Source organism: Cibotium barometz, chromosome 39, assembly GCF_041138505.1.
Source record: "Cibotium barometz isolate CiBa-2024 chromosome 39, ASM4113850v1, whole genome shotgun sequence".
Taxonomy (NCBI): domain Eukaryota; kingdom Viridiplantae; phylum Streptophyta; class Polypodiopsida; order Cyatheales; family Cibotiaceae; genus Cibotium; species Cibotium barometz.
In genome coordinates this window covers 8139614-8211702 of record NC_141084.1, presented here as the reverse complement: position 1 = coordinate 8211702, position 72089 = coordinate 8139614, and the positions used below count along the sequence as shown (strand labels likewise).

General features: G+C 41.0%; 3 protein-coding genes across 3 annotated transcripts; all 3 read right to left on the bottom strand.

Annotated features, from left to right (window-relative positions):
- Nucleotides 1-19988: 19988 nt before the first annotated feature.
- LOC147615681 (low molecular mass early light-inducible protein HV90, chloroplastic-like) lies at nt 19989-21427 on the bottom strand. Its single transcript, XM_086778237.1, has 3 exons — nt 21099-21427; nt 20850-20924; nt 19989-20681 (listed from the first exon to the last, which is right to left on the bottom strand). The coding sequence occupies exons 1-3, from the start codon at nt 21264-21266 to the stop codon at nt 20331-20333; spliced, it is 594 nt and encodes a 197-aa protein (XP_086634363.1). The 5' UTR covers nt 21267-21427; the 3' UTR covers nt 19989-20330.
- A 13288-nt stretch (nt 21428-34715) lies between these two features.
- Nucleotides 34716-36148, bottom strand: LOC147615680 (low molecular mass early light-inducible protein HV90, chloroplastic-like). The gene is made up of 3 exons (XM_086778236.1): nt 35820-36148; nt 35571-35645; nt 34716-35402 (listed from the first exon to the last, which is right to left on the bottom strand). Exons 1-3 carry the CDS (start codon nt 35985-35987, stop codon nt 35052-35054), a joined length of 594 nt encoding a protein of 197 aa, XP_086634362.1. The 5' UTR covers nt 35988-36148; the 3' UTR covers nt 34716-35051.
- A 9258-nt stretch (nt 36149-45406) lies between these two features.
- On the bottom strand, nt 45407-46816 carry LOC147615679 (low molecular mass early light-inducible protein HV90, chloroplastic-like). The gene is made up of 3 exons (XM_086778235.1): nt 46511-46816; nt 46262-46336; nt 45407-46093 (listed from the first exon to the last, which is right to left on the bottom strand). Exons 1-3 carry the CDS (start codon nt 46676-46678, stop codon nt 45743-45745), a joined length of 594 nt encoding a protein of 197 aa, XP_086634361.1. The 5' UTR covers nt 46679-46816; the 3' UTR covers nt 45407-45742.
- Nucleotides 46817-72089: the final 25273 nt, after the last annotated feature.

The window sequence follows — 72089 nt, the reverse complement described above, 5'->3', positions numbered from 1 at the left end:
TTTGGTTACCCGAGTTCTGGGAGGGAGTTCTGAGACTACTCTGAACAGAGGCAGATAGTTGAGTAGCTGGAGTCCTCCTGGGATTGCCCTGATTTTGGCGAGACGGACCCTGATTTGACTGATACGAAGGGGCTGGTCCTCTGCATTTTGGGTCCTTGACTTCCCTGTCCTCTTGACATGGCAGAAGTCGGGCAGTCTTTAAGCTCGTGACCGAAACCCTGACACCCAAAACACCTGTTCTCACTTCTAAGCTCATCCCTCTGAATCATTGAAAGAGGTGGGGCTCCTGAGAAAGTGTTCTGAGGGAAGGGTCTTCCTTCACTTTTGAATCTCCCAGCATCTTAATTCTTATTAGGGCCTTTCTGCCTCTTTGGGAGTGGAAAGTTTGAAGCATTTCCCGGGGTTTGGAACCTTTTAAAGTGTGAGGGTGGAGGCTTCGGCGGGACCTTAACAACAAATGCTTTGGTAAAGTCCTTTGCCATTCTGACAACTTCTGCCATTGAGACTGGTTTGGCATTTTTCACTAAAGTGTCCAATGGCTCGTTCATCCCTCGAATGAATCTGGCATCAACTACTCTTCATCCAAAAGTGAAGAATATTTGAGGAGAAGGGCAAATGCCTGATGGTATTCTTCATCAATCGTCTAGCTATCTTGCTTCAGTTCTAAGAACTCATTCATTTTGGTTTCCAGGAAGCCCGGAGGACAGAACCTCTTCCTGAGGTAAGCTTTAAGATCTGACCAGGTATGGGCAATTTGGTCGACATGGTTTGTCTCGCAATGGTTCCTCCATGCGACCCTGGCCGTTTCCACAATTTCCAATCTGGTGAGAGCCATCTTGCTCCTCTCATTTTATAACCGGTTACATCAAAATACTCTTCCATTGCCTCGATCCATTTTTTCACTACGTCTCCTAACTGTTTCCTTTCACCCTTGAAGGGACCAGGTTGCGATTTTATAAAAAAAATCCATTATGCATCTTTCTATGCATAAAAATCAAATTTAATGAGAATAACACTTTTATAATAAAAAATTATCCATTATGCATCTTTTTATTCATAAAAATCAAATTTAATGAGAATAACACTTTTACAATAAAAAAATTTCCATTATGCATCTTTCTATGCATAAAAATCAAATTTAATGAGAATAACACTTTTATAATTATAAAAATTTCCATTATGCATCTTTCTATGCATAGAAATTAAATTTAATAAGAATAACACTTTTATGATTAAAAAAATTCCTTTATGCATCTTTCTATGCACAAAAATCAAATTTAATAATTAATATCAGTGATATCCATGCATATTCATAGGTGAATATGTACATGGAGTAATTAGAATATTTCTTTTAGATGCAAAAATGGTGGGAATTACTCTTTTGGAATAACATAAAAACAAACTTTTGTTTCCATAAAATTCTAGAAAATTTTGCCATAACCTCCTTTGTATAGTTGACCATTTCTCATTTTTATCATTTTATTTTTGACTTAAATTAACCCAAATTATATTTATAGAACTCTAATCTACACAATTTTCTAAATTCAAGAGAGTAATTAATAAGAAAAGTTTAATTAATCCCTTAGTTAATCTTTCTAGGATTAAGAAAGGCTGGAATGTAAAGAAGAGAAGGGGGTGGCCTTTTCCTCAAAGGCATAGCATTTGAATTTAATTCAATTAACTGCAAAACATAAAAATCAAGAAAGCCATAGATCTAAAATTTGTAAATAAGTAAGAAAATTAGCTTACGTGGAGCTTGTAAGCTCTCCTTTGGCTTGAGGGATTGAGCGTTCTACTCCTCTTGTTTGAAGCAAGAGTGGCCACCAAATCACTTTGGAGAGGATTAGGCCAAAAACAATTGAATTATTAAGAAATTCAATGTAGATGGCTCATGCGACAGGAGTAGAGTAACAATGCATAAACACCATTAAGCTTTTACAAAGGGAGAGGCTTCTCTTTATAGGAAAAAGTGAGCCTCTAACCAAGCAAACTAATTCTAGAATTTTCCAGATTAGTTTGGTCAATTTTTGACCATTTTTGGGTCAGCTTAGCTTACTTTTTGGATCTAGTTTTGAAATAGGAGAGAGGAGAGATGAAAATATCTCACTTTATTGATTAAAAATTGGGGTAATGATGAGAAAAAAGGCACCTCCTTCATGAGGGGAGATCCCCACTCTGAGGTGTCAAAATTCAGTTTTTTAAATGTTTTCTTTGGTCCTTAGTCCATTCTTCATCTTATGTGAGCATTTACTCATTTTTTGGGGGTTTTTCTTTTATTCTTTAATTTATCTCCTCCCTACATTTGGATTAATCTTATTGGTCCATAAGAACCTTAATCCAAAATTTTAAAAAAATCTGGACCCTTAGGCTAAGGTCTTTTGTGCACATTATAATTAGTTCTAATGCACCTTAGGAATTTTTTTTGAACTTCTATTTTGGGCGAATTTATTTTAATAAGAAGGAATATTTTTTCATCCAAAGATATCTCAAAACTGAATTACCTCTCTCTAGAATATTTTCTCTCTCTAAGCCAAAACAGGTAGAAACAATCTGATCTTTTATTATTCTGAAAAGGGGATTGATTACAGGGGAAGAAACTGGACATCTTGAGGGTTGGGGAGGAATCTTACATCCTCTCCCACTTGAAAAACGCGAGATGTCCTCATCTCGTAAGCTGGGAGTAATCGCGCATCAGTTCGGCTTCTTTCTTCTAGGTGGCATCTTCAAAAGGATTGAACTTCCATTTGACTAATAATTCTCTCAGAATTCTGTTCTTGAGAACCTTCTCTCAAACATCAAGGATTTCTTCAGGTTGGAGTTCCATCTACCCTTGGGTTGAAGAAGTTAAGAGTTCATTATTAAGCACATGATTCGGGCTCGGTACATACTTCTTAAGTAGGCTGACATGAAAAACATTATGTACTTTGAGATGAGGGGACAAAAGAAGTTCATAGGCTAAGTCACCTACTTTCTTTGTAATCAGATATGGCCCACAGTATCTGGGGGATAACTTCTTGTACTTTCCAAGAGATAGAGAACTTCTTTTGGGCCGTACTCGAATGAAGACCATATCTACTTCTTCGAATTTTCTATCCGACCTCTTCTTATCTGCATACTGCTTCTGTCTATCCTGGGGGTAGCTTTTATATCCTTGCGGATTGACTGCATCTGCTGCTCCATGTCATTAAGCATCTGTTTGGACATCTCGACACCCTAATCAATGGGTCGGACCAAGTTAATGGTGTTAAGCAGTCTTGTCCATACAGAGCTTTGAAAGGGCTCATCTCAATACTTCGGTGATAAGAAGCATTGTAGGCGAATTCGACTAGGTGCAGATAGCTCCACAGCATGACAAAAGTATATCTTTGATTACTTAGTTCACCCTTTCTGTTTGACCATCGGTCTCGGGGTGGTAATAAGCTGTGCTCAGATCCAAGAAAGTTCCTACCTACTGCTTCGAAGAATGCAATCCAAAATCTTGACGTGAATTTAGGATCTCGATCACTTACTATTCTCCTAGGTAGGTCATGCAATCTAAAGATTTCCTTCATTAGGGGAAGGTTGAGGTCTATAGGGGCCCTTTAAGATGCCATGTGATTAAAAGGTTATTAAGGAAAAGGGCCAATCATGTGATGCCATGTATATAAAAATGTTGGGTGATTAAAGGTGGTCAAAAGATACTCTAGAAGATGCCTTTTTGTACTTTTCATTCCCAAAAAGTGGGGGGGAAAGTTTTTGAAATTTCGGACATCCATAACTTCTACATATGAGCTCAAAATTTGTCGAAGATTAGAGATTTAGAATCTACTCGCGCTGAGCTCTTTCCACAGATATGTCACATGATATGGTTTCCTGGATGTCCTGCTATAAGGCTGGAATTTGACCCTTAGTTTCCTCATCGTTGGGAATGCATAGCCTGCTATTATAATACATAATTCCTTCATCCAGGCTGCTGTACCCTTGAACTCGGTTCAACTCCTGAGGAGTTTTGCTTTCCTGCATAAGTAGGGTAGCAATAGGGCCAAAGAATCTATCCTGCATGATCTTCTCTCTTGCTTCATTTATCAATGGATTTGACACCACTGTGATTACAAGCAAGGAGGCTTTTCTGCTGAGGGCATCTGCTGCTACCACATTTTCTTTGGCTGGGTAGTACTTGATTTCAAAATCAAATTCATGAAGGGTCTGCATCCACCTTCTTTGGCGCATGTGAGATCCTTCTGAGTGAAGATCCACTTTAAGCTCTGATGATCTGTCATCAAAGTGAATCTTGGACTCTGTAGGTAATGTCTCCATAACCTCAGGACATAGACCACTCAAAGTAGCTCCAGGTCATGTACAACATAATTTCTCTCATGCATTCTGAGTTTTTGAGATTCATAGGCCACTGCATGACCTTCTTGCATGAGCGCACCTCCTAGGACAAAACCACTGGCATCAGTTTACTACCTCAAAGGGTAGAGAGAAATTTGGCAACTTTAGAACGGGATTGGTTACCAAGGTGGTCTTCAGCTTATCAAAAGCTCTTTGACACCTGGCAGACCATTGAAACGGGGTATTCTTCTTGAGAAGATTAGTCAGGGGGAAAGCTATGAGAGCATACTTAGGTATAAACATTTTATACTAACCAATTAATCCCAAGAATCCTCAGACTTCTTTCACTGTCTTTGGTTCAGGCCAATCTATGGTTGCTTGGACTTTTGCAGAATCTGGGCAAATTCCATCTTTCGATCAGAAAGATGGAAATTCCATCTTTCGATCAGAAAGCCCAAGTATTCAACATGGTCGACAGAGAAAGTGCATTTGCTCTTTTTTGCAAAGAGTTAGTGCTTCCTTATAATCTCAAGCACTTTACGAATGTGAGCTTCATGGTCAATTGCATTCTTTGAGTAAATTAGAATATCATCAAAGAAAAAAAGAACAAAATCATCCAAGTATTCTCTGAGAATGTCCTTCATTAGGCGATTGAATGTAGCGGGGCATTTGTCAATCCAAACGGTATGATAGTAAATTCATAGTGCCCATATAGCGAGTATTGATGGCTGTCTTCGGGATATCTTGATCATTAATCCTGATCTGGTAATACCCTGATTTGAGATCTATATTTGTGAAGATTTAGGCTCCATTTAGCTTGTCTAGAAGCTCATCAATTCTGGGGATATGATACTTATTCTTAACTGTCAGTTGATTGAGACCTCTGTAATCCACACAGAGTCTTAACGTTCCATCCTTCTTTTTTTGAAAGAGAACTTGTGCTCCCCAAGTGAAACACTAGGTCTTACAAACCCCTGTTCTAACAGTTACCTAAGCTATTTCTTGAGTTCAATGGCTTCAGGGAGACTGGCATTTTGTACGTGTGCTGGGCTACTGGGGCTGAGATCCGGGGGTCAATTCTATCACATGATCTACTTCCTAAATCGGAGGCATCTCAGTTAGCTCTACTGGGAATAAATCATTATACTCACTTAACCATTCTGGTTCTTTAGCCTTTAACTTTGTTTCACCGGATTCATTTTGACAACATAAATGAGCTGCTTCTTTCTAAGTCCTTTCAGTAACCTAGAAGCTTTTACTAATTGCAAATTAATTGGGGATCCGAAAACTCCAGATCCTTGAACTTTGTTCCCGTGAAGGTCATGGAAGGAAATGGTTCCATTGTGACAGTGAATGTCACCTTGATTTTTGTGGAGCCAATCCATTCCAAGGATTCCGTCAAAAACTCCCAAAGGTAAGACTCTGAACTGGGAGTGAATTACATTCCCATCTAGATTAAACTGAATACGATCTGTCTCATGGTGAGTGAAAAGAATCTTTCCACTGGCTAATTCTTCCCACTGGCTAATTTAACTTGCATAGGTTACCCTAATTTCTGTTCTAAGACTAGCTTACACAAGCATCCTGAGGAAATAAATGAGTGAGTATTGCCTGAATCAATCAAAAGCTTGAATGGCTTACCCTTATACTCAGCTAGAGTATGGATGATAGAGAATTGACGATTTGGCCCTTGGTTTTCAATTGCGGCATAAATTTGACCTCTTTCCTCTTCCACTACTTCTGCTATCGTAAAAACTGCACTCGTTGCAGATTGGGCGGAACAATTTCTCTTTGGTTACTCCAGTTCTGGGAGGGAGTTCTAAGACTACTATGAAAACAGAGGCAGATGGTTGAGCTAGAGTCCTCCTGGGATTGCCTTGATTTTGTTGACTGATACGAAGGGGCTAGTCTTTGCACTCTGGGTCCTTGACTTCCCTATACTCTTGACATGGCAGGAGTCGGGCAGTCTTTAAGCTGGTGACCGAAACCCTGACACCCAAAACACCTGTTCTCACTTCTAAGCTCAACCCTCTGAATCCTTGAAAGAGGTGGGACTCCTGAGAAAGTGTTCTGAGGGAAGGGTCTTCCTTCACTTCTAAATCTCCTAGCATCTTAATTCTTATTAGGGCATTTCTGCCTCTTTGGGAGTGGAAAGTTTGAAGCATTTCCTGGGGTTTGGAACCTTTTAAAGTTTGAGGGTGTAGGCTTCAGTGGAACCTTAACAACAAATGCTTTGGTAAAGTCCTTTGCCATTCTGACAGCTTCTGCCATTGAGACTGGTTTGGCATTTTTCACTAAAGTGTCCAATGGCTCGTTCATCCCTCGAATGAATCTGGCATCAACTACTCTTCATCCAAAAGTGAAGAATATTTGAGGAGAAGGGCAAATGCTTGATGGTATTCTTCAATCGTCTAGCTATCGTGCTTCAGTTCTAAGAACTCATTCATTTTGGTTTCCAGGAAGCCCGAAGGACAGAACCTCTTCCTGAGGTAAGCTTTAAGATCTGACCAAGTATGGGCAATTTGGTCGACACGGTTTGTCTCGCAATGGTTCCTCCATGTGACCTTGGCCGTTTCCATAATTTCCAATCTGGTGAGAGCCATCTTGCTCCTCTTGTATAACCGGTTACATCAAAATACTCTTCCATTGCCTCGATCCATTTTTCACTACTTCTCCTAACTTTTCCCCTTCACCCTTGAAGGGGCCATGTTGGGATCGGTGCAGGGCTTTACGAATGTCCGGATCTAACTCTTCATCATCGGTAAGAGGATCCGGCTACCTACCACCACGGCCCGTGCGCGCCTCATGATTCTGACAAAACGAGATTTTTGTCAACTTAACTTTGTCAATAGATTTATGACTATTTAATTTTTGAGATTTATTTCTTAAAGAAATAAATATTCCATCATAATTCTTGAAAAACAAGATTCACTCTGATAATTTTATTAACCAATATTCACAACCACAAAAACAATTTGGAATCTTTTGCAAAACATCATTTATTATCAAAACTTTTTGATATATACATAGAGCGTCTCGGCTCCAAAATTCATCGCCTCAATCACATACGCATAAAAAGGCGATACTGCGATGGAGACATGCTATGATATACACGATTCATCACTCTGATAATGGTGCTATAATTCTTCTCCTAGGAATAAAGCGGCTAAGTCTAAAAATACGGCAAGAAATTCTAAAATTTTGAGGTGAATGATTATAGAGTTGTACATAATGAACAACTCCTAGCCTTATCAAGATCATTGGATAGCGAGATATTCTGTTTGAGTCTCTGTCGCGTTGATTGGTATTGACACAAATATCTCACCCTCTAGAGAACCACATATGATGACGTCGCTCTATTAGATCAGGAAAGTATAGATCCTCAAAGTGACGAGCGAGTCTCACTCTGCTTTCTCGGGTTGTAGCGGAGTTGATGAGATTTTTGAAGGCAAAGGCGATCATATCCTGACTCTGGGAGAGTCCAAGAATGCTAGACAGATTTGGGGTATCCATCTAAAATTCCAGTTCAATTTATGAGTTTTCAATTTATGAAGTTCATTTCAAACATAATCTTAACAAGTGACTTTGATAATTCAGTTACTATTTTACCTAATTTCTTTCTTTGAATATACACTTAACTGATTTCTAAATTAGTTACGAATTCCAATGAGAGATAAATTAATCATTTATCTGAATATTTCGATCTCGATAGATTACTGTGTGAATATAAGACGATAGAAATTTCTCTCTTAGAGTATTTAATTAATAATTTATCAAATACTCATAGAATTCAAACATAGAATTTAAGAGAATTCTAATTTTGATATAAAAATTCTTTATGCATCTATTTATGCATAAAATTCAACTTCAATGGGAATAACACTTTTATATAAAAGAAAATCCTTTTTTGCATCTATTTATGCATAAAATCAATTTAATAAGAATAACACTTTTAAAATAAAAAGAATTTCTTTATGCATCTATTTATGCATAAAAATCCATTTTTATAAGAATAACGCTTTTATAATAAAAAAATTCCTTTATGCATCTTTCTATGCATAAAAATCAAATTTAATGAGAATAACACTTTTATAAAAAAATACATTATGCATCTTTCTATGCATAAAAATCAAATTTAATGAGAATAACACTTTTATAATAAAAAATATCCATTACGCATCTTTTTATGCATGCATTTTTTTTAAATGAGAATAACACTTTTATAATAAAAAAACTTCCATTATGCATCTTTCTATGCATAAAAATCAAATTTAATGAGAATCCGCCTGCTGCTTTGCGACCTTCCCTCCCTCTTTCTCCCCGCTCTCTTCCTCTCTCTCGCCTCCTCTCTCTCCTTCTTTTCAGCAGAAGCAGAGCAGACACGAATGGCGGAGGCATCCTCTTCGTAGAGGGACTCTACTGAAGCCCCCTCGCTGCCCCCCCCCCCCCCCCCGTTGTTCGACTCTCTCTCACCGAGACAAGGAGAGAGCGGGCTTCATCAGCGAGATTGAGTGACTCCAGCTATATTCCGTCATTGGAAAAGTCGTCGAAAGCAGACCCAGCCGTCGCGGCGAGCTTCGAGATCTTCTTCAGAGCCGTTTGCTCTCACTGATGTGGACAAAATCATTGATATACAGTTGCTCGGTTGTCGTTTCTATTAGATTGAGTTCGAGTCCCAAGAGGTAGCCGCACGCATTCTACAGATGTCTCCATTGGCTTTGCGCTCCTCCAGGGCTCATTTTTGACCGTGGATCCATGGTTTTGATCCAATAGCAGAGACCTCCTCCTCTTTCATCCCGAAGGAGGAGAGGGGATTCCCAGTGAGACAGCTTGTTTGCCGAGACTCCGCAGGGAGTACTTACACCTCTTGCCACAGATTGGGAAGGCCCTAGGGACATACATCGAGTCACCTCGCGCGGTAGCCTTGGTGGTTGCCAAGGCAGCGGTCTTCCTTCTATGAGAGTTCTTGTTTTTCAGACCCGGCTCAGTTATTACTGACGGAGATACAGCTTCCCACCTTGGCAGGTGAATGGCTTGCTCAGAAGGTGGAATACTCTGGCCTCCCGAACCAGTGCTTCATTTGCCACCAGGTAGGACATCTAGCGAAGGCCTGCCCTAGGCGCACTTAGAGGCAGGCTCAGCGAGATGGGCCCAGCAAGAGTCCAAACAGGCTTTGTTTTTTTGTATACCACGTAGAATTTTCCTCAATTAGACCATTTATTTGTAGGCCCTTTTAACTCACTGGTACAGTAGAGCGACAGCACAGGAGGCTTCTGGCCCACAGTAGACGTCGGGGGGCATTGACTCAGAGACAACAGATACCCCGATGGCTGGGTAGGAGCTCTCAGGCGGCCAGCCAGGCAACTAAGAGACAGCACGGGCTCGTCCCTGATTTGGCAGCAAGTTACTCGGCGCCATCATCCTACTGTTGAGAGAGAGACAGCTATCCCACGAGGATGGAAGGCCCTGCAGCAGCAGTGGGTTCCCACAGCAGGGAACCAATTTAGTGTCCTTCAGGAGGAGCCGACTAGGGACTCCTTGAAGGGCGCATCAACTTGTCATCCGCAGATAGAGCCGCAGGAGAGGAGCCTACAGGTCCGGGCGGCCATTCATTCTCTTCACCCTCTGCTGCCACCATTTCGCCTTCTTCCTCCCGCCCACATTCACCCCCTTCCTCTACTGACCCACATCCCTCGCCTGCTTCTGCCCCTTCACCTCACCTTCATCCACCCGCTTTCTCCCCTCCAGTTGTTCCTCACACCATGCCCACTGTTACCCCTCCCCCTAGCCGGGCTCCCACACCTACTGGCAGTGCTCGACGGTCTTTAACAGAGCTCCTTCTTGGTGAGCAGAGCTGCAAAGAGGGTAGCTCCTCTCTCCTCCAGTGTGGTGATCAGTACTTCCTCCATGGCTGCTATTCCGCCTGGAGTAGCTAGCTTCTTTTGACTATCACCTGCGGGGTGAGAGGTTTGGGTATGAGTTCACTACACACTTCGGTGAACTTGATGACAGCAGGTCGGCTACTCGTCTGAGGGTGCATGTAGCGATTCTTGCCTCACGTAGGGCAACAACCACCATTGACTCAGCAGTGGCCTTCACCTTCCCACTTTGTGGCGATTCACAGACACATTGGACTATCTCAGCTGCTATGCGATTCATGCTGCACAGATCATTGAGTTTTCACATAATCTTGGAGAGTTCAAGTGCACGGAATTGCTTGCTTACTTTTGGGATTCGGTTAAGTTTATGGTGGTGCCAGGCTCACCAGAGGCCACTAAGCGACATATTGTAATGTATTTGATTGTGGAATCTAGGATGACTCCAGGCTATGTATATGTACATGAGGATGAGGTTCCACATGATCTTGCGAGAGAGTTGGCCACCCACTGGGACTTGGAGTTGCTTGAGACAAGCCTTGAGAGGCTGCTTTTCAGGATTTAGGGGACGTTTGGACTCCAATTTCTCTCCGTCCAAACCTATCTCCAAGATTTCTCGGCTAGCAGCTGTGGCGGCCTCCTGGTTCTCGTAGTCCCCACCATGAGGATCATCTCATGGAATGTACAGGGGCTTGGAGGCTCCAATTTTATGCGTTACCGTGGGCGTCTGCACGCCAGGAGATGATGCGCTCCTTGACTGGTGGTCTAGTGGATGTTCTTATGTTGTAGGAGCATCATTTGTTAGAGAGCCGCATTCGGCGTTGTGGTCAGCTTATGCATAGACACTCTGAGGTGTTTTGGTCAGCATCGTTTGGACCCTCTGGTATTCAAGGGGGAGTATGTATGTCTTTTGCGGATACTTGGCGGGCTGTCGTCATTGACAGAGGCATTATTATTCGTGGTGGCAGAGCACAGTGGATGATTTTTCAGTGGGGAGAGATCAGGCTTCGTCTCCTGAACCTGTATGCCCCGAATCATGAGAGTGCTCGTGCAGAGTTTTGGACACAGATTGATGTTGCTTTGCCTCGAGCTGATGAGTGGTGTATCATGGGGGTGACTTCAACATTGAAGCACCTGAGGACAGATGTGGTGGTAAGCCCAGACCACTGTTCATGGCACAGAGCTTGCAGCATGGGAGAGATTAGGTATGACATTGAGGGTTGTTAATGTATGGCATTCTGAGGGCTTTGCACGGGAGCGAGGTAGTCTCCTCTTTTCTCGTTCAGATCAGCAGATTGGCAGCATGAACCTCTCTCGGATTGACAGGATGTATGTTAGTGATCTACTTGTGGACAGAGGAGGTTCTGTGGGGATTCTTACTGGTACTTGTATGTCAGATCATGCGCCAATTTTGTTGGTTCTCTCTGAGGGGGATAGGAGATTCTCCCAGTCGATGCGTATCCCAGAGAATGTACAGCTTGATGAGAACTTGGCTAAGCAAATTGAGAAAATTTGGATTCAGACTGAGTCGGAGTTGGAATCGCGGGCACAGTCAGTGTTGATGGGCCTTGAGCAGATTAGTGCCCTTCTCAGAGAAGAGGAGACGAGCCGGAGATTGGCACACACTAGAGAGGCTGAGCACCGGCTACACAGGAGTGTTGCCTCCCTTCAAATATTTCTTGAGTGTCATCTTGATAGTGAGTGGGCGGGGACACAACTGGCTCAGGCACAGCAGGAGCTTCGCGAGACACAGGAGTGCAGGCATGATTTTCCGTTTCATAGATAGGCAGCTCAATGGACTTAGGTAGGGGACCGCGTAACTGGGGAGTTCTTTTCGATTACTGGACCTCGATACTCTAGAGCAGGAGTGGGACGACTCTGTAGGGCGGATGGTACTATGGCCACGGAGCCAGAAGAGATGCGAGAGATTGCTACGCAGTTCTATCGTGAGTTATTGAGACAGAGGAGGCTCCCTCGCCGACTTGCATGGAGAGCCGAGAGCAGGTTTTGAGATATGTGCACAGGACAGTGTGACTGATGATATGCGCTTGCAGCTATTAGCCCCTTTTTCATGCAATGAGTTACATGAGGCTTTGTGCTCTTTGGCACGAGACAGTTGTCCAGGAGAGGATGGTCTTCTTCCCTCTTTTTTCTTGCGATATTGGGATCTTTTTGAAGGAGGGTCTGAGGCTTGCCTCCCAAGAGATGATGGACAGTGGTATGATGCCTGAGGCCCTATATCTGAGGGGTTGATTTTCCTTATTCCCAAGGAGGGAGGAAATGTCGAGGAGATTAGACAGTGGTGGGCGACCGATCACGATCTTGAACTATGCCTACAAAATTATTACTAAGGCCTTGAGTTTGAGATTGCAGCCTATGCTCGACAGCCTCATCCACCCTACTACCCAGACTGGTTTTGTCAAGGGCCGTAGCATCCTTGATAATATCTTTACTTTTTGGGAGGCTGTTTCACTTGCTCGTATGAGGGAAGAGCCCTTGGCAGTGCTATTGCTTGATTTTGAGAAAGCTTATGATCGTGTGGATTGGCCTTTTCTCGAGGCCACTATGCTTTAGATGGGTTTCCCTGAGGCTTGGAGGATCAGGGGTGTGGCTACACTTTATAGATCCACTCGTAGCCAGGTCTTGTTGGCTTGGGAGCATGGGGAGCACTTCTCCCTTTCTCGTTCAGTCCGATAGGGCTGCCCTCTCTAGTGCCCACACTCTTCCTTTTCTTTGTTGAGGCGATGAGCTCTTACTTGACTGTGCAAGATGATACAGGCCTACAGGGCCTCTGTCTCCCGCCGATGAGGGAAGAGGAGTTACTAGATTCAGAGTTCGCAAATGATACAATAGTTTACTTGCATGGCCATGCGGCCGATTTGACTCATTTTCAGGATGCTTTAGAGCAGTTTTGTGATGCCTTTGGTGCCACGATTGATTGGCACAAATCATGTGGCTTTTGGGTCAATCAGTAGAGACGAGGTACCGTGGTGGTGACCTAGCATGCAGTTTCAGTGGATTCCCCTGGCATGGCGGTGTGGTATTTGGGATGCCATGTCAAACTTGATTTGACAGCCGAGCAGCAGATTGCTCCTTTACTTTTGAGCATTCAGCGGAAGCTCCTTTTTTGGAGCTCTGCGAGACTTTCTTTGGCTAGACGGGTGGTAGTGGCGAGTCAGGTACTTTTGGCCACCATGTGGTACATTACTTCCTGCTGGATATTCTCAGGCTCATGTATCAGCCAAGTTCAGCGTGCCTAATCAGGACTTTTCTATGGTCTGGGAGAAACGGAGGGCCGGCCAGGGCCAAAGTTGCTTGGCTAGTTATCACTTTGCCAACAGCACAGGGAGGCTAGGGATTGTGGACCCATCTTGCCAGAGCCGAGCGCTTTTGGAAAGCTTATTGTTCGAGGACTCTTACCAGGCGCTGAGCCTTGGAAGGAGCTCCTCTTACACAGACTTGGTAGATGCACTCCAGCTACAAGAGGCCCGTGGCACGTAGAGGTTCGATGGATTTTCACCGAGATGCACAGAGTTGGTTTCCCGCAGAGGACTGAGGACAGATTTGCATGCAGTTTGTTGAGGACAGATTTGCATGCAGTTTGTTGAGGATAAATTTGCATGCAGTTTGTTGAGGACAGATTTGCATGTAGTTTGTTGAGGACATGGGAGCAGCTACGCCCTGCTTTGATCAAGATTCCTCCCTCTTGCACTGAGGAGATCATGAGACAGCCCCTGGTTTGGAATCCACAGGTTCGGACAAATAGAGGCTACATGGTTGGATCTAGACCGCATGTCTCTTGGGGAGCTTTGATTGGCTGAACCTGCTTGGTGCCTTGGTGCCTTGGTGATTGGATACAGTTTCGGCAGCTTCCTATAAGGAGCAACACCATTTGAGGCTTGTAGGTTTGAGGGGTGTTCTACAAATGATTAGTGATATTGAGGCAGCAGTGACAGAGACTTGGTTACAGCCCAGGATTCAGACTCCACCCACCTCGATGGGGGCATTCACGCATTTGGAGATACTCATTGCAGTGAGAGGCTGCTCTGGGGATTGCACATTATTCTTTGAGGTGGGTGAGGGTTGATGACTTCACAGAGTCATGACTGAGTCATCGGAGCTTGTGGTTGACTGCATCTTTTAGCGGATCCGAGTAGTAGGAGCTTGTGGTAGACTTTGGCATGTTGACCCAGACCCGGAGGCCATCACCGTTGACTCTGAGTGGCGCCTTTGGGCATGGGAGGCCCGGCCAGTGGCTCGTTTTCAGTGGGGCCCAGGCTAGTGGCACAGTGGAGAGACCCTTTTTCCTCAGTAGAGAGATCGCCCATGCTGTTCTTTCAGTATTTGGCATGGCTTGGCAGATATATTTTGCTAGCTCAGACGACGACAAGCCAGTCCAGCTACTACAGAGCATTAGCGGCGTGAGGGCATTTCAGCAGAGTTCCTGACTGCATTCTGGTAGCGCATTTGGAGTAGTAGACAGCCTACGCGTATGGTTACCTTTCAGTGGGTGGCTGGTTGCTCATAGAGCCATTGCTGTGGGCACTTGGCTCAGTTTCGGTGGCAGGCCACCAGATTGCTCCGGCTGTGGACACAGAGGCACTGCCTCTGGGATTGCACTCTTGCACAGCAGCTTTGGCGATAGATTTTGCGATTATGCAGCCACCTTGGGGGTGACCAGATCTTTACATGGGGTGCCGTGGCTTGGAGCACTCTTTCAGGACCCGCGCTTGGATATGAGACGATAGCAGATAGTCTTGCTCTTCAGGCTCAGCAAGGTCACCTTCTTCCACTTCATGTTCTAGACTTCAGCACTGCTTTATGCTCGGGAGAGGGCGATCCTCGCTGGGAGCTTATTAGCAGCCTGGCACTTTGGTTTGTATGGCGGGCATGCTGCAAATGCATCTTTGAGCAGAGGGTCATTCCACAAGCTCTGAGACTGTTCGAGACTTTTGGCTGCTGGATCTTATCCACACACTTCGAGGTCAGTTTGACAGACTGCAGGGGACTTCAAACTCCATGATCCTTCGCAGGCTTGCCTTCTTTCGACTATGGAAGAGTGGCCCGTTCTTTAGTGAGCAGTAGGGCATCGTGCGCTGGAGCTATAAACCACCTATGTGGCTATTCCCCCCACCACCTGATACTTGATATAGCTTCAGAGAGTTTGGGTGTGTGAGTGGGAGAGCCTCCCTTTGTCTATACTGTGATCCCGCCTGATCGTCGGGAGTTTGTACCCCACTGGGCAGTTGTCTTGATAACTAATGGAAGGATCTTTTTGTGAAAAAAAACACTTTTATAATTAAAAAAATTCCATTATGCATCTTTCTATGCATAGAAATTAAATTTAGTAAGAATAACACTTTAATAAAAAAATTCCTTTATGCATCTTTCTATGCATAAAAATCAAATTTAATAATTAATATCAGTGCTATCCATGCATATTCATAGGTGAATATGTACATGGAGTAATTAGACTTTTAGATTCAAAAATGGTGGGAATTACTCTTTTGCAATAACATAAAAACAAACTTTCTTTTCCACAAAATTCTAGAAAATTTTGCCATAACCTCCTTTGTATGGTTGACCATTTCTCATTTTTATCATTCTATTTTTGACTTAAATTAATCCAAATTAGATTTATAGAACTCTAATCTACATAATTTTATAAATTTAAGAGAGTAATTATGAAGAAAAAGTTTAATTAATCCCTTAGTTAATCTTTCTGGGATTAAGAAAGGCTAGAATGTAAAGAAGAGAAGGGGGTGGCCTTTTCCTCAAAGGCATAGCATTTGAATTTAATTCAATTAACTGCAAAACATAAAAATCAAGAAAACCATAGATTTAAAATTTGTAAATAAGTAAGAAAATTAGCTTACATGGAGCTTGTAAGCTCTCCTTTGGCTTGAGGGATTAAGGGTTCTACTCTTGTTTGAAGCAAGAGTGGCCACCAAATCACTTTGGAGAGAATTAGGCCAAAAATAATTGAATTATTAAGAAATTCAATGTAGATGGCTCATGCGACAGGAGTAGAGTAACAGTGCATAAACAGCATTAAGTTTTTACAAAGGAGGAGGCTTCTATTTATAGGAAAAAGTGAGCCTCTAACCAAGCAAACTGATTCTAGAATTTTCCAGATCAGTGTGGTCAATTTTTGACCATTTTTGGGTCAGTTCAGCTTAATTTTTGGATCTAGTTTTGAAATAGGAGAGAGGAGAGATGAAAATATCTCACTTTATTGATTAAAAATTGGGGTAATGATGAGAAAAAAGGCACCTCCTTCGTGAGGGGAGATCCCCACTCTGTGTCAAAATTCAGTTTTTTAAATGTTTTCTTTGGTCCTTAGTCCACTCTTCATCTTATGTGAGCATTTACTCATTTTTGGGGGGTTTTTCTTTTATTCTTCAATTTATCTCCTCCCTACATTTGGATTAATCTTATTAGTCCATAAGAACCTTAATCCAAAATTTTCAGAAAATCTGGATCCTTAGGCTAAGGTCTTTTGTGCACATTATAATTTATTTCTAATGCACCTTAGGAATTGCTTTTTGAACTTCTGTTTCGGGGGAATTTATTTTAATAAGAAGGGATATTTTTCCATCCAAAGATATCTAAAAATTGAATTATCTCTCTGTAGAATATTTTCTCTCTCTAGGCTAAAATAGGTAGAAACAAGATCTTTTATTATTCTGAAAAGGGGATTGATTACAGGGGAAGAAACTAGACATCTTGAGGGTTGGGGAGGAATCTTACAAACAAGCTCAATGTCACCGTAGCTAAGTGCAAAGAACAACAAGCATGGTGTTGAGAGAATGAGACACTAATATGATGATGCAAAGAGAGAGAACAAATTTTCTTGGCCTAATAGACTTGACTGGGAGCTTAATCTTGGAGCTTGAAATGATTCTAATGCAAAACAAAATTGTTTCCACCTTGGGCGATAAAGCTTCAATTTGACAGCACAACTTTTCAAGAGTGAAAGGAAGATCTAATCCTAGTGCACAATCTAATCTATTCACCTTACTAAATCTAACAACTTGGCTCTGATACCATGTTGAGAAACATGGATCAAGGCTAGCCTTAAGCCAAGGTGGATTAAAGCAAATGGTAAACATGATTAAAATAATATGAACAAAATTAAGAATAATTAAAGAGAGATGAACAAAATATATTGCAACCAAATAGACTTACTTGATATTGCTTGAGATGAGTTGATTGTGTTTACATTGCTTGAAGGTGCTCCTTTTGTATAAGGTGGCTACTAAGTTGCTTGAGAGCTCATGTGGGATAAATTAGCTTTGTTGATGCGGTCACTTGCTAAATGACCTTATACCTTACTCACTCCCAACCTCTTCCTTGTGCTCTTTGGTACCACGTTTCTCAGCAAATGCATATGATCCTTTCTTGCCTTTGCACATGATCCTTTCTTACCTTTGCACATGATCCTTTCTCACTCTTGCACATGATCCTTTCTCCTCCATTTCTTGCCCTTAAATCAAGATGCACCTCCCAAAATCACCACCTATTCCTAATCAATATAGCACATCTGCTATACAGAGGTAGATCACTTGAGATTCAGGAGTATTGTTGTTCTCTAATTTCGTTGCATGTCAAGTAACTAGGATTACAAGAAGACAAGCTAACTACTATTGTCTCATCAAGTAAAGATTTTCAAACATCCAAAAATTTAGACTCCTGATTGTCTTTTCCCCATGGTGAGGTCGATTATATTCACACTAACCTACCAGCTAATTAAGAGACTATTCACATACCCATAAATATAACACTATGTGTATGCACTCTGACGTCCCCTCAAGGAGGCTCACAAGTGGCGATACGTCGTAAACCCTACATCCAAAAACTTCCACTAGGGGGGCATGACAAAGCACCCTTTAAGGTTGGCTATGGATAGAAAGCAAGCCCCTCTAATTACCTTGTTTCATAAAGGATAAGAAGAGGAGCTTGGGATCTATCCTCGCCCTACCAAGTTCCCTTGCCCTTGACACTATCTTCATCGTTGGAATGCTAGTAGTAATTGTTTTTCTAAATCTCTTCACCACCATGACATGCAATGGGAAAACCCAAAAAAGATCCACCACGTTCTACTACTACAGCATCTAGGCCTAGAGCATGGAAGCAATTGTAGAAGAGACATTCTTTTTTTAAAAGGTAACAAAATAACTTCTATTTAAACAAAGACAATACGTATTTCAAACGAGAGAGAGAGAGAGAGAGAGAGAGAGAGAGAGAGAGAGAGAGAGAGAGAGGGGGGGGGGAAGAGAGAGGATTGCTGCAAATGAGATGAGGCACCAGTCCTTTTAAAACAATTTTGTTGAGAGCTCCAACTTTATGTCCTTGTAGAGCACAAACGAGAGGCAGTACCCTTTGTTTGAGGTAAGAAACTCTTTGAACAACTTGGTCTATTGGGTTCTCAAGTGAGGTAAAGTTTTTTTTTAAAGGTAACAAAATAACTTCTGTTTAAACAAAGACAATACGTATTTCAAAAACGAGAGTGAGAGAGAGAGAGAGAGAGAGAGAGAGAGAGAGAGAGAGAGAGAGAGAGAGAGAGAGAGAGAGAGAGAGAGAGAGAGAGAGAGGATTGCTGCAAATGAGATGAGCCACCAGCCCTTCTAAAACAATTTTGTTGAGAGCTCCAACTTTATGTCCTTGTAGAGCACAAACGAGAGGCAGTACCCTTTGTTTGAAGAAGAGACATTCTTTTTTTAAAAGGTAACAAAATAACTTCTGTTTAAACAAAGACAATACGTATTTCAAAAACGAGAGTGAGAGAGAGAGAGAGAGAGAGAGAGAGAGAGAGAGAGAGAGAGAGAGAGGATTGCTGCAAATGAGATGAGCCACCAGCCCTTCTAAAACAATTTTGTTGAGAGCTCCAACTTTATGTCCTTGTAGAGCACAAACGAGAGGCAGTACCCTTTGTTTGAGGCAGAGGGGATTGCTGCAAATGAGATGAGCCACCAGCCCTTCTAAAACAATTTTGTTGAGAGCTCCAACTTTATGTCCTTGTAGACCACGTTGCTCAGCAGATGCACATGATCCTTTCTTGCCTTTGCACATGATCCTTTCTCCTCCATTTCTTGCCCTTAAATCAAGATGCACCTCCCAAAATCACCACCTTTCCTAATCAATATAGCACACCTATTATAGAGGTAAATCACTTGAGTTTCAGGAGTATTGTTGTTCTCTAATTTGGTTGCATGTCAAGTAACTAGGATTACAAGAAGACAAGCTAACTACTATTGTCTCATCAAGTAAAGATTTTAAAACATCCAAAATTTAGACTCCTGATTGGCTTTTCCCCATGGTGAGGTTGATTATATTCACACTAACCTACCAGCTAATTAAGAGACTATTGACATACCCACAAATAAACACTATGTGTATGCACTCTGACATCCCCTCAAGGAGTCTCACAAGTGGCGATACGTCGTAAACCCTACATCCAAAAACTTCCACTAGGGGGGCATGACAAAGCACCTTTTAAGGTTGGCTATGGATAGAAAGCAAGCCCCTCTAATTACCTTGTTTCATAAAGGATAAGAAGAGGAGCTTGAGATCTATCCTCGCCCTACCAAGTTCCCTTGACACTATCTTCATAGTTGGAATGCTAGTAGTAATTGTTTTTCTAATTCTCTTCACCACCATGGAATGCAACCTAAGGAAGAAGAGACATTCTTTTTTTAAAAGGTAACAAAATAACTTCTGTTTAAACAAAGACAATACGTATTTCAAAAACGAGAGTGAGAGAGAGAGAGAGAGAGAGAGAGAGAGAGAGGATTGCTGCAAATGAGATGAGCCACCAGCCCTTCTAAAACAATTTTGTTGAGAGCTCCAACTTTATGTCCTTGTAGAGCACAAACGAGAGGCAGTACCCTTTGTTTGAGGTAAGAAACTCTTTGAACAACTTGGGCTATTGGGTTCTCAAGTGAGGTAAAGTTTTTTTGTTAAAGGTAAGGAGACAACCTCTATATAAATTAAGGCAAACAAGGCTTGGTTTGAGGTAACAAACTGTTTGAACAACTTGGGCTATTGAGTTCTCAAGCGAGGTAAAGTTTTTTTTAAAGGCAAGGAGACAGCTGCTTCTGTATAAATTAAGGCAAACATGTATTTCAAGGGGCAAGAGCTTCAGATGAGAGGCCCTTGTTTGAAGTACTCGGTGAGGGCAAGTGCGACGAGGCCGAGCATGGCAGCTCGACCATTCCAGGTCTCAGCTTGGGCGGACATGATGGCTCCGGATGTGGATTCTTTGCTGACGCCCTTGAACATGGGCACTAGCGAAGCTGCCGAGATGACGAAACCGGCGAGCAGAAACAGCTGCAACCCATCACCATCCCTTATCTGTGAAGTCAGGTCCTGCCCCGTCGCAGCCTCCATGGCCATGGCCGCCGCAAACCCCAGCATGGCCAGCCTCCCATTTATCGTCTCTGGCGCCGGCCCGCTAAATGCAAACACATCGAAGAAGCTTGTGCCACCACCCTGCCACGCACGTTCATTATAAATCATTATAAGTTAATCATGATGCCTATTGCTCTGGATTCGAAGTTCCAAAAAGTTACGAAGCCAGCGCGATTTGAACCCAATATTGCTCGGGATTCGAAGTTTAGACGGGCCTTAGAAACCCTAGCGATTAATAACCCCCCATACCTTGTTGGGTTTCAGCGTAGGAGCAGCTTCTTTGCGAGGTTCTTGGGGCTGAATTGGCTTCTGATCTGAGTCTACCTGCAATATTTAAAATGCACAAATTTAGCAGGATCCGGTGGTACGTGTGCACGCATGGGTCGAGAAACTCAACGAACGGAATAAATTGTAGGTTGTGAGCCAATAAATCTCCACTACTATGCAATTAATTAATTAATTAGAAATAACTAGTTGTTGAGAAGGCGGACGACTTACCTCCGGCGGGAATTCGCAAGCTCTGATGATGAAACTGGGGAGTTGAGAGCGAGGAGAAATAGAGGAGGAGGAGAGGGGCCGGCCAGCTAGAAGAGGAACTGATGAATTGAGAAAGCTTGAAGTAGAGCTTGAGAGAAGGGCTCCATGGCCGGCGAGGGAAGTAGCCATAGCTAAAAGAGCTCAAGCGGAGAGAAAGGGACAAAATTAAGCGGAGCTCAAGCAGATTATAGAGAACAAAATGGGGCAAAATCAAGCCCAGAGTGCATGAAAGAAAGGAAGAGGAGGAGGAATATTTATGGGAAACCAAAGCAAGGCTCTAAATCTAGAGTGGAGATGATTCCGGGGTTGCCTACAAATTTTTGCATGCTACTCTAATTAAAGTGAGACAATGAAGTGAGGAGTGCCTATTTCTCCACGTCCACCACCCCCAGCTCGACTCTCCCACCACCACCAGCTCTCAAAGACCTTGCACACAACCCCCCGTCAAATGACCAGTGTACTTTGTAGCGTAGAGGTTACTCCACGTGCATGTAATATTAGATGCTATTAGATGAGATGCTACTTCTTTCTTCACTTCGTATATTAGCTGCTACTGCTACTTTTTTTCACTTAATATTAGATGCATTACTTTTTTTGTTTTGTTTTTGTGGAAGCATCACAGAATAGTGTAAAGACTATGAGATCAATGTATCTTAAGGCTACAGTATGCTACATGTCTAGATACACGTATATATTTGCGTGGTTCTTGAATATAGTTTCATTTTAGATTATGTGGACATATATGGTTGATTGGTGAAATATGAATCACGATTGTGTTGAAACAAATCATGTCTCCCGACTCCACTATAATAGAGTGGAGTTATAGCCTGCCAGTCATCGCGCTGGTGGGCAACTTAGTGTTATTTTTGTAGACCTCGAAAATTGTTGCTGCGCAGCCTACTGGTCCAGTTATTAGCCAAGCTATGGGTGCCCGACCCATAGCTTGTCCAGTAGAGCCACAGTAGGCCAACAAAAATATAGGGGGTTGCCCTATTTTTTTTCTTGCACTGCAGAAACTATAGTGCACACACAAGGGGAGCCCCCTGCTTTTTCGCTTATGCATGTGTAAGTGTGCAAGTAAAGTTGAAGATAACAAATTTGCACAAGATTGAGGCCAAAACATAGAGAAATCATTAAAGATAACTATTCTGCACAAAGTTGAGGCCAAAACATAGATTTTAGTACTTAATCGTTTTGTGGTAAAGTACATCTCGAATTGTAGAAGAAAAGAGTAATGCCTTATCAATAATAAGCAAACCAAAAAGATAAGAACATAATAAGGTGCAATATGAGCACCGATCATTAGAGGGAGTTGAGATTGTATCAAGATCCTCATCATGGATGGGCCATTTCTAGTAGTCACCATCTCCGCCTTCCTCATCGGCATCAAAAAGTACCTCATCCTCTCTAGAATTGATAATATCCTCATTGAGTTGCTCTTCGGTGATATCTTAGCTTGCCCCGTCTCATTGCCTGGATAGAAGTGTCGGTAAATCTAACAATAGGACAACTGACCAAGAATCATTTATTGTGTCTTTATAAAGAGAACAAACATAAACATCATCAGAAGTAATTATAAATATTATTAATTAAAGGATTCTGTTACGAGGAATAAATTCATGGAATTTTTTATTCTCACGTTTTTCATTATTTATGAATTCTCCCTAGACGGGTTTAGATTGAGACACTTTCTAAATCCGGACGATCATAGCTTAGTTTATGCATACGAGGTGATCCTCTAAATGCATGAGAATATGGGTTGCATTGTCTTGATTCTATAAGTTCTGTATAGCTATTTATATTTTGAATCAATTACTTTATTAATTGATTAGAATAGTTGATGTAACTGAAGATTCTTGGGTTGGATAATAGAGGCAAGCTAGTGGTCAGGAAGATTTTAAGACACTCGATCTTGGGTGTCGACAAAATACTATTTGATTTCCTAATAGCATGCATCATTTATTCCATTTTGCGTGGCATATATAGTTATTGTCAATGGATACATTTATTGAGACATATGAAAGCTGATCCCTTATGCATATTTAATTTTACAAGAGATGTTTACATTTATATGGTTTAAGGTTTATACCTAGTTTGAGTACTTTGGCTAGTATGTACATTAAAGCAAGCTATTTTTGTTGAAGTTGATGTCTTTGTAAAAATAGACACTATTTTGAGCCCCACAAGTTATTTCAAGAAAAGGGGATATTCATGATGGGAGGCGACACACACTCGAGGAGACATCTATTTTGCATGCTTGACCGAGGAGGCGCACACGGTTTGGAGAAGACGGGTGCACGTTAGTTTGTTCTACATGCTCGTGGGGCGATACACACTAGAGAGTCAGTGATCATCCTTCGTGATCGTCCTTCAGGACAAAAAAAGAGGTGTGCATCTGTTTATCATCACTGATACACATTGTTCTATTTCCGTTCATGCTCTCCTTGTTTCAGTAACATGAGCCCTCATGCGCTGCAAGGTTATCATTCCGGAGAGGGTGATCACAACAATGGCATCTAAAATAGGCTTGTCTCATTGGGTACCTCCGTTTGTTGAGCTTCCCATGCTAAGGTGATATTGTCACACAAAGAACGATTTTCATACAGAGCATGGGCTTAGCTTCGGGGCCAACCCAAGCATGTAGACATACCAGACAAAGATTAGCTATGAGTATTCCAGGTTCCTAAGAGAGGGAAAATTGTGAAGTACAAGGACTTAAAGCCTCACCTCTATCCACAAATGGGTGACCTTGCATTATAAGGTGTACCACCTAGAGACCATCAATCATGACCTTTCCATTGTCTTCGCTCATGGTTTTGTTTACGAAATAGCACAACAGGCCCTACTGCTATTGACAGAGGAAAGTACAGGGCTACATGAGCTGAGTTTGCAGAGTCTGTTAATGCAAATGCTAAAGCACATGGGAAGCTAGAGAAAGAAATCCAATGGGCTACTATTCATGAACCTATAGCATACATGTAAATGGTCCCATGGGTAAAACACTATAAATAGGGCCTTGGGCTTATGGATAGGACCTTTTATCGTTTTACTTATCTTCGACATTCCATTGTACCTTTGGCTCCTACTATGGAGATTGGCTCCTACTATGGAGATGGCCATCTTTGGTCAAGGCTCATAGCTAGCTTTCAAGCCATCCTCTTGGTGAGAGGTTAACACACTAAGGCCATTATGTATCTTTCTCTATGCTACATACACAATGGTACATACACATATCGATTCTCTCTCTTGCTCATCTTTGGCTATGATGCTTGGAAATGCTAATTTCATGTGTAATGGATGCTAGAATTCATCTTTCATATGTTTGATTTCATCTTTAACTCTAGATCCATTCCATTTGGTATCAGAGCCTTGATTTTGATTTCATGTGTAATGGGCGCTAGAATTCATCTTTCATATGTTTGATTTCATCTTTAACTCTAGATCCATTTGGTATCAGAGCCTTGATTTTGATCCACTTTCAAGGTTCTTGGTGCATGAGATTGGTATTTCTTGATTTTCTTGAATTTCTTGGTCCTTCCTTGGTTAATGCTCCCTAATCATGCTCTAAATCTGTTTATATTGAAGGATTAGGAGAGATTTGGGTGCTAGAGGTCCCCTTTTGATCAATTTTGGCCAAAAATTGGGCTCTCGGACCAAATTTTGGAACACCCGCACCAAAATTTGAACTGCAAGACCAAAATTGGGAGAAAATTAACTAATCTTGAATAAATTTTCCTTAATCCTCATGTTTTTCACTAATAATCCTATTTCTTGGAGCTTCCATGGTCATTAATCTCCATACATGCCCCGTTTGAGCTCAAATCCTTAGGGTTTTTGTTGTGCAACTCATGAGGAAGAGGTAGAGTATCATTTTTGAGGTGATTTTCTGAAATTTTTTGGTCGCTCTTCTTTCCCTCACTCAAACCCTAGGACCAGAGAATTTTGTGGTCATTTACCTTCCATAACACCATTTGCTCAACATTAGAAGCTTCAATGCCATGTATTTGAGCCATCTGTAAGCAATTTTTGGTATTTTCGTCTCTTTTGCCCGTTAGGCTCTCGCAGTAGTGCCGGCTACGTGAAGGGCCTCACGGATAAATGTTGATAGCTACCAAGTCAAAGAAGCATGGCTAGAGTCCTTCTAAGTTTGGCACAAAGGGTAGAGAAGAAGTGGAGACCATTTGCAAGAGTTCTTGGTGATTTTTGTGGCTATGGTGAACTTCCAAAAACCAGAGAATAAAGTCTTCAAAAATAGATCAATCAATGGTGGTTCTAAACACTCTTTAGTAAGCGGCTATTCAACATTTTCCATGAATCAAAGCTTCCATTGTAATCAAGGGGATTCCATGTATGGAAAGCCCTAAATTATAGAAATTAGGGTTTCCTACATGCTTAATTAGCTCATTGGTATTGTCTACATGCGAAAAATGGGAGTACATAGCAAACTAATTGCTCTCATTTGCCATTGAGCCACATGTGGGATGCCTTTTTGAAGAGTTTGATGATCAAGGCAAGCATTCATGCCCTTATGATGAATTTTTAGCTTACCATACTCCAATGGGATGCCATTGATCATTAGAGAAGGGAATCTTCATCAAATGAATGGTATTATGCATGCACATGAATGCAATGGATGTGATTCTATGCATTGGAAGAGTTATGGAACCCATGAATGAGATTTTGGCACCAATTTTACATTGATATGACACATATTCTCAGATCTTTGAGCATTGCTAAGCGTATTGGATGCCATTAAGCCACTTATAGCCATCTCAATGCTATGAGGAGTCACATGGAGTGTGGGCATGCATATGAGATTGTGGATTAAGCTATTGATCTTGCTTACCCTCACATGCTATTGTTGTGGTGATTGGAATTGAGTGGTTTTGTTGGATGGAGGGAAGATTCTTGGGATTTGATTGAAAAGCACGAGTCCATGCTCTTTGGTTGTAATGAATGAGTTGTAAAAGGGCATGAGTCATGCCATGTGGTTGTAAGTAATCTTCCTTGCTTTTACATTCAAGCAAAGCACACTATCACATCACAATTGTTTTCACAACTTTCCATTCCTAGCATCTAGTATGTTGGAAGGTACCTTGGACACATTAGAGAAGAGGCCCGAGGGGAGCATGGCTTAAATCCACCGTGCTGTGAGTGCCTTGGGAAAGCGGTATGGTGGAGGATTAGGTACTGAGGTAAAGACATAGTCCCAACTTGTGCCGAGAATCGGACTAGGTACGAGGGTGGGAAGAGCTTGGCTAGGAGATTAGCAAGCTTTGAAGCGCTTCATCGAAGACATTGGTACATGTATTGTAGTGATCCACTTGGGTTATGCATGGATTTAATGCCTATTGGATGAGGCAAACATTGGGGCAAGGTGTTATGCAGTTTATGCAAGATGCCAATGAGTATTAATGCTGTAAATTTTATGCTTAGGAGATTGAGATTTGGCTCCTAATACAAAGGAGATCATACCAATTTTTTTTTTAAAAATTCTATGCATGGTTGGAGTTATGGGCATTGGTGAGCACATCCTATGAGCTTTTGGATGCCAATGGAGTATTGGATGCTTGAACAAGTGAATTGGGGCAAGCATAAAGCCATTGGTCACTAGGAAGGACACTTAGGTAAGATTCTGCAGAATTGTCAAAACCCTACTTCACTCAAAATCCTTTAGGACTGAATTAAAGGTGATTACACAAGCTCTTAGTACTTCCTTAGAACTACCCAACAAGCCCTTAACCTTCAAAATTCGATAATCCTTTAGGGTGGAAATTAGGGTTTTACCAGGATTGATAAACCCTAATTCAATCACACAGGGAGTTTATGGTCTCATAGATCTAATCACATAGGCTCATAGAACTCATCAAGGGCTTCGATTTGAGCAAGAAATTTTTGAATCCCGATTTTTTAGCTCAAGATATAGTCAAAATAAGATTTCAGCCTATAATACCGAGAACCCTAAAACAGAGAGATATAGCCCATCTCATTTATCCATACCAAGTGCATAGCCATCTAGTACCCTTTAGCTCGGTTCCATAGAGCCAAAAATCATCAAAATCGGATACCGTTTGCTAAGTGTCAAAGAAAAATTGCAGGTTGGAACCATGGATTCGGATTGCAGTATTGAAGACGCCTATTCATGTGATGATGGGGAATATGATAGCGATGCTTCGTGTAGTGTTGAAGACTACATAAGTGATCAAGATCCATCACATGATAGCGATGCTTTGGGTAGTGTTGAAGACTACATAAGTGATCAAGATCCATCACATGAAGAAGGTGATGTATTATTGGAATTGGATCCGGATGAAACGGCTTTTCCAAGGGATTACTATGATGATGTGGGCAACTATGGTTGTAGCTTTGATGGTTATGTTTCATCCAATGGTGGATATGGTTATGTTTCACCTAATGATAGATATTATGATGGCTATGTCTCATCCAATGGCGGTTATCCTTTACCAAATGAGGGATATGCTTCATCCAATGATAATCAAGATACATGCAATGGTAGGTAAAGTGATGCCTATGGTGATTTTTTTAATGAAGAGTATGTTCAACAAGAGACATGATTAAAAGTTACCTTGTAAACAATAGTCCGGTCCACTAATTAGTAGTCTAGTCTACGAATTAGTAGTTCAGTGTTCTATAAAGTAGTTCAATATACTAATTAGTAGTCTTGTTTACTATAAATACTACTTTGGTCTACTAATTAGTAGTCTTGTTTACTATAAATACTAGTTTGGTCTACTAATTAGTAGTCATGTCTCTTTGGGTTGCTAGTAATATTTTATGCTAATTACCTCTCTTTCAACATTATTATGCAATGTAATAAATGTAAAATTTTCTATTGCTGCAAGTAGAACTTTTCTTCGAATTCAAAGGGCAGCACCCAAATATTGCAATTCAACAACACTCATTTGAATACTTGAAGCCTTATTTTGTAAGGAAGTTAAAAGATAGATACACATGTTGCTGTATTCAGCATGTACAAATGATCTTCCTCAAAGATTCAAGGAACTTTATGCGACAGCCTAGTAATGGATTTCATGGAGCAAGTTGTTTGTGCAATTGTGAGGTATGCCAAAGCAATGGTGGTAGTTCAACATGTAGATCTATTGATCACACCTTCAAAAGTGTTACGTCTATTTGGGAAGGTGTGCTATGCGAAAATCCTATAGCTTCTAGTTTTCATCATCTAGACTGCACAATGGGACGATGTAAACAGTGCGGGCCAAAAATTTTACTTTTTTACCAAAGTGAGATTTTTGACAGCGAAATAGTCGTTCTAGTGAAGGTTTTTGAGGATGTGCCTTACAAGGGTAGGGGTGGAACAACAATGAAAAGGAAAGAGTTGATAATCAAACAAATAAGCTGCAAAGAATTATTACACTTGTTTCAGACTAACCTTGTAAAGTTTATTCGACAAAACTTTATATACAAGTGGCAAGCTGAGCAGTTTAAAGAGTGTGATGTATTTTCCATCTGACATTGTTGTGTCTATTGTTGAATTTGCTGAGAACTACTCATTTCAAGAGCAAAATGAGATTTAGTCTATGCATTGGTATTCAAAGCAAGTAACTATTCTTGTGCACATAATGTACATTTGAATTGAGGTTGAGATTCAAAAAACTATCCATTTCTTCATATCTGATGATATGAAGCATGATACTGTGTTTGTGCAACATTGTTTTATGCTTCATTATACGTGGCTGGAGAAACAAGGGGTACTATTATGAGAGCAGTATGTTTGGTCAGATGAGCAACATCCCAATTCAAGGCAAAGAGACCATTTTATTTTGTTGGAAGATATCCTGGTTTGACTGGCTTTAAGAGTACCTGGATTTTTTTTGGCTTGGGACATGGATGGATGAGCATGATGGAGCAGGGGTTGTTGTGAAGAGAGCCCTCACACATGAACAATTGAAAGTGGATGCTGTGCAACTAGAATGTGTTGCTGACATGGTCAACTTTCTTCGATCGAATTTGTCAAATGTAGCTCAAGCTTCCAACCCATTAAAGGAAATATCTATGGGCTAGATTGTTTTGGGAAGCGAAGACTACACAGGTTGACAGATTAGTTCTATGTGGAACTGCCCGCCTGTTGATAAAACAATGTTCTATACATTGTGTTAATGGGTTTTCAATGACTAATAACACGAGCATTAGAGCACATAATTTATCATGTTTTTGTAGTGCTTGCATGCATGGTGCATGGAAAAGATGTTGCAGTAAAGCATATGTGCAATAATGGGAATATCATATCATCAATCCCATTGCACTAGGTGTGCACACGAGTGATAACATCTTTGATGATGCCACCTATGGACACCATGAGATTTTGAGTGATGTTGTGAGCATTGGGGATAATTTTGTTGCTAATGCAGAGGTTGAGAATTCTGAGGGTGTGGAGTTTTACATCATAAAGTGTACTAGTGCAAAGTTTAAGGCACAACAAACATTATGTGATGGATGGAAAAACATCATTGAGAAAGACTATTATGCATTCAACGCTATATAGTACAAGCAACTTGATGTCCATTCTTATTGCCTTCTTGATGCCAACTTGAAGTTTTGACTTACTCTCGCAGCTTTTCATCAGGGCCATCAAGTTTCCAATGGTTCATATGGAATTAATCACAATGAAAGGAAGGTTTTTTCGATTTCAAATGCAGTGTATGAATCAATATACAATAACATGCCACTTGACATGTAACCAACCTACATTTTTATTGAGTTTAAGAGAAATCTCGACTATTACTGTGGTGCATTACGTACATTATGTCATCTAATAAAAATCACTTTTACTAGTCTAATTGTGTAATTTGTTTACTTATAGTGTATGTCTATTCTACCCTAATACTGACCTTATGTAATAGCCTAGTAGTATCCTACTAGTACCCAATTAGTAGTAGGTCCCTTAATGGTAATCTCTTAGTACCCTATAAGTAGTCTAGTAGCAGTATTACCCTAATTTGACCTATTATTACCCTAAGAATAGACTATTAGTAGTCTAATAGTAAAATTCATATTTTTACTAGATTTTGTCTATTAGTACTTTCTTAGTACCCAAAGAGTACTAGCATGTTAGTACCCTATTATACTCTGTTATAGTACCCAATGAGTGAATCACACTAGTAATAGCATATTAGTACCCTGTTAGTAGTCTGTTAGTACCCTATGAGTAGTCTAATTAGTAGTCTGTTAGTATCCTATGAGTATCCTATGAGTGAAATACACTTGTACTAGCCACCTACTAGTAGTAGGTTCCTTAATAGTAATCTATTTGTACCCTATCAGTAGTCTAGCATCAGTATTACCCTAAGAATAGACTATTAGTTGTCTAATAGTAAAATGCCTATTTTTACTAGGTTTTGTATGTTAGTACCCAATGAGTACTAGCATGTTAGTATCCATTAGTACTCTGTTAGTACTATGTTAGTACCCAATGAGTGAAGCACACTAGTAATAACATATTAGTACCCTATTAGTAGTCTGTTAGTACCCTATGAGTAGTCTATTATGAGTGAAATACACTTGTACTAGCCTGTTAGTACCCTATTACTAGTGCACTTTCTAAGTCACAAGCTGACCAAGAGAAATCCAATTTATAACTTGACCAATAATACAACTCCAAAGTATATGTTATCATTCACTAAAGAAAACCCAGCGTACAAGCTGAGTAGTGGTCTAATACAAGTCCATTGTACATATTTCCAACTAGCCATACAACTAAGACAAGAGGTGGCCAGCCTCATGCTCATGCTACAAGCATATGAAAAAAAGCCATGTTGATAATCATGCATTCCTTTCCCTTCATCTTTGGTTGCCCATCTCATTGTATTCAATGATCTTCTCCATGACCGCTACTATTGACTCTTTGTCACAGTACATTGCATGCTCCATGCATGTTGTGTACTCTGGAAGGTCCTCCAATTGAAGCCATAGAAACAACTAGGGCTGCACATACTCAACATGCATGTTGTGTACTCTGGAAGGTCCTCCAATTGAAGCCATAGAACACAACATGCTCCATGCATGTTGTGTACTCTGGAAGGTCCTCCAATTCAAGCCATAGAAACAACCAGGGCTGCACATACTCAATCAAGAACGACTCGACTTCTTCATCATCTTGTAGCTCAAACTTTGGAAGTACTAACTGAGTCCCGGATGGGTTTTGGCACACCTTGTATAATGAGTCATCCAAAATGATAGTGTTTTCTTCAGATAGCCAGGCTGAACCGATTCCAGATGCGCTATAAATTCTTAAAAAGGACAAGTTTTTTTATCCACAATAAAGAATGCCTCATCACACTCACCCTATGCCAGAACTCTTGTAATCTTCCTCTTCTGGCATGGAAAACATGCATCTAGAATTATTTCAACTTTTTTTAGTCGCTCCAAATGAATACTTCAAACCACTGAAGATAAAAATCTAAGAAACCAGGAGCATCTCTTTGTACAAACGCAATGCATGTCCTTATCTCCTAAACTCTATCCATTTGTGGTGCATACGGTGGGGGTTATTTTCCATGAGTGTACTCAACAACCTTCACCAAGAGTCCATTCAGATCCAACACAATTTCTCTTCTATCATCCCCTAGAGGTCTCGGCACCATCTTTGCTGGGGGTGGAGGGAGACAAAGTAACTCTGGGTGATCCATCAATAGGATGGCAACTAGGCAAGATGGTTGTACCTCTAATCTATCCACATTGTTTGAAAACCGAGCAAACCGAGCACAAATCGGGTCCCATTTAACATGCTCCATCCTCTTCTGTACATTCAGATTTGGTGTTATGACCTTCGGTCATGCATGTTTATGTATTTTATTGTTTACATAGATAGATAAATGTCATTTTTTTGCATTGTGGTCACCCTGGCACAAACTTGGTATCTGAAATCACATGTAACTGACCATATGAAATTAATATCATCATTCAAACACATAAAATATGGACAAAAAATGGACAATAATAACCAACAAAAAAGTGACACAAGTGTGGCCAAAAAAGAACATGTTTTAATATTGTTATGTTGTCTTTTCCTCTCTGACCAACAAATGGAACTCCATCCAATGCTATGTATGATGTTTATAAGACCTCTCTGTAGTCCGACTGTAATAGTGTTCAATCTGAGTCTACAAGTAAGAAGAAAAAGCATTGATACATCCTCAATAAATATTTTACATAGTAAGCTTTCTAGTAACCTTCTTGAATGTTTATGTAGATAAAATTCTAACAGTTGCCATTCAAGTTCAATTAGTGTAACAAGATCTACTACATCTAATGAACAAGTTGCCCTTGGTAATATTTTGTTATTTTAATCATTATCCCTAATAACAGTCTATCAATAGTCTATTAGTACATTGATACTCACCTTAAATTACCCCTAATATGTTGCCTCTAGAATGTGAAAAGACCACAGATACTCCTGTTAGTGAAAAGAATGTGTCATATGGAATGGAAGAAGAAATTTTATCCAGAGAATCAAAGAAGAAAAAGGTTGTTGAGATAAACAGATCGCTTGCTCAAGGTAATACACTTGCTCAGGGCGTAACAATTTATTTTCGTTACTCATATCTTCAAATTGGTATTCTAATGCATTTCTATCACTCATAGCTTCAAATTGGTTTGCTTGCATAACTATTAGGCATTGAGGCACGACAAGGCCTCGAGGATGAAGGCTGCACTTTGCAAAACTTTGTCGTAAAAAGAAAGAGGAAGAAACCAAAGACTAAAGCTAATATTAGAGGTGACATTTAGACTGAGGTATCTCCCAGCAGGTAGTTTACACCTTAGCAACATGATGCAAAGGAATGCAAACAAGTAACACGGACAAACAATACAATGGGAAAACCCAAAAAAGATCCACCACGTTCTACTACTACACCATCTAGGCCTAGAGCATGGAAGCAATTGTAGAAGAGACATTCTTTTTTTAAAAGGTAACAAAATAACTTCTATTTAAACAAAGACAATACGTATTTCAAACGAGAGAGAGAGAGAGAGAGAGAGAGAGAGAGAGAGAGGGGGGGGGGGGGAAGAGAGAGGATTGCTGCAAATGAGATGAGGCACCAGTCCTTTTAAAACAATTTTGTTGAGAGCTCCAACTTTATGTCCTTGTAGAGCACAAACGAGAGGCAGTACCCTTTGTTTGAGGTAAGAAACTCTTTGAACAACTTGGTCTATTGGGTTCTCAAGTGAGGTAAAGTTTTTTTTTAAAGGTAACAAAATAACTTCTGTTTAAACAAAGACAATACGTATTTCAAAAACGAGAGTGAGAGAGAGAGAGAGAGAGAGAGAGAGAGAGAGAGAGAGAGAGAGAGAGAGAGAGAGAGAGAGAGAGAGAGAGAGAGAGAGAGGATTGCTGCAAATGAGATGAGCCACCAGCCCTTCTAAAACAATTTTGTTGAGAGCTCCAACTTTATGTCCTTGTAGAGCACAAACGAGAGGCAGTACCCTTTGTTTGAAGAAGAGACATTCTTTTTTTAAAAGGTAACAAAATAACTTTTGTTTAAACAAAGACAATACGTATTTCAAAAACGAGAGTGAGAGAGAGAGAGAGAGAGAGAGAGAGAGAGAGAGAGAGAGAGAGAGAGAGAGAGAGAGGATTGCTCCAAATGAGATGAGCCACCAGCCCTTCTAAAACAATTTTGTTGAGAGCTCCAACTTTATGTCCTTGTAGAGCACAAACGAGAGGCAGTACCCTTTGTTTGAGGCAGAGAGGATTGCTGCAAATGAGATGAGCCACCAGCCCTTCTAAAACAATTTTGTTGAGAGCTCCAACTTTATGTCCTTGTAGACCACGTTGCTCAGCAGATGCACATGATCGTTTCTTGCCTTTGCACATGATCCTTTCTCCTCCATTTCTTGCCCTTAAATCAAGATGCACCTCCCAAAATCACCACCTTTCCTAATCAATATAGCACACCTATTATAGAGGTAAATCACTTGAGTTTCAGGAGTATTGTTGTTCTCTAATTTGGTTGCATGTCAAGTAACTAGGATTACAAGAAGACAAGCTAACTACTATTGTCTCATCAAGTAAAGATTTTCAAACATCCAAAAATTTAGACTCCTGATTGGCTTTTCCCCATGGTGAGGTCGATTATATTCACACTAACCTACCAGCTAATTAAGAGACTATTCACATACCCACAAATATAACACTATGCGTATGCACTCTGACATCCCCTCAAGGAGGCTCACAAGTGGCGATACGTCGTAAACCCTACATCCAAAAACTTCCACTAGGGGGGCATGACAAAGCACCCTTTAAGGTTGGCTATGGATAGAAAGCAAGCCCCTCTAATTACCTTGTTTCATAAAGGATAAGAAGAGGAGCTTGGGATCTATCCTCGCCCTACCAAGTTCCCTTGACACTATCTTCATCGTTGGAATGCTAGTAGTAATTGTTTTTCTAAATCTCTTCACCACCATGACATGCAACCTAAGGAAGAAGAGACATTCTTTTTTTAAAAGGTAACAAAATAACTTCTGTTTAAACAAAGACAATACGTATTTCAAAAACGAGAGTGAGAGAGAGAGAGAGAGAGAGAGAGAGAGAGAGAGGATTGCTGCAAATGAGATGAGCCACCAGCCCTTCTAAAACAATTTTGTTGAGAGCTCCAACTTTATGTCCTTGTAGAGCACAAACGAGAGGCAGTACCCTTTGTTTGAGGTAAGAAACTCTTTGAACAACTTGGGCTATTGGGTTCTCAAGTGAGGTAAAGTTTTTTTGTTAAAGGTAAGGAGACAACCTCTATATAAATTAAGGCAAACAAGGCTTGGTTTGAGGTAACAAACTGTTTGAACAACTTGGGCTCAAGCGAGGTAAAGTTTCCTTAAAGGTAAGGAGACAGCTGCTTCTGTATAAATTTAGGCAAACATGTATTTCAAGGGGCAAGAGCTTCAGATGAGAGGCCCTTGTTTGAAGTACTCGGTGAGGGCAAGTGCGACGAGGCCGAGCATGGCAGCTCGACCATTCCAGGTCTCAGCTTGGGCGGACATGATGGCTCCGGATGTGGATTCTTTGCTGACGCCCTTGAACATGGGCACTAGCGAAGCTGCCGAGATGACGAAACCGGCGAGCAGAAACAGCTGCAACCCATCACCATCCCTTATCTGTGAAGTCAGGTCCTGCCCCGTCGCAGCCTCCATGGCCATGGCCGCCGCAAACCCCAGCATGGCCAGCCTCCCATTTATCGTCTCTGGCGCCGGCCCGCTAAATGCAAACACATCGAAGAAGCTTGTGCCACCACCCTGCCACGCACGTTCATTATAAATCATTATAAGTTAATCATGATGCCTATTGCTCTGGATTCGAAGTTCCAAAAAGTTACGAAGCCAGCGCGATTTGAACCCAATATTGCTCGGGATTCGAAGTTTAGACGGGCCTTAGAAACCCTAGCGATTAATAACCCCCCATACCTTGTTGGGTTTCAGCGTAGGAGCAGCTTCTTTGCGAGGTTCTTGGGGCTGAATTGGCTTCTGATCTGAGTCTACCTGCAATATTTAAAATGCACAAATTTAGCAGGATCCGGTGGTACGTGTGCACGCATGGGTCGAGAAACTCAACGAACGGAATAAATTGTAGGTTGTGAGCCAATAAATCTCCACTACTATGCAATTAATTAATTAATTAGAAATAACTAGTTGTTGAGAAGGCGGACGACTTACCTCCGGCGGGAATTCGCAAGCTCTGATGATGAAACTGGGGAGTTGAGAGCGAGGAGAAATAGAGGAGGAGGAGAGGGGCCGGCCAGCTAGAAGAGGAACTGATGAATTGAGAAAGCTTGAAGTAGAGCTTGAGAGAAGGGCTCCATGGCCGGCGAGGGAAGTAGCCATAGCTAAAAGAGCTCAAGCAGAGAGAAAGGGACAAAATTAAGCGGAGCTCAAGCAGATTATAGAGAACAAAATGGGGCAAAATCAAGCCCAGAGTGCATGAAAGAAAGGAAGAGGAGGAGGAATATTTATGGGAAACCAAAGCAAGGCTCTAAATCTAGAGTGGAGATGATTCCGGGGTTGCCTACAAATTTTTGCATGCTACTCTAATTAAAGTGAGACAATGAAGTGAGGAGTGCCTATTTCTCCACGTCCACCACCCCCAGCTCGACTCTCCCACCACCACCAGCTCTCAAAGACCTTGCACACAACCCCCCGTCAAATGACCAGTGTACTTTGTAGCGTAGAGGTTACTCCACGTGCATGTAATATTAGATGCTATTAGATGAGATGCTACTTCTTTCTTCACTTCATATATTAGCTGCTACTGCTACTTTTTTTCACTTAATATTAGATGCATTACTTTTTTGTTTTGTTTTTGTGGAAGCATCACAGAATAGTGTAAAGACTATGAGATCAATGTATCTTAAGGCTACAGTATGCTACATGTCTAGATACACGTATATATTTGCGTGGTTCTTGAATATAGTTTCATTTTAGATTATGTGGACATATATGGTTGATTGGTGAAATGTGTTGAAACAAATCATGTCTCCCGACTCCACTATAATAGAGTGGAGTTATAGCCTGCTAGTCTGGGCAACTTAGTGCTATTTTTGTAGACTTCGAAAATTGTTGCTGCGCAGCCTACTGGCCCAGTTATTAGCCAAGCTATGGGTACTCGACCCATAGCTTGTCCAGTAGCCACAGTAGGCCAACAAAAATATAGGGGGTTGCCCTATTTTTTTTCTTGCACTGCAGAAACTATCACTGCTACATGTTAGCCTAATACCGGCGCTTATACCGACGTCATTTAACGGGGTCTAAAAAAGCCCCGTCATCGGTATAAGCGCCGGAACCACAGCGTCGGTATAAGCGTGGGGTAACAATACCGGCGCCTATACCGTTGTCTATACCGACGCTCACCGGGGATAATACCGACGCCTAAACCGACGTCTATACCGGTGCATATACCGGGGTGTATACCGTGGTGTATACCGGGTTTTATACCGACACGAATACCGACAGATATACCAATGAATATACCGACGCCAGTACCAGGGAATATACCGACGCTGTACCAAAATTTTTTTTGGGCAGAATAGTGCTGCCTGGCTATTGCCTGGCTGCCTGCAATGAACAGGATCAACAACAGCAAACAGACAGCACCATTCTGTCTACAATAGAGCACAAAAACAACCGTGCTCGTTTTTTTATTTTCCTGATCGACAAACAAGAAATTAAATTAAACATTAATACTCAAGAATGTTTTGATCATATTTCATTAGTTTGAAGGTCATCTTACATCATGGTAATGCCTCCCAATTGACGGTCTCTCCTTCTTCTTCAAGCATCTCAAACAAGGCCACAAGGCCATGTTTGTGAGCGTACTTCTCCTCTCGCCTACTTGGTGGGCGATTCATGGCCAACTCTTGCACAAACGATTAACAATTATAACTTTTAGAAATCAACATTTAGCCCACATACATACATTTACATAAATAAAATTGCTACAAATACTTACGAATTCATGGCGCATGGTTTCATAACCACCACTCCCAAGATGAGAAGCCCCTACTGTTTGGAGTATTGCCCTTGCCGCCTCTCTTTGTTGTTGAAACCTCTCTGGTGTCTCGGTGAGCTCCTGAGCAATGGCTGCCCACTCCCTGTCATCTAGCCAAATAGGTTTCTCTTTCCCCTCTCTAAATACGTCCCTCGCCTCTGACCTACGATGCCCCATCAAAATGCGAGCTGTATACTGTATCCACTCATTAGAGACGGCATTCATAGGGTCAGATGGCTGAAACTCTTACTTTATCTTTGTATTTATATAATTTTTTTTCCCCTTATCTTGCTGATCCCATTTAGTCATGACAGAGTCGTGAAACTGTATAGTGCACAATTGTCAAATGCGTGTCTTCATTGCCTTCCCTGCACTATCCATTATTGGTGCCCCATCCCTAATTGTGTAAATCTTGCTGTTGTCATGGTCATGTGCACCCCAGGGAGTGGAAGGTGACCCTATGGGTGTGCTATCAACAGATGAGAGCGAAGGACGACGCTCACGTGGTGGTGGTGTCACAGCATCTGTGGCACTACCACCACAACAACCTCCCCCTGAAGACCTACTATGTGAGCGCCGTCTATGTGAAGAGGTGGTAGATCGAGCTGTAAGACGAGTGGAAGGCTGTGTGGTATGAGGTGTGGGAGCTGCTATCGTTCCCACGGGTGTGGGAACTGGCGTCGGGAAGCCAGATGGTGAGGCAGATGTCCCTGCTCCAGAACCCCAATAACTCTGAGCCATGGCTCTCTGCTCTGGAGTCATGGACGAAAGAAAACCATATAACTGCTGGGGACTCATGCCCTGCGGTGTAGGATTAAATGAGAAATCTGGACTGTAGTCGTAGGGCGGTGAGTCACCCATGGCCTGTGTGTGAGGACTGAAATCTGCGGTGAGTCGTAGGGGACGAGAATTCACAAGCGCAATGTTATCAAGATGCGGCTGCACACTTGCTTGGTTGTACGATTCAAACCGTAAATTTTGTAAGCGCTCCATTGGAAATATGCCAGCATCATGAACATGCTGGTTGCAAATCCTTCGTTTTCGAAAGATTCTTTTCCCCAGCCGTGAGGGATATTTTAAAAAATAACATTTAAAGCGTCAAACGGGCTTCTTTTCCCCAGCCGTTGGTGAGGGAGACTTTAAAAATATTTAAAAAAGCATCAAACGGGCTTCTTTTCCCCAGCCGCCGTTGAGAGAGATTTTAAAAATAACTTATACATTAGCTTATCTTCTCTCCATACAAAATTAAGATGAATTTGAACAAGGATGGAGAGAGAAGCTATCTCTATTCATAAATAGCTATTTATAAAGGCCTTATGCAAAAATCTAAATGCATAGATTCTGTAAATAGAGCCTACACATTGAGCTCTATACGTAAGTCTTATGCAAGCGTTATGAATAAGGTTTATGCAATCGTATGCATAGTAAGGCTTGTAAGCCATAAGTATAAGCTTGCATAATAAGGCTGCAAGACTTATGCATAAGCTCTATGCATAAGCCAACTGCATAAGTCTTATGCATAAGCCTTATGCATAAGCTCAATGCATAAGCCATATGCATAAGTCTTATGCATAAGTCTTATGCATACGCTCTATGCATAAGCCATATGCATAAGCTCTATGCATAAGTCTTATATATGCATACGCTCTATGCATAAGCCATATGCATAAGTCTTATGCATACGCTCTATGCATAAGCCATATGCATAAGCTCTATGCATAAGTCTTATGCATAAGCTCTATGCATAAGCCATATGCATAAGTCTTATGCATACGCTCTATGCATAAGTCTTATGCATAAGCTCTATGCAAGACTTATGCATAAGCTCTATGCTATAAGCCTTATGCACTATGCTAACCCTTAATCCCATCACCCAATTGTGTAATAAACATGATCTTGTTTTACATGGATAAGAGATCTTACCTTGATAACATATATAAACTCTATGAATAAAGAGAATACCTTATGCATAGAAAAACAGAGCATAAGACTTATATGTTATATGTATAAGAGAGTATAAACATTCAAAAAGCTTATGCTTTCCATCCATGCAAGTCACTCTACATCAAAAAAAGGTTTATGCAAAAAAACATAATGCATGTGAAGCCTTATGCATAAAGCTCATCCATAAGATTTATACATAAAACATTATGTATTAAGCTTTATGCATAGATCTTAATTCATGCATTCAGCTAGATTCATATAGCTCTATGCATAAACTCTATGTATAGAGCTTGCATAAGCTTACAAGCCCTATGTATAGAGCTTTCATAATCTTACAACCTCTATGTATAAAGCCTATACATAGAGCATATGCATTGAGCTTTTACAAGAAGGCTATGCATAGAGCTTTCAACAAGAAGGCTATGCAAGCTCTATGTACAATGTCCATGCAAGCTTTCAAGAAACCTATGCATAGAGATTTTATAAGCTTGCAAACTCTATGCATAAAGCCTATGCATAGAGCTTATGCATAGAGATTTCACAAGCTCGCAAGCTCTATGAATAGAGCTTATGCATAAAGCTTGCAAGAAGGCTATGCATAGAGATTGCAAGCTTATGATAGGTTTTATGCATAGATATTAAATTAATCCTATGTATAAGCTTACAAGAACCCTAAACTAACCCTAAACCATAAAACAGGGATGCAATAATACATAGAAAAATGCATAAACAAGAAAAATCGAAAGAGGATCTACCTCTTTTTTGCAAAGCTGAAGGAGAGGATTGGTGAAAGATTGGTGAGGTGAAAGAGCTGCAAAACAAAATATTAAACAAAATAATTAGTAAATTTAATACAAGAATAAGAACTAAACACAAAACCCTAAACGTCCTAATTCTTAAATTAAAAAGTAAAAGCAAGAACATATTAGGAGAAGGAGAAGAGGAGAAAAGAAGAAAGAAGGAGAAAAGAGGAGAGAGGAAAAAAGAGGAGAGGGAGAGAAAGAGACCTTCTCTGCAACGCTGCCTGCGAAAAAATCAGAAAATACGCTCTCGGCTGTAAAAAACTTACGAGCGTCGGTATATGCTACGGAATATGCGTCGGAATATGCTACGGAATATGCGTCGGTATATGCTACGGAATAAGCGTCGGTATACGCGTCGGTAAACGAAAATTTGAAAATACCTCGCCCAACTTGTCTCCTCCAACATTACGACGGGCATACCAACGTTCGACATTTGCGTCAGTATTTTAGCGTCGGTATGCCCTCAAGCTCTTGTAGTGTATAGTGCACACACAAGGGGAGCCCCCTGCTTTTTCGCTTATGCATGTGTAAGTGTGCAAGTAAAGTTGAAGATAACAAATTTGCACAAGACATAGAGAAATTAAAGATAACTATTTTGCACAAAGTTGAGGCCAAAACATAGATGTTAGTACTTAATCGTTGTGGTAAAGTACATCTCGAATTGTAGAAGAAAAGAGTAATGCCTTATCAATAATAAGCAAAGCAAAAAGATAAGAACATAATAAGGTGCAATATGAGCACCGATCATTAGAGGGAGTTGAGATTGTATCAAGATCCTCATCATGGATGGGCCATTCCTAGTAGTCACCATCTCCGCCTTCCTCATCGGCATCAAAAAGTACCTCATCCTCGAGTAGAATTGATAATATCCTCATTGAGTTGCTCGTCGGTGATATCTTAGCTTGCCAAGTCTCATGGATTTAAAGCCTCACCTCTATCCACAAATGGGTGACCTTGCATTATAAGGTGTACCACCTAGAGACCATCAATCATTTGCTTTCCATTGTCTTCGCTCATGGTTTTGTTTATGAAATAGCACAACAGCCTCTACTGCTATTGACAGAGGAAAGTAGAGGGCTCCATGAGCTGAGTTTGCAGAGTCTGTTAATGCAAATGTTAAAGCACATGGATAGCTAGAGAAAGAAATCCAATGGGTTACTGTCATGAACCTATAGCATACATGTAAATGGGCCCATGGGTAAAACATTACAAATAGGGCCTTGGGCTCATGGATAGGACCTTTTGTCATTTTACTAATCTTGGACATTCCATTGTACCTTTGGCTCCTACTATGGAGATTGGCTCCTACTATGGAGATGACCATCTTTGGTCAAGGCTCATGGCTAGCTTTCAAGCCATCCTCTTGGTGAGAGGTTAACACACTTAGGCCATTGTGTATCTTTCTCTATGCTACATACACATATGGATTCTCTCTCTTGCTCATCTTTGGCTATAATGCTTGGAAATGCTAATTTCATGTGTAATGGATGCTATAATTCATCTTTTATATGTTTGATTTCATCTTTAACTCTAGATCCTATCCATTTGGTATCAGAGCCTTGATTTTGATCCACTTTCAAGGTTCTTGGTGCATGAGATTGGTATTTCTTGATTTTCTTGGAAATTTTCTTGAATTTCTTGGTCCTTCCTTGGTTAATGCTCCCTAATCATGCTCTAAATCTGTTTATCTTGAAGGATTAGGAGAGATTTGGGTACTAGAGGCCCCATTTTGATCAATTTTGGCCAAAAATTGGACTCTGGGACCAAATTTTGGGGCACCCGCACCAAAATTTAAACTACAAGACCAAAATTGGGGGAAAATTAACTAATCTTGAATAACTTTTCCTTAATCCTCATGTTTTTCACTAATTACCCTATTTCTTGGAGCTTCCATGGCCATTAATCTCCATACATGCCCCGTTTGAGCTCAAATCCTTAGGGTTTTTGTTGTGCAACTCATGAGGAAGAGGTAGAGTATCAATTTTGAGGGGATTTTCTGAAATTTTTTTGGTCCCTCTTCTTTTCCTCACTCAAACCCTAGAACCAGAGAATTTTGTGGTCATTTACCTTCCATAACACCATTTGCTCAACATTAGAAGCTTAAATGCCATGTATTTGAGCCATCCTTGAGCAATTTGTGGAAATTCGTCTCTTTAGCCCGTTAGGCTGCTCTCAAATTTGCAGCCAAAGAACACCTCCCATGTGCTTGAACATAGCTTGAAAATTGCTCCAAACAAGTGCTAAAACCTTTCTTGTGAAGCTTCCCTCTTGTGAGGTAGTAAAGCTAGGTAACCCTAGCTCTCTCTCACCCACGAAAATCGAGCAGCGGCAGCCTGCAACAGCCCGTCGCCCTCTTCTTTGCCTCCTTCATGAGATGATTAGACTACCAATGATGCCTATGAAGTGTGTAAAAGCTTAGCAATGAAAGATATGGTTCATGGAAGGTAGACTAAGCTCAACTTTCAGCCATGGAGAAATGTTCACAAGCTCCCAAATCTTGAGAAAAAATTTGCAAGAAAGAGGCTCAAATGAAAGATCTCAAGGAGCTCTACAAAAGCCCTAAGGTTTGGCATCAAAACTGGTAGAGGAAGAGCATCCCATGGCTATGGAAAGCTTGAGGAAGAAGAAGATGATTACTAAACGTGATTAGCAGAAAAGTTAATTGCAATTAGTCACTTGCCCTAAGTTTTGGCCCGACTGCCCCAAATTTTTGGTCCAGAGGCCCAAAATTTGGTCCAAAAATGGCAAAATTGGCCAAAATCACTCAAAATTCAAGCAATTTCCATGAAATGCTCACCATATCCATGAGATTAAGCAAGATTAGAGAAGATTTGTCAAGAATCACTCAAGGATTACAAGAAAATGAGAAAAAAAATTAAAAGAAACTCAAATTTTCAAGCAAATTTTTCCCAACAACCCATGCATGCCCATGATCAAAATCAAGAGCTCTGATACCAATTGGAATGAAGGGATGTAATGCATGAAAAATATGAGTAATCACCATGTAAACATGATGCCTAAGTGTGTTTAGTCTCTCACCAAGAGAATGGAAATAGCCTTCCACAAGCCAAGAGAGAAGCCATGAGCTCCAAGAAACATAAGTTTCCATTTCTAAAAATGATCATCAAAAGTTACAACCATGGTCCAAGTCCCCTCTTTTATACATGGACTTGTCCCATTATTAACCCTATTGAATAAAGTTCCTACTTTATTACAGAGCGTTTACTCATTTTTGGGGGGGTTTTTCTTTTATTCTTCAATTTATCTCCTTCCTATATTTGGATTAATCTTATTGGTCCATAAGAACCTTAATCCAAAATTTTCAAAAAATCTGGACCCTTAGGCTATGGTCTTTTATGCACATTATAATTTATTTCTAATGCACCTTAGGAATTTATTTTTGAACTTCTCTTTCGGGGGAATTTATTTTAATAAGAAGGGATATTTTTCCATCCAAAGATATCTAAAAACTAAATTACTTCTCTCTAGAATATTTTCTCTCTCTAGGCTAAAACAGGTAGAAACAAGATTTTTTATTATTCTAAAAAGGGGATTGATTACAGGGGAAGAAACTTGACATCTTGAGGGCTGGGGAGGAATCTCACAAATAAGCTCAATGTCAGCGTAGCTAAGTGCAAAGAACAACAAGCTTGGTGTTGAGAGAATGAGACACTAATATGATGATGCAAAGAGAGAGAACAAATTTTCTTGGCCTAATAGACTTGACTGGGAGCTTAATCTTGGAGCTTGAAATGATTCTAATGCAAAACAAAATTGTTTCTACCTTGGGCAAAAAAGCTTCAATTTGACAGCACAACTTTTCAAGAGTGAAAGGAAGATCTAATCCTAGTGCACAATCTAACCTATTCACCTTGCTAAATCTAACCAACTTGGCTCTGATACCATGTTGAGAAACATGGATCAAGGCTAGCCTTAAGCCAAGGTGGATTAAAGCAAATGGTAAACATGATTAAAATAATATGAACAAAATTAAGAATAATTAAAGAGAGATGAACAAAATATGCAACCAAATAGACTCTTTTGATATTGCTTGAGATGAGTTGATTGTGTTTACATTGTTTGAAGGTGCTCCTTTTGTATACGGTGGCTACTAAGTTGCTTGAGAGCTCATGTGGGATAAATTAGCTTTGTTGATGCGACAACTTACTAAATGACCTTGTACCTTACTCACTCCCAACCTCTTTCTTGTGCTCTTTGGCACCACGTTGCTCAGCAGATGCACATGATCCTTTCTTGCCTTTGCACATGATCCTTTCTCACTCTTGCACATGATCCTTTCTCCTCCATTTCTTACCCTTAAATCAAGATGCACCTCCCAAAATCACCACCTTTCCTAATCAATATAGCACACCTATTATAGAGGTAGATCACTTGAGTTTCAGGAGTATTGTTGTTCTCTAATTTGGTTGCATGTCAAGTAACTAGGATTACAAGAAGACAAGCTAACTACTATTGTCTTATCAAGTAAAGATTTTCAAACATCCAAAATTTAGACTCCTGATTGGCTTTTCCCCATGGTGAGGTTGATTATATTCACACTAACCTACCAGCTAATTAAGAGACTATTCAGATACCCATAAATATAACACTATGTGTATGCACTCTGACGTCCCCTCAAGGAGGCTCACAAGTGGCGATACGTCGTAAACCCTACATCCAAAAACTTCCACTAGGGGGGCTTGACAAAGCACCCTTTAAGGTTGGCTATGGATAGAAAGCAAGCCCCTCTAATTACCTTGTTTCATAAAGGATAAGAAGAGGAGCTTGAGATCTATCCTCGCCCTATCAAGTTCCCTTGACACTATCTTCATAGTTGGAATGCTAGTAGTAATTGTTTTTCTAATTCTCTTCACCACCATGGAATGCAACCTAAGGAAGAAGAGACATTCTTTTTTTAAAAGGTAACAAAATAACTTCTATTTAAACAAAGACAATACGTATTTCAAAAACGAGAGAGAGAGAGAGAGAGAGAGAGAGGGCAACAGAGAGGATTGCTTCAAATGAGATGAGCCACCAGCCCTTTTAGAACAATTTTGTTGAGAGCTCCAACTTTATGTCCTTGTAGAACACAAATGAGAGGCAGTACCCTTTTCTTGAGGTAACAAACTCTTTGAACAACTTGGGCTATTGGGTTCTCAAGTGAGGTAAAGTTTTTTTTTAAAGGTAAGGAGACAACTTCTATATAAATAAAGGCAAACAAGGCTTGGTTTGAGGTAACAAACTGTTTGAACAACTTGGGCTCAAGCGAGGTAAAGTTTCCTTAAAGGTAAGGAGACAGCTGCTTCTGTATAAATTTAGGCAAACATGTATTTCAAGGGGCAAGAGCTTCAGATGAGAGGCCCTTGTTTGAAGTACTCGGTGAGGGCAAGTGCGACGAGGCCGAGCATGGCAGCTCGACCATTCCAGGTCTCAGCTTGGGCGGACATGATGGCTCCGGATGTGGATTCTTTGCTGACGCCCTTGAACATGGGCACTAGCGAAGCTGCCGAGATGACGAAACCGGCGAGCAGAAACAGCTGCAACCCATCACCATCCCTTATCTGTGAAGTCAGGTCCTGCCCCGTCGCAGCCTCCATGGCCATGGCCGCCGCAAACCCCAGCATGGCCAGCCTCCCATTTATCGTCTCTGGCGCCGGCCCGCTAAATGCAAACACATCGAAGAAGCTTGTGCCACCACCCTGCCACGCACGTTCATTATAAATCATTATAAGTTAATCATGATGCCTATTGCTCTGGATTCGAAGTTCCAAAAAGTTACGAAGCCAGCGCGATTTGAACCCAATATTGCTCGGGATTCGAAGTTTAGACGGGCCTTAGAAACCCTAGCGATTAATAACCCCCCATACCTTGTTGGGTTTCAGCGTAGGAGCAGCTTCTTTGCGAGGTTCTTGGGGCTGAATTGGCTTCTGATCTGAGTCTACCTGCAATATTTAAAATGCACAAATTTAGCAGGATCCGGTGGTACGTGTGCACGCATGGGTCGAGAAACTCAACGAACGGAATAAATTGTAGGTTGTGAGCCAATAAATCTCCACTACTATGCAATTAATTAATTAATTAGAAATAACTAGTTGTTGAGAAGGCGGACGACTTACCTCCGGCGGGAATTCGCAAGCTCTGATGATGAAACTGGGGAGTTGAGAGCGAGGAGAAATAGAGGAGGAGGAGAGGGGCCGGCCAGCTAGAAGAGGAACTGATGAATTGAGAAAGCTTGAAGTAGAGCTTGAGAGAAGGGCTCCGTGGCCGGCGAGGGAAGTAGCCATAGCTAAAAGAGCTCAAGCAGAGAGAAAGGGACAAAATTAAGCGGAGCTCAAGCAGATTATAGAGAACAAAATGGGGCAAAATCAAGCCCAGAGTGCATGAAAGAAAGGAAGAGGAGGAGGAATATTTATGGGAAACCAAAGCAAGGCTCTAAATCTAGAGTGGAGATGATTCCGGGGTTGCCTACAAATTTTTGCAGGCTACTCTAATTAAAGTGAGACAATGAAGTGAGGAGTGCCTATTTCTCCACGTCCACCACCCCCAGCTCGACTCTCCCACCACCACCAGCTCTCAAAGACCTTGCACACAACCCCCCGTCAAATGACCAGTGTACTTTGTAGCGTAGAGGTTACTCCACGTGCATGTAATATTAGATGCTATTAGATGAGATGCTACTTCTTTCTTCACTTCATATATTAGCTGCTACTGCTACTTTTTTCACTTAATATTAGATGCATTACTTTTTTGTTTTGTTTTTGTGGAAGCATCACAGAATAGTGTAAAGACTATGAGATCAATGTATCTTAAGGCTACAATATGCTACATGTCTAGATACACGTATATATTTGCGTGGTTCTTGAATATAGTTTCATTTTAGATTATGTGGACATATATGGTTGATTGGTGAAATGTGTTGAAACAAATCATGTCTCCCGACTCCACTATAATAGAGTGGAGTTATAGCCTGCCAGTCTCGCTGGTGGGCAACTTAGTGTTATTTTTGTAGACCTCGAAAATTGTTGCTCTGTAGCGCCTACTGGCCCAGTTATTAGCCAAGCTATGGGTGCCCGACCCATAGCTTGTCCAGTAGAGCCACAGTAGGCCAACAAAAATATAGGGGGCTGCCCTATTTTTTTTCTTGCACTGCAGAAACTATAGTGCACACAAGGGGAGCCCCCTGTTTTTTTGCTTATGCATGTGTAAGTGTGCAAGTAAAGTTGAAGATAACAAATTTGCACAAGATTGAGGCCAAAACATAGAGAAATTAAAGATAACTAGTTTGCACAAAGTTGAGGCCAAAACATAGATGTTAGTACTTAATCGTTGTGGTAAAGTACATCTCGAATTGTAGAGAAAAGAGTAATGCCTTATCAATTATAAGCAAAGCACAAAGACAAGAACATAAGAAGGTGCAATATGAGCACTGATCATTAGGGAGTTGAGATTGTATCAAGATCCTCATCATGGATGGGCCATTCCTAATAGTCACCATCTTCGCCTTCCTCATCTCGGCATCAAAAAGTACCTCATCCTCTCTAGAATTGATAATATCCTCATTGAGTTGCTCTTCAGTGATATCTTAGCTTGCCAAGTCTCATTGCTTGGATAGAAGTGTCGGTAAATCTAACAAGAGGACAACTGACCAAGAATCATTTATTGTTTCTTTATAAAGAGAATAAACATAAACATCATCAGGAGTAATTATAAATATTATTAATTAAAGGATTCTATTATGAGGAATAAATTCATGGAATTTTATATTCTCATGTTTTTCATTATTTATGAATTCTCCCTAGATAGATTTAGATTGAGACACTTTCTAAATCCGGGCGATCATAGCTTAGTTTATGCATACGGGGTAATCCTGTAAATGCATGAGAATATGGGTTACATTGTCTTGATTCTATAAGTTATGTATAGCTATTTATATTTTGAATCAATTAATTTATTAATTGATTAGAATAGTTGATGTAGCTGAAGATCCTTGGGTTGGATAATAGAGGTAAGCTAGTGGTCAGGAAGATTTTAAGACACTCGATCTTGGGTGTCGACAAAATACTATTTGATTTCCTAATAGCATGCATCATTTATTCCATTTTGCGTGGCATATATAGTTATTGTCAATGGATACATTTATTGAAACATATAAAAGCTGATCCCTTATGCATATTTAATTTTACAAGAGATGTTTACATTTATATGGTTTAAGGTTTATACCTAGTTTGAGTACTTTGGCTAGTATGTACATTAAAGCAAGCTATTTTTGTTGAAGTTGATGTCTTTGTAAAAAATAGACACTATTTTGAGCCCCACAAGTTATTTCAAGAAAAGGGTCTATTCATGATGGGAGGTGACACACACTCAAGGAGAGCTTGATTGAGGAGGCGCACAGGGTTTGGAGAAGACGGGTGCACGTTAGTTTGTTCTACATGCTCGTGGGGCGATACACACTAGGGAGTCAGTGATCGTCCTTCAGGACAAAAAAGAGGTCTGCATCTGTTTATCATCACTGATACACATTGTTCTATTTCCGTTCATGCTCTCCTTGTTTCAGTAACATGAGCCCTCATACGCTGCAAGGTTGTCATCTCGGAGAGGGTGATCACAACAATGGCATCTAAAATAGGCTTGTCTCATTGGGTACCTCCGTTTGTTGAGCTTCCCATGCTAAGATGATATTGTCACACAAAGAACGATTTTCATACAGAGCATGGGCTTAGCTTGGACGGGGCCAACCCAAGGCAATTGATGCATGTAGACATACCAGTCAAAGAATGGCTATCAATATTCCAAGTTCCTAAGAGAGGAAAAACTGTGAAGTACAAGGATTTAAAGCCTCACCTCTATCCACAAATGGGTGACCTTACATTATAAGGTGTACCACCTAGAGACCATCAATCATGAGCTTTCCATTGTCTTCGCTCATGGTTTTGTTTACGAAATAGCACAACAGCCCCTACTGCTATTGACAAAGGAAAGTACAGGGTTGCATGAGCTGAGTTTCTAGAGTCTGTTAATGCTACATGTCTAGATACACGTATATATTTGCGTGGTTCTTGAATATAGTTTCATTTTAGTTTATGTGGACATATATGGTTGATTGATGAAATATGAATCACGATTGTGTTGAAACAAATCATGTCTCCCGACTCCACTATAATAGAGTGGAGTTATAGCCTGCCAGTCTGGGCAACTTAGTGCTATTTTTGTAGACCTTGAAAATTGTTGCTGCACAGCTTACTGGCCTAGTTATTAGCCAAGCTATGGGTGCTCGACCCATAGATTGTCCAGTAGCCACAGCCAACAAAAATATAGGGGGTTGCCCTATTTTTTTTCTTGCACTGCAGAAACTATAGTGCACACACAAGGGGAGCTCCTTGCTTTTTCGCTTATGCATGTGTAAGTGTGCAAGTAAAGTTGAAGATAACAAATTTGCACAAGACATAGAGAAATTAAAGATAACTATTTTGCACAAAGTTGAGGCCAGAACATAGATTTTAGTACTTAATTGTTGTGGTAAAGTACATCTCGAATTGTAGAAGAAAAGAGTAATGCCTTATCAATAATAAGCAAAGCAAAAAGATAAGAACATAATAAGGTGCAATATGAGCACCGATCATTAGAGGGAGTTGAGATTGTATCAAGATCCTCATCATGGATGGGCCATTCTTAGTAGTCACCATCTCCGCCTGAAGTCCTCATCGGCATCAAAAAGTACCTCATCCTCTCTAGAATTGATAATATCCTCATTGAGTTGCTCTTCGGTGATATCTTAGCTTGCCAAGATAAGAACATAATAAGGTGCAATATGAGCACCGATCATTAGAGGGAGTTGAGATTGTATCAAGATCCTCATCATGGATGGGCCATTCCTAGTAGTCACCATCTCTGCCTTCCGCATCGGCATCAAAAAGTACCTCATCCTCTCTAGAATTGATAATATCCTCATTGAGTTGCTCTTCGGTGATATCTTAGCTTGCCAAGTCTCATTGCCTGGATAGAAGTGTCGGTAAATCTAACAATAGGACAACTGACCAAGAATCATTTATTGTGTCTTTATAAAGAGAATAAACATAAACATCATCAGAAGTAATTATAAATATTATTAATTAAAAGATTATGTTACGAGGAACAAATTCATGGAATTTTATATTCTCACGTTTTTCATTAATTATGAATTCTCCCTAGACGGGTTTAGATTGAGACACTTTCTAAATCCGAGCGATCATAGCTTAGTTTATGCATACGGGGTGATCCTCTAAATGCATGAGAATATGGGTTGCATTGTCTTGATTCTATAAGTTCTGTATAGCTATTTATATTTTGAATCAATTAATTTATTAATTGATTAGAATAGTTGATGTAACTGAAGATCCTTGGGTTGGACAATAGAGGCAAGCTAGTGGTCAGGAAGATTTTAAGACACTCGATCTTGGGTGTCGACAAAATACTATTTGATTTCCTAATAGCATGCATCATTTATTCCATTTTGGGTGGCATATATAGTTATTGTCAATGGATACATTTATTGAGACATATGAAAGCTGATCCCTTATGCATATTTAATTTTACAAGAGATGTTTACATTTATATGGTTTAAGGTTTATACCTAGTTTGAGTACTTTGGCTAGTATGTACATTAAAGCAAGCTATTTTTGTTGAAGTTGATGTCTTTGTAAAAATAGACACTATTTTGGGCCCCACAAGTTATTTCAAGAAAAGGGGCTATTCATGATGGGAGGCGACACACACTCGAGGAGACATCTATTTTGCATGCTCGACCGAGCGCATAGGGTTTGGAGAAGACGGGTGCACGTTAGTTTGTTCTACATGCTCGTGGGGCGATACACACTAGGGAGTCAGTGATCATCCTTTAGGACAAAAAAAGAGGTGTGCATTTGTTTATCATCACTGATACACATTGTTCTATTTCCGTTCATGCTCTCCTTGTTTCAGTAACATGAGCCCTCATGCGCTGCAAGGTTATCATCTCGGAGAGGGTGATCACAACAATGGCATCTAAAATAGGCTTGTCTCATTGGGTACCTCTGTTTGTTGAGCTTCCCATGCTAAGGTGATATTGTCACACAAAGAACGATTTTCATACAGAGCATGGGCTTAGCTTTGGGGCCAACCCAAGGCAATTGATGCATGTAGACGTACCAGACAAAGATTGGCTATCAGTATTCCAGGTTCCTAAGAGAGGAAAAACTGTGAAGTACAAGGATTTAAAGCCTCACCTCTATCCACAAATGGGTGACCTTGCATTATAAGGTGTACCACCTAGAGACCATCAATCATGAGCTTTCCATTGTCTTCGCTCATGGTTTTGTTTATGAAATAGCACAATAGCCCCTACTGCTATTGACAGAGGAAAGTACAGGGCTGCATGAGCTGAGTTTGCAGAGTCTGTTAATGAAAATGTTAAAGCACATGGGAAGCTAGAGAAAGAAATCCAATGGGTTACTGTCATGAACCTATAGCATACATGTAAATGGGCCCATGGGTAAAACATTACAAATAGGGCCTTGGGCTCATGGATAGGACCTTTTGTCATTTTACTAATCTTGGACATTCCATTGTACCTTTGGCTCCTACTATGGAGATGGCCATCTTTGGTCAAGGCTCATGGCTAGCTTTCAAGCCATCCTCTTGGTGAGAGGTTAACACACTTAGGCCATTGTGTATCTTTCTCTATGCTACATACACATATGGATTCTCTCTCTTGCTCATCTTTGGCTATGATGCTTGGAAATGCTAATTTCATGTGTAATGGATGCTAGAATTTGTCTTTCATATGTCTGATTTCATCTTTAACTCTAGATCCATTCCATTTGGTATGAGAGCCTTGATTTTGATTCACTTTCAAGGTTCTTGGTGCATGAGATTGGTATTTCTTGATTTTCTTGGAAATTTTCTTGAATTTCTTGGTCCTTCCTTTGTTAATGCTTACTAATCATGTTCTAAATCTGTTTATCTTGAAGGATTAGGAGATATTTGGGTGCTAGAGGCCCCATTTTGATCAATTTTGGCCAAAAATTGGGCTTTGGGACCAAATTTTGGGGCACCCGCACCAAAATTTGAATTGCAAGACCAAAATTGGGGGAAAATTAACTAATCTTGAATAACTTTTCCTTAATCCTGATGTTCTTCACTAATTACCCTATTTCTTGGAGCTTCCATGGCCATTAATCTCCATACATGCCCCCCTTAGGGTTTTTGTTGTGCAACTCATGAGGAAGAGGTAGAGTATCAATTTTGAGGGGATTTTTTGAAATTTTTTGGTCCCTCTTTTTTCCCTCACTCAAGACCTAGAACCATAGAATTTTGTGGTCATTTACCTTCCATAAAACCATTTGCTCAACATTATAAGCTTTAATGCCATGTATTTGAGCCATCCTTGAGCAATTTGTGGGTATTTTCGTCTCTTTTGCTGGCTATGTGAAGGGCCTCACGGATAAATGTTGATAGCTACCAAGTCAAAGAAGCATGGCTAGAGTCCTATGGCTAGAGTCCTTCTAAGTTTGGCACAAAGTGTAGAGAAGAAGTGGAGACCATTTGCAAGAGCTCTTGGTGATTTTTGTGGCTATGGTGAACTTCCAAAAACCAGAGAACAAAGTCTTCAAAAACAGAGGCATTCAAGCAATTTCCTTCATCAAGATCAATCAACGGTGGTTCTAAACACTCTTTAGTAAGTGGCTATTCAACATTTTCCATGAATCAAAGCTTCCATTGTAATCAAGGGCAAGTTTGGGGATTCCATGTATGGAAAGCCCTAAATTATAGAAATTAGGGTTTCCTACATGCTTAATTAGCTCATTGGTATTGGCCACATGCCAAAAATGGGAGTACATAGCAAACTAATTGCTAAAAATGGGAGTACATAGCAAACTAATTGCTCTGATTTGCCATTGAGCCACATGTGGGATGCCTTTTTGAAGAGTTTGATGATCAAGGCAAGCATTCATGTGCTTATGATGAATTTTTAGCTTACCATACTCCAATGGGATGCCATTGATCATTAAAGAAGGGAATCTTCATCAAATGAATGGTATTATGCATGCACATGAATGCAATGGATGTGATTCTATGTATTGGAAGAGTTATGGAACCCCATGAATGAGCTATTGGCACCAATTTTGCATTGATATGACACATATTCTCATATCTTTGAGCATTGCTAAGGGTATTGGATGCCATTGAGCCACTTATAGCCATCTCAATGCTATGAGAAGTCACATGGAGTGTGGGCACGCATATGAGATTGTGGATTAAGCTATTGATCTTGCTTACCCTCACATGCTATTGTTGTGGTGATTGGAATTGAGTGGTTTTGTTGGATGGAGGGAAGATTCTTGGGATTTGATTGAAAAGCATGAGTCCATGCTCTTTGGTTGTAATGAATGAGTTGTAAAAGGGCATGAGTCATGCCATGTGGCTGTAAGTAATCTTCCTTGCTTTTACATTCAAGCAAAGCACACTATCACATCACAATTGTTTTCATAACTTTCCATTCCTAGCATCTAGTATGTTGTGAGGTACCTTGGGCGCATTAGAAAAGAGGCCCGAGGGGAGCATGGCTTGAATCCACCGTGCTGTGAGTGCCTTGGGAAAGTGGTACGGTGGAGGATTAGGTGCTGAGGTAAAGACATAGCCCCAACTTGTGCCTAGAATCGGACTAGGTGTACGAGGGTGGGAAGAGCTTGGCTAGGAGATTAGCAAGCTTTGACGCGCTTCATCGAAGACATTGGTACATGTATTGTAGTGATCCACTTGGGTTATGCATGGATTTAATGCCTATTGGATGAGGCAAACATTGGGGCAAGGTGTTATGTAGTTATGCAAGATGCCAATGAGTATTAATGCTGGAAATTTCATGCTTAGGAGATTGACATTTGGCTCCTAATACAAAGGAGATCATACCAAAATTTTTTCAAAGCATAAAGCCATTGGTCACTAGGAAGGACACTTGGGTAAGATTCTGCAGAATTGTCAAAACCCTAATTTAGTCAAAATCCTTTAGGACTCAATTAAAGGTGATTACACAAGCTCTTAGTACTTCCTTAGAACTACTCAACAAGCCCTTAACCTTCGAAATCCGATATTCCTTTAGGGTGGAAATTAGGGTTTTACTAGGACTGATAAACCATAATTCAGTCATCATCGGGAGTTTATGGTCTCATAGATCTAATCACATAGGCTCATAGAACTCATCAAGGGCTTCGATTTGAGCAAGAAATTTTTGAATTCCGATTTTCTAGCTCAAGATATAGCCAAAATAAGTTTTTAGCCTATAATACTGTCCATACCAAGTGCATAGCCATCGAGTACCCTTTAGCTTGGTTCCATAGAGCCAAAAATCATCAAAATCGGATACCGTTTGCTTCTCCAAAGTGACAAGGAAAAGTTGCAGGTTGGAACCATGGATTCGGATTGCAGTATTGAAGACGCCTATTCATGTGATGATGGGGAATATGATAGCGATGCTTCGTGTAGTGTTGAAGACTACATAAGTGATCAAGATCCATCACATGAAGAAGGTCATGTATTATTGGAGTTGGATCCGGATGAAGCAGCTTTTCCAAGGGATTACTATGATGATGTGGGCAACTATGGTTGATGGTTATGTTTCATCCAATGGTGGATATGGTTATGTTTCACCTAATGATAGATATTATGATGGCTATGTCTCATCCAATGGCGGTTATCCTTTACCAAATGAGGGATATGCTTCATCCAATGATAATCAAGATACATGAAATGATAGGCAAAGTGATGCCTATGGTGATTTTTTTATGAAGAGTATGTTCAACAAGAGACGTGAAGAAGAATATGTTCAACACTATGCAAGCAATTGTGATGGTGATGCTTATGATGATTCTTTTATGGGTGAAGAGCATGCTTTTCAAGATGCATTTGGCCATGTATGGTATGAAGACAAATATGGAAATGTTGCTACTCATGTGAGCAATATAGGAAGAGGAATGCTTGTCAAGGTGAAGGCATGTATTATGGGCAACATGTACATCCTTATGCTTATGAGTATGCATATTATGATGTCTATGAGGAGTCTTCACAAAGTGGTTATGCTTTTGAAGAGGAAATCAATGGCCAAGAAGATGAAGAAGAAGAGGATGCTTTTGAAGAGGAGACATGTGGCCAAGAAGAGGAAGAATATGCTTTTGAAGAAGAGCCTTCTCTCTATCGTTTGGACCTACAAGAGGCCAACCCTTCATCCTCTCCATCTACTTCTTCAATTCCTTCATACCCTTTACCCTCAACCTCGCACTCTTCAACTTCATCAACTTTTTCATTCCCTCATCTACTTCTACAACCAATCTTGTTTGGACATAAGGCATGTTGAGATATCGAGCTCATCTAGTGAGGCGGTGGACACTGATGACCCGCCTGGGGGATAGGCCTCACATTTACACCACTGGCATGGTTGGTGAGATCTTGGGTGATATGCGGCCAGTGGGATGACAGGCTGTGTGACAGCCATTCTAGAGACTGGCATAGTTATAGCGCCAGCTGATTTAGTCGGGTTCACACTATAGAGAACCCGTGTATGTATTGGTTGAGTACCTTTCATATTATGTGTACTCTTATCTTTGTATATGGTGTGTTGAGTGTTGAGTGAAGAAGAAGAACATTTTCAGCCTCTCACCTTGTGTGTTCTCTGTTAGGGTTTTGTGAGTGTGTGTGTGTGCTTGCAAGAGCTCAAGCTCTCTTCCCCCCTTGCATCGTTTCATGGTATCAGAGCTTGGTTCGTGCTAAGGGCTGAGCTTCAAGCAAGAGAACCATAGGAAGCGGTACGAGGGTAAGAGCTTCAACTACTCTTCCCTATTTGTGTCGGGAGCTCTACGGGAGGCACCGGCAAACGATCTCTGATTGAGGAGCTTTCTTCGTGGGAGTAAAGCTATAGGGCAACTATAACGTCCTATCGGATAAATTTTTCAGGGTCGAAAACGCGTTTCGGGCGCGTGTGGACCTCCATTTTTCAGAAAGCAGGCGATTTCGAGCACTACGGGTAAGTCATCGATTCTCTGCAGAACTCTATTTTAAGAACTGCAGGAAGACAGATTGACTGTGCAAACACTGTGGGTGCTGCAAAGAGGTCTACAGTTGCCATTGGGTGTATGTATGCACATTGAAGTCATTGGTTGTGACATTTGAGAGTACTACAGTACCGCTGCAGAAAATACAGTAGTCTGTGCAGAAAAACCAGAGTGCTGTTTCTGGTAAAATTGTGTTTGGCAAGATGTCAAATGATAGGATAACCCAGATTGTGGCTGAGAAGCTTGATAAGAATAACTTCTATGCTTGGAGGTTCAGGTTGACGAATTTCCTAATGGGAAAAGGCTATTGGGACTACATAGAAGGTGAGCATGACGAGGCACCGGAGATACCGGATATAAATCTGACTACTGCAGATGTGAAAGAGTTTAAAGACTGGAACCAAGGAGCCAGGAAGGTTATGTATTGGCTCTCCATTAGTATACAGGACACCATGATTGGGCACATTCAGGATGCCAAGTCCCCCAAGGAGGCGTGGGACACCTTGGTAGAGCTCTATGAAACAAATACCAAGGCACGTAACATACAGTTGAAGAATGAACTTCATACTGTGGAGGAAAAGAGCATGTCTATGAATGACTATGCGCTGAAGATAAAGGGTATTATGGAATCCCTTGCATCTATTGGTGTGTCAGTAGATGATGATGACAAGGTGGAAGTCTGTCTACGTGGTCTCGGGCCACAATTCAAGGCGTTCAAGATGTCCATTCAGACTCGGGAAAACATTCCCAACTTTGCAGATTTGGTGTCTATGCTGATTATCGAAGAGAAGAGCTTGGGTGAAGACCAACAGTGTTCACAAAGCAAAAACAGTTCAGAGCAACAGGCCTTCTACACGAGTTCAGGAAGAGGACGAGGTAGAGGAGGCCATGGATGCGGTCAAGGAGGTGGCCGAACAGGTAATCAGAATTATGGCCAGTAGCAGCAACAACAACAATAGTCCCAGAATCAACAACAACAACAACACGTAGGTGGAAGAGGCAAATTCAGAGGCAGGGGGAGTCAAAGAGGCCGTGGAAATCGGCAAAGGCAATATAATGATGCACGTGAATGCTATTATTGTGGTAAGCCTGGACATGTGCAGGTAGAATGTTATAAGAAGCAGGCTGACATGCAAAATGGGAAAGTGCAGCAAAACAACTATGCATCCTCAAGCAGAAATAACGAGGATAATGAAAGGTTGTTTGTTATGCAGCATGTCGTGAATGCCATGTCTGAAAATGTTGATGCAGCACAAAAAGATAATGTATGGTATGTGGATTCAGGCGCTTCGAACCACATGACGAGTCATGGGGAGTGGTTCAAGGAGATGAAAAACCCGAAAAGACCAGGTTTTGTGGAAATAGGGGATGACACTGCTCATCCAATTGCCTATGTTGGAGATGTGCCATTGTCTATGCAGGATGGCAAAGTGAAGTACCTTGCAAATGTACTTCATGTACCGAACATAACAAAGAATCTGGTTTCAGTTGGCTTGATGATTGAGCAGGGTTTGCAGGTTCGGTTTAACCCTGATGGTTGTTATGTTGAAGACTTTAAAGACAAGTGCAGGTTGGTTGCAAAAGGCAACAGAGTGGGCAGAATGTTTACATTGAATGTAGACATGCCTGAAATGAGTGCTGCGATGTTTGCAAATGGTTCAGGAATTGTTGCAGACACAGACATTTGGCATAGAAGGATTGGACATGTAAATGTGCAGAGATTGAAGTCTATGCAGACAAAAGGAATTGTGACAGGGCTGCCAAAATTTAAAGTGGAAGGTATGCAGAAAATATGTGAAGCATGCCAATTTGGGAAGCAAACAAAGCATGTGTTTCCACGTAACAGATATGTGAGCAGAAATGCACTAGATGTTGTGCATTCAGATGTATGGGGTCCTACGAAGACCATATCTATGGGAGGCTGCAGGTATTATGTGACTTTCATTGATGACCACACAAGGAAAGTGTGGGTATACTTCATGAAGGAGAAGAGTGAGGTGTTCACTCACTTTCAGAATTTCAGAGTTTTGGTTAAAAAGCAAATAGGGAAATATGTAAAGTGCCTAAGGTCAGATGGAGGGGGAGAGTACTTCTCCAATGAGTTCTCTGAATTTTTGAAGAAGAATGGTATTCGGAGAGACAGTTTACATGCAGATACACTCCGCAGCAAAATGGAGTTACTGAGCGAAAAAACAGGCACATTGCTGAGATTGCGCGAGCATTGATGGAAGAGAAGAATATGCCGCATAGCTATTGGGCTGAGGCTGTTTCTATAGCAGTATACATTATGAACAGGACTCCAACTGCAGCCATACATGATGTAACTCCAGAGGAGAGGTTTACTGGCAGAAAACCAGATTTGTCTCATCTGAAAGTCTTTGGATGCATTGCATATGTGCATGTGCCAGATGAGCTGAGAACTAAGCTGGATCCAAAAGCTGAAAAATGTGTGTTTATTGGATACTCCCTTGAGCAAAAGGGATACAGGTGTTATAACCCTGCTACACGTGAGTTGAGGGTAAGCAGGGATGGTCTTTGATGAGATGAGCAGCTGGTATGCTGCTGAAAAAGAAGCTGTTGGGGCTGATGTGAGTGGAAGTGTGGTTGCACAGAATGCAGGTCAGCAATCACAGTCTTTGAGTGGACCAGGAGAGTCCTCATCTAGTGGGTCTATTGATAGACCATGGAGTGGCAGGCTGCGTCATAATACCAGTCCTGCAAATGTGATTAGTACATCACATAAAGGAAAAGAGAAAGTGGTTGAGCCCCTTGGTATGCCTGACATTTCTGCATGGCATTTTCATGTTGATGGAGAGTCTAGTGGCTCAGATATGAGCCTTGATGAGGAGCTTGGGATCCCAGCTATGAGAACACCTGGTATAAAGAAGGCTATGGAAGCCATGAATGAAAAGCTGCGAAGGTCAGGCAGAGTAAAGAACCATGTGCAGAGATTTACATATGATGGTTATGTGGCACATCACTATGCATATATGGCAAAGGTTGTGCACGTTGTAGAGCCCACATGCATTGATGAGGCTGTTGGAAATGTGTGTTGGGAGAAAGCTATGGATGAGGAGATGGATGCACTATATGGAAATGAAACTTGGGATTTAGTGCAATTGCCTGAAGGCAAGAAAGACATTGGATGCAAGTGGGTGTACAAAGTTAAACATAATAGTGATGGAAGCATAAACAGGTACAAGGCTAGATTGGTAGCCAAAGGATATGCGCAGACATATGGGATTGATTATGAGGAAACTTTCAGCCCAGTTGCCAAGATGGCAACGGTGAGAGTTGTGATAGCAATGGCTGCGTCAAAGCAATGGTCTTTACATCAGATGGATGTAAAGAATGCATTCTTGCATGGGGATTTGCAAGAAGAGGTGTATATGTTGCAGCCACCTGGTTATGAGGATGTGGGTCACCCCGAGCATGTGTGCAGGTTGAAGAAAGCCTTGTATGGCTTAAAGCAAGCACCAAGAGCATGGTTTGACAAGATTTTCGAATATCTTGTCACTATTGGCTTTCATGTAGCCAATGCAGATTTCTCGTTGTATGTGAGACATGGTGATAGAGGAGTTGTGCTTGTTGTCATCTATGTAGATGACTTGATCATTACGGGGGACCATGATGCAGAGATCTTTGATGTAAAGATCTTTCTTAGACAGAAGTTCGAGATGAAGGATCTGGGGGAGCTCAAATATTTCTTGGGCATTGAGGTGATTAGGTCACCACATGGTATTGGATTACTGCAGAGAAAGTATGGCTTGGACATGTTGTCCAAGTATGGTATGACAGGCTGTAAGCCTATTTCTGTGCCATTGGATTAGAATGGCAAGTTGAGTGCAGATTCAGGAGAGATCTTGGAGGATCCTACTATGTACAGGCGCATAGTAGGAAGTTTGATCTACATGACGATCACCAGACCAGATTTGAGCTATGCTGTTGGGTTGGTGAGTCAGTTTATGAAGGTTCCACGAAAACCGCATTTGGATGCAGTGAGACGCATACTGAGGTATGTGAAGTCTACTTTGCATTGTGGACTATTCTATGAGACTGGGACAGAGATATGTGTATATGGGTACACACTGGTAGTATCTCAGATAGAAGATCTACCAGTGGATTCATGTTTTCTTTGGGGAGTGCTGCTGTGACTTGGAGCAGCAAGAAGCAGCCTACGGTTGCTCTATCCAGTACTACAGAGGCCGAGTACAGAGGAGCTGCTATGGCAGCATGTGAGGTAGCTTGGTTGAGGAAGCTACTTGCAGATTTGGGTCTATCAGTGGATAGACAAGTTGTCATTTTCTGTGACAACATTAGCAGTATACAGTTGGCCAGGGACCCAGTCTTTCATGCTCGCACAAAGCATATAGAGGTCCACTATCATTTCGTTAGAGAGAAGGTCTTGGCAGGAGACCTTGACCTTGCTTATGTCAGCACAGAGGATCAGGTAGCTGACATCTTCACCAAAGCATTGGGTACAGAGAAGCTCCGCAGATTCAGGGCTTTACTTGGTGTACATGAGATGGAGTTGAGCTCGAGGGGGAGTGTTGAGATATCGAGCTCGTCTAGTGAGGCGGTGGACACTGACCTGGGGGATAGGCCCCACACTTACACCACTGGCATGGTTGGTGAGATCTTGGGTGATATGCGGCCTGTGGGATGACAGGCTGTGTGACAGCCATTCTAGAGACTGGCATAGTTATAGCGCCAGCTCATTTAGTCGGGTTCACACTATAGAGAACCCGTGTATGTATTGGTTGAGTACCTTTCATATTATGTGTACTCTTATCTTTGTATATGGTGTGTTGAGTGTTGAGTGAAGAAGACGATTTTCAGCCTCTCACCTTGTGTGTTCTCTATTAGGGTTTTGTGAGTGTGTGTGTGTGTTTGCAAGAGCTCAAGCTCTCTTCCCCCCTTGCATCGTTTCATGGTATCAGAGCCTGGTTCGTGCTAAGGGCTGAGCTGCAAGCAAGAGAACCACAGGATGCTCACTACAAGGGATCGGGCTCATACCCGCGCTCCTAGCCGCTAAAAATGACTTGTGAAAAAAAGTAGCGGGCCTGTGTACCAGCGCGTGTATGATCGCGGCCACAGACATGCGTGTAAAAGCGCGTGTATAGGACCTCTCAGACGCGCTTATACACGGGTGTATAGCCGCGTTCTTTTCACAGACGCATTGATACATGCGGCTATACACGCCTTTCTTTAATTTAGACGCGCTTATACACGGGTGTATAGCCGCGTTCTGTTCAGTTAAAGTGTATTCAGACGCGTTGATACCTGCGTCTATACACGCGTTTCTTTAATTTAGATGCGCTTATACACGCGTAATTTTGTCAGTTTTGACGCATAAATACACGCATATTTTACAGATTATCCGCATATATACACGCGAGTTTTAGCAGTTCTGACGCGTTTATACACGCAAACAGAGAGCAAAAAAAAAAATCCAGAGAGTGCTATTTGGTGCCTGAATACTGTTCCAGCATTCCTGCACCCAATAACACTCTCTGGATTTTAAGAACGACATGAATGCATACATTGTCAATACACGATTCAAGACAGACATGAATGTAATACTATCGATTCACGATTCAATATTACTATCAAAATTTCATACATGTATACAAGGGAGTCCATATCTCGAAGTAGCCCATGCCTTCAGTTTACAAAAAAATATATACAACCACATCCTCAATATGGAATGTGATACTATAAGTCTGAGTACTACTCAGACCTAGATGATGACTCGGTGCTCCCTCCATGCTCAGATGAGCTCACATCGGTCGGAATGTCCGATGAGTAGTGCTCACGTCCACCCTCTGCAGTGGCGGCGGGTGGATCATAAGCAGCTTGTGCCTGTTCAAGTAATATATAGTATATAAGTATATATATATGTAATTCAATAAACCAAAATCATTTGTTTAGAATTTTCAAGTACCTGTCGACCGTATGGTCTCATGGCCATCTCAAACTGCGCGTCCGTAATACGTCCCTCGGCTCTGAAGATGGTCCACGTGTCACGTCTGCTATGCCGGCGAGCATACGCAGTATCGTGGGTTGTGGGCTTCCTCCCCGCCGCCGTAACCCATCGTTGTATCATAATCAACACAATTTGTAAGATTAAAACAATCATAGAATCAATGAATTAAGTAAACAATCAAATAAAGTGGCAAGATACTTACGAACTCTGCCTCCCATGACTCGACGCCGCCAGATCCGAAATGCGAAGATCCAATGGTCTCCATCTGGATCCGTCGTGCCTCCACATGCTGCCTGCTCTTCACGCCACCCTCTGCTCGTTTCTTTGCCTCCTTCCACTCGCGTTTGTGCGCAGTGGGGCAGGTTTCTCGGCAGGATAGCCACCCGCAGCTACATTTAGCCGGTCATCGTATGCGAGTTTTTTAAGGTGAGATCTTTTATTACTTAAGATCTCCCTTATTCGCGTCCTTCCCTATACATCCGAGAATGTAGCATGTGGGGGATTGGGGTACCGACTATGTACAGCCTCTATCACCTCCCCTTATTAAGATCTTTTAAGGTGAGATCTTTTATTACTTAAGATCTCCCTTATTCGCGTCCTTCCCTATACATCCGAGAATGTAGCATGTGGGGGATTGGGGTACCGACTATGTACAGCCTCTATCACCTCCCCAACTAATCGGCTATTTTGATCTTTAAATTTAATAAAACAATTTCTATATGAGTTTGATACTACCCCACGCATGTACTCCATTACCTCCCTCCCCCTCGCATCCATCACTATCCCGCCCCTATCCGTCACATCATAGCAGACCACTCTCTCCATCTCTCTCATCTCCTCCTCTTCCGAACTGTCTCCTCTAACTCTTCTCCCTCTATCTCCTCTCTCACCGCATGCCCTACTACCTCCCCCACCTCCCCCACCAAAGCACCCGCCGCATCCTCCACTCCCACTCTTCCTACTGTTGCGGGTGGAGTCACGACTGGGGGATTGTCTACGTGACGGTGGCTGTGAGCCTTGACGTGACGGTGGCACGTGATGGTGGCTGTGAGGGTGTACGTGAGTGTGTCTGGGACGAGGTATGTCTCCTCGGTGGACGTGGAAGAGGAGAAGCTGCATGCCGTCTCGTCGGACTCGAAGGAATAGACGGCACTGGAGTGCCCTCGATACTCGCGGTAGGGGTATAGACACCAGGTAGGGAAGGAGGGGGATGGGCATACATATACTCTGTAAGCTCAACCGGACCAGGATGGCGCCCAAAATGATTCAGCATCTCCATCAGCCAATTGTTGTACGCAAATGGATCGGATGAAGAACCTGGAATATCCATAAAGAACCTGCAACAAACATCTTCATGTACATCATGGGCTGTCTCTTGACTCACACAAAGATCATCATTCAAGTCAGTTGTGTTGCTTGCAAATCATGAATTCTGAAACGCAGTCTCGTGTATACACCTGTGCAGAAACGCGTGTATACACCCGTCAGAAAATGCGTGTATACACCCGTCCACAAACGCGTGTATATTCGCGTGAATACACCCGTGTATACACCCGTGTATACACCCGTCCACAAACGCCTGTATACACCCGTCCACAAACGCGTGTATATTCGCGTGAACAGACTCTGTAGAGACAGAGTACACGCACTTTTACACGCGTTTCTACACGTGACCTGCGAAATTTTTTTTTCAAAAGGACCGACCTCCGACAAAGACAAAGTGTCCTTATAAAAGGACCATTGTTGCCCCTGTCAGAATCATTCACCCAATCGTGTGCACAGAAGCAAAAGGACGGAGACAAACCCAAAAAGCAAAGAGCAAATAGCATAAACAAATCTGAGGAAAGAGACAAGGCACAGGACAAACTGACTCACCTCTGAAAAAGTGAGTCTTCTTTCTTGCTCGGTTTCCTCCCGTGTGTGCTCCTTCTCTACTCCCTCCTTGCACTTAGGTTTCGTTACTGTTGGAAGAGGCGAAAACGAAAGCAGTGTTGATATGTTAGTTCAAAATCTATATTTGGGAAAGGTGGGCTATTTTTAGTTTAAACAGACCGTCGCGTTTATAAACGCGTGTATGATATTTTAGCTGCGTTTATACACGCGTTTTGCAAGAATTACCCGCGTTAATACACGCGATTTTTAGGAAATAGCCGCGTTAATACACACAATTTTTAGGAAATAGCCGCGTTAATACACGCGATTTTTATACTTTCATTAAAAACATATTATGATTTTGTGTTTTCTTGTTTGTACATAGGATGTCATCAACCTCTTCAAGCAGTTCTGGGGAAGATGAGACAATGCGTCATCGTAATCGCGATGTGTGGTTGGGACAACGGATCAAATGTATGTGTAATCGATGTCAAGGATGCATTGTACGAGCACGTCGAATTACCTTGAATCACATCTCCATGTATGGAGAATGGAATCAAACAGGTTTAGAGGTGAGTAGATGTAAATTGATGGTATTCAAATGACTCATGGTATCCAAATTAAATTAATAGAGTTGTAATATATATAAACTCTAATTGAAGCAGGATGCAGTACCACACCCTAACATGGTACCCTACGCGCGACGAGAGCACGCAAAGCCTCGACGAGATGATGCTGGAGCTTCGGGATCTATTGTCAGAGATGAGTGGGAAAGGGATGACAATAGCCCTGCACCCCACAAAGTTGTGGAAGAGGAGGTGCTTGATGATATGGTGCGAAATCTTTTTAAGGATGATCCCAAAGGTATGGACGACGATGATATGGAACAAGAGCATCTTTACAAGGCTTCATCGACACCGGTGTTTGAAGGGTGCACATTCTCTGTTTTACGTGCTTCACTTGAACTACTCAATATACAAACAGTTTATGGATGGAGCAATGCAAGTCTTGACGCATTATTGAAGTAAGCATTCCAACTTACAAATTTTAATTAGTGGTTTAAGGTTTAGGATTTAAGACTAATTATAATTGATGATATTGGATGCAGGCTATTATCAAACATGCTTCCAAAGGAAAATAGACTACCCACCTCAAGAGACATAGCGAGGCGCTATGTGACATCTCTTGGAGGACTGGATTATGATCGCATACATGCATGCGTCAATGATTGCATTCTCTTTCGTGGGACGCATAAGGAGGCTCTACATTGTCCCACTTGTGGTGAAGCAAGGTACAGAACAGATATGAAGAGTTTTGATGTACCTCGTAAAGTCTTGCGACACTTTCCTATAATTCCTCGCATCAAACACATGTTCAAGTGCAAATCCATAGCAGAGCTCATGTCATGGCATTCCTCACATCGATCGGATGATGGCATGTGGAGAATTCCCGCAGACACTCCTGCTTGGAAGCATATTGAAGATGAGTGGCCCAGCTTTAAAACAGAGCCCAAAAACTTGAGACTTGGCCTGGGTATGGATGGAGTGAATCCATTTGGTTTCAAAAGCACCGCATACAGCGTGTGGCCAGTTGTGTTGGTGAATTACAATCTTCCACCAGCAATGGCGATCAAGAAGGGACATCTTATGTTATCCCTTCTAATTCCAGGGAAACATAAAGTCAAGCATATGGATGTTTATCTTGAACCATTGATTGATGAGTTGGAGGAACTATGGAGAGGTGTTGCGGTGGTGGACATTAGTAGGCCTCCCTCCTCTCGACACTTCGACTTAAAAGCAGTGTTGATGTGGACAATGCATGACTTTCCAGGATACAGCGATTGTTCTGGTAAGAATTCTAATTACCTCCCTACTCTATTACTATTGGCTATATATTTTAATTATACATATTGACTTTATTATTCTAACTTTTATTTATATTTTAACAGGTTTGAAAACATCGGGTAAATCGGGTAAACATGCATGTCCTGTTTGTGGCCCCTCGTATTGCCACAACAATGTGAGCAGGTATGCATTTTTTTACTAATGTGTTTCATGTACATATATATCTAAGCTCGCGTACCCCTTGACTTTTGATATGCTAATTAATTACTATACTATGTGTATTTGAGTAGGTTATCTATCTACTAATGGTGCATGACATCAAATGGTGGTACGTCATCCCTATTGCACCACGTTCCAAAGTGATGTATAATACATTCACTGATATGGAGCATATGGAGGATGTAACAAGCCGCAATGAAGATGATGTCGAACATGCCATTGAAGATGTTGTGATCGATGATCAAGAAATAAGAGATGATCATGATAATGAGGATGAGCATGCCATTTCTCATGATCATGAGAATGACTCTACCATTGAGGATGATGGTGATGTTGATGAGGATGATCAGGACATCGATACCATTATCAATGGAGTACAGAATATCGATAGTGGAATAAATTTAATCGTAGCCTTACAAATTGATCAAATGGATATTGATGTTGATCGTTTGGCAAGGATGGATCTTATTGAAGATGAGATCGAACCCTAACCAATCCGTCACTGTACGTTCTAAATTGATGACATTTCTATCATCTCATATGCATGATTTATTTTTGAATATATTTCATTGTTATAAATACATGTAGTGGGATTGTGTAATGATGTATACTGTAATGTACTATGAGATGGTTCAAAGAAAATAGTTTTTAATTTTGTAAAGGAATTCAGTTTTTCTTCAGTTTTTCTCTGCCATGCGTGTATTAATCCGTGTATAGTGGCGTGTATTAATCCGTGTATGATAGCGTGTATTAATCCGTGAATATTACCATGTATAGATGCGTGTATTACTGCGTGTATATAAACGCATTTATACACGCGTTGATAAATGCAAATATACACAACGCAGACTTAAATGCTAAAATACACGAGCCCGATTCTATTCAAATACAACCACGACCATACACGCACTCGTAATTTATCGCGTGTATGAAACGCGTGTATGGCAGCATTGTCTTGTAGTGGCTCATGTCAAAGTATTTTGTTTTGATGGGCAGGATTTTGATCATACATGTCCTTTGATGGATTATCCACTTGGTGATATGCTTTTTGGGGAGATAATTCCCTACTATGTTTTTGTGGATCACATGCCTTATGATCCGGAAGGACTCTTATGGGTAGATGATGCAGTTTTGAAGCTCACATGGACACTCATGGATTGTATGGTTATGCGTGGGCATGGTGTTTAAAATTTGCATTCGGGGGACCATGATCTTATTCTTCCATGTGATGTTGGTATGGTTATCCACATGAGGCATACTTGGGATCCAGGTGGCATTTATGAGATTTTACCATGTCTCATTCCATATGGTCCGAGTACTCTAAAGGTTTTCATGATAATGGAAATATGGATCACATTACCATTTGATCCGAGAGGCAACATCATTCTGGATCACTTTTGCCATGGCGGTGCCTTGCTCGGGAGATGCTTATGCCTTGGCTAGCATGTTTGGCCATTTGTCCTTGGATGCAAATAATTATAAATGGCCTCTTCATTACCTACCTCTCCTATGATTGTATTGTTGTATTTAGGTTTCGAGGACGAAACCTTTGTGGGAAGGGATGAGTTTTCATGAACCTATAGCATACATGTAAAACACTATAAATAGGGCCTTGGGCTCATGGATAGGACCTTTTGTCATTTTACTAATCTTGGACATTCCATTGTACCTTTGGCTCCTACTATGGAGATGGCCATCTATGGTCAAGGCTCATGGCTAGCTTTCAAGCTATCCTCTTGGTGAGAGGTTAACACACTTAGGCGATTGTGTATCGTTCTCTATGCTACATACACATATGGATTCTCTCTCTTGCTCATCTTTGGCTATGATGTTTGGAAATGCTAATTCCTTATGTAATGGATGCTAGAATTCATCTTTCATATGTTTGATTTCATCTTTAACTCTAGATCCCTTCCAGTTACTCATAGCACTGATTCTAAACAATCGAGCGCTGACAATAAACCTAGCGAAATCTCACAAGAAACTACTCAGTTTGTGTACACCTCAGAAGATATGAGTAGATTGACTACCTTAATTTAGCAAAGCAAGAGGAGGGTAAAAGATGCGAAGGAAAACTTTGAGCACATAGCTAATGAATTGGAACAAGCAAAGAACATGCTTCACTGCCGCAATGCGGGTGTCATGGAAATTGTCAAGAAGTTTAAATCTAATTTGGCTTTGTTAAAAGCTGAATTGCAAATTACAGATGCTGGTAAAGCTTAATAACTCACAACAACAGAGATATTGGCATGAAATTCAACATTGTAGCTACTTGGTCACTCGGATGAGATGGCAAACATGGATGAGAAGGTTACATCTTTTTTGGTATATTCATATAGTTATCATTTTGGCAATCCATCCAAGGTTTAGGTTTTCATGCTAACATGTTGTATTACTTTATTACTAGGTCACCTTTGCGGAAAAGAAATGGTACTCGAATGCAAAAGCGTACCCTTGTAAGGCGCATCCTCAAAAACCTTCACTGGAACAACTATTTCGCTGTCAGAAATCTCACGTTGGCAAAAAACTAAATTTTTTGGCCTGCACTTTTTACATCGTCCCATGGTGCAGTCTAGATGATGAAAACTAGAAGCTATAGGATTTTTGCAATAGCACACCTTCCCAAATAGACGTAACACTTTTGAAGGTGTGATCAATAGATCTACATGATGAACTACCACCATTGCTTTGGCATATCTTACAATTGCACAAACAACTTGCTCCATGAAATCCATTACTAGGCTGTCACATAAAGTTCCTTGAATCTTTCAGGAAGATCATTTTTACATGTTGAATACAGCAACATGTATATCTATCTTTTAACTTCCTTACAAAATAAGGCTTCAAGTATTCAAATGAGTGTTGTTGAATTGCAATATTTGGGTGCTGCCCTTTGAATTCGAAGAAAAGTTCTACTTTGCAGCAATAGAAAATTTTACGTTTATTACATTGCATAATAATGTTGAAACAGAGGTAATTAGCATAAAATACTACTAGCAATCCAAAGAGACATGACTACTAATTAGTAGACCAAACTAGTATTTATAGTAAACAAGACTACTAATTAGTAGATTGAACTACTTTATAGAACACTGAACTACTAATTTGTAGACTAGACTACTAATTAGTGGACTGGACTATTGTTTAGGAGACAACTTTTAATTAGTAGAGTGGACTACTAATTAGTAGATTGAAGTATTGTTTGGAGACTCAACTACTAATTAGTATCATGTATAATATTATCAATAGTGCAATTTACTAATTAGTATTCTTCTCTACTATAATCAGTACTCTAGTCTACTAATTAGTATTCTTCTCTACTATAATCAGTACTCCAGTCTACTAATTAGTATTCTTCTCTACTACAATCGGTAGTCCAGTCTATTAATTAGTAGTCATATCTACTATAATGAGTAGTCCAATCTACCAAATCGTTGTCCAGCCTTTTAATTAGTGGTATAGTCTCCTAAATAGTATTTCATATCATTCTAGTAGTAAGTAGTCCAATAGCTAGTAGTCCTATTAACAATCAACCCATAACTAGTAGTTGTGTTAAAAAGAGGCATACTTGAGGGACTAGTAGTAAATGAATTAGGTGTTGCACGAATGGCTTCCCCCCTATTCGTTTGCGGCACACATCCTTCTTGTTTGGTGACACACGTGTGTGTGATGACCAAAAGGCGAACACCAACTCTTTCACGTCTTGTCTAGTCAAACTGCCATGTTGTTGTCACTTGCATGATGACAGTGGAAGATCTTTATTGGCCATGCCATGCACCCTAGATTTTGCTAAATACAAGATTCTTCGAGACATATTAAAAAACTTTGGTGTGGTAGCCAAGTTTGGTTGAGAGGACTCCTTTTCTGTATCATTTACTAACATCATTAAACTGGATTGTTTGAAAAACAATTGATCTATAGATTTTGGCCACTTCACCATAGGAGAGCTACTTCAATACTTTTGTCTTCATTCCCATATATGCCTCTCAACAAGGGATGGCCAAGAAATATCTTGAAAATGTCTCTTTTGATTTTTTCATCCATTCCAAGAGTGTGTCTCTAAAAATATCTAGCCATATTGCAAGAAATCATCTATCTTCTGTATGTAGCCTTCATATCTTGATATCGCTTTCATATGTTTCTCTCTTTTCCTCTTTGCTTCATACTCCCTTATCTCACCTACATTGTTCCATAGCACATTGTGTACAATCCATCAATGCAATGATCTTACATTTGCAAGAAATTTGTTGATGTAATTGTGTTGGAATATAGGTAATATTTTCCATCGTGCCTCAACCCCGGGAAATAAAACCTAAACAACATTCAGTCAAAAAATTAAAACTGGCAGAAACAAAACCTTTCAATAGAATTTAAAATTAGGGCAACGATAAACATTGGCCTTGGTAGTCTATTCGGTAGTCTATTCAACTGTGTATTGAGAGAGAGAGAGGGAGTGAGAGGTGCAAGTCAACACTCCTGCAACCAAAACGAAGAGAACAATGAAGATAATCATACTTGAATCAAAGAACATGTTCAGTTCTACATTGAAAGAGAGAGAGAGAGAGAGAGAGAGAGAGAGATATTCGCTATAATGGTGGGAGAGAGAGTCGCTGCTGTAACTCTAAGAGAGAGAGGTGATGGTTGAATGAAGCTTAATCTTGAAGGTCCGCAGGCTTTCATTCAGTATGAGCAGCTACAAAACATAGTAAACGAGGGTAGTACGGGCTGCAAAATAGCCAAGTGAACATGGTGGGAGAGAAGGAGAAGCAGTTGGAAATAGCTTGAGAGAGAGAGAGAGAGAGAGAGAGAGAGAGAGAGAGAGAAGGCGACGTGAGGGAGATGGCCTAGTTTTTTTTCACGTAAAACAAAGGGCGTTTCAAACGCATAATTGCCTAAAGAGGAGTGGGAAAAGAATATGCATATAATTTAATAAAAGAAACATTTCAAGTTATTTTCTCCACCAATAATTGCTTGTTTTGTTTAGTACTGTCTAGGACACCACTATTTGTGCACCTTAGCATGCATATACCTAGTATGCATGATTTTACTTCTGAGCTTGTTTTTAAGAAATTGCAACTAGAGACACACCCATCACTTTATAAGGGTAAATATGCATTCTAAGGTACACGTTATAATGGCACCAAGGACATTAGTAGAAACTGTCTTTGGTCCTAATAAAGAGAAAATAAATTTTGAATTGCAGCTTTGCACACTAGTGATATCATCTTAGGGATGCCTTGTCATCATCAATTTAATCCTCAAATTGAATATGACACACACATGTTGTGGATCACACACATCATAATGAAACTGTAAGTTTTCATAGTGATGTTATGCATGAATTCAATCGTTTTTTATCACACACTCAAGAAAAACATGCATTAAGGAAACATGAGAAAGCTTACATAATTTATGTGAACAAAATTGAAGCAAGTGAGCATAAATTGTCACATAAATAACTTTTTCTAGATCAATTCAAAGATTCTTTTGTAGATGATCTACCACCATGACTACCTACATCTCACCCAGAAGATCATACAATTGAGATTCTCCCTAGTAGTCAACCACCTCATAAGGTCCCTTATAAAAGCCAAAATCAAATTCAATTCCAAATAGAAGAACTCTTAGATCGTGGCCTTACAACCTAGTAGTTTCCCTTTTGGTACCCTAGTACTTTTAGTCCATAAAGAGAACAAAACCTATCGCTATATGC

Bases quoted from the DNA above. Each gene is read 5' to 3' on its own strand.
- LOC147615681 (XM_086778237.1), bottom strand. From the start codon at position 21,266: ATGGCTACTTCCCTCGCCGGCCATGGAGCCCTTCTCTCAAGCTCTACT. The intron at 20,925-21,098 runs GTAAGTCGTCCG...TAAATATTGCAG, and splicing joins CTTGCGAATTCCCGCCGGAG to GTAGACTCAGATCAGAAGCC. The intron at 20,682-20,849 runs GTATGGGGGGTT...CGTGCGTGGCAG, and splicing joins CTACGCTGAAACCCAACAAG to GGTGGTGGCACAAGCTTCTT.
- LOC147615680 (XM_086778236.1), bottom strand. From the start codon at position 35,987: ATGGCTACTTCCCTCGCCGGCCATGGAGCCCTTCTCTCAAGCTCTACT. The intron at 35,646-35,819 runs GTAAGTCGTCCG...TAAATATTGCAG, and splicing joins CTTGCGAATTCCCGCCGGAG to GTAGACTCAGATCAGAAGCC. The intron at 35,403-35,570 runs GTATGGGGGGTT...CGTGCGTGGCAG, and splicing joins CTACGCTGAAACCCAACAAG to GGTGGTGGCACAAGCTTCTT.
- LOC147615679 (XM_086778235.1), bottom strand. From the start codon at position 46,678: ATGGCTACTTCCCTCGCCGGCCACGGAGCCCTTCTCTCAAGCTCTACT. The intron at 46,337-46,510 runs GTAAGTCGTCCG...TAAATATTGCAG, and splicing joins CTTGCGAATTCCCGCCGGAG to GTAGACTCAGATCAGAAGCC. The intron at 46,094-46,261 runs GTATGGGGGGTT...CGTGCGTGGCAG, and splicing joins CTACGCTGAAACCCAACAAG to GGTGGTGGCACAAGCTTCTT.